The sequence below is a fragment of the Carcharhinus amblyrhynchos genome, chromosome 9 (assembly GCF_965287045.1).
Source record: "Carcharhinus amblyrhynchos chromosome 9, sCarAmb.v2.hapA, whole genome shotgun sequence".
Lineage (NCBI taxonomy): Eukaryota > Metazoa > Chordata > Chondrichthyes > Carcharhiniformes > Carcharhinidae > Carcharhinus > Carcharhinus amblyrhynchos.
Window position 1 is genome coordinate 97571372 of NC_137332.1, and position 72089 is coordinate 97643460.

Here is a 72089-nt window from a genome sequence, read left to right on the forward strand (position 1 = left end):
TTGTGAAGGGAAAGTCGTGTTTGACGAAATTACTGGGTTTTTATGAAAATGTAACAAATGCGGTTGACAGAGGGGAACTGGTGGTTGTGGTGTTTTTAGATTTCCAGAAGGCGTTGGATAAGGTGCCTCACAAAAGGTTGTTGCATAAGATTAAGGTACACGGAGTTGGGGGTCAAGTGTTAGCGTGGATTGAGGATTGGCTATCTAACAGGAAGCAGAGGTTTGGAATAAATGGGTGCTTTTCCGGTTGGCAGTTGGTGACTAGTGGCGTGCCACAGGGATTGGTGCTGGGGCTTCAACTGTTTATTATATACATAGACAGTCTGGAGGAGGGGACCGAGTGGAGGGTAACAAAGTTTGCGAATGACACAAAGACCTGTGGGAAAGCAAATTGTGTGGAGAATGCGGAAAATCTGCAGAGAGATTTGGATACGCTAAGTGAGTGGGTGAGGATCTGGCAGATGGAGTATAATGTTGGCAAGTTTGAGGTTATCCACTTTGGAAGGAATAATAGTAAAATGGACTATTATTTAAAAGGTGAAAAATTACAACATGCTACTCTGCAGAGGGACCTGGGGGTCCTTGTGCCTGAATCGCAAAAACCCAGTTTGCAGATGCAGCAGGTGATCAAGAAGGCAAATGGAATGTTAGCCTTTATCGTGAAAGGAATGGAGTATAAAAGCAGAGAGGGCTTGCTGCAATTGTACAAGGTACTGGTGAGGCCACAACTAGAGTACTGTGTGCAATTTTGGTCCTGCTATTTGTGAAAGGATATATTGGCCTTGGAGGAAGTAAGAGAGGGTTCACCAGGTTGATTCCAGAAATGAGGGAGTTAGCTTATGAGGAGAGATTGAGTAGAATGGGCCTGTACTCATTGGAGTTTAGAAGGCTGAGGGGAGATCTTACGGAGACATACAAGATAATGAAGGGGCTAAATAGGGTAGAATCAGAGAGAATATTTCTATTTAGAAAGGAAACAAGAACTAGAGAACACAGCCTCAAAATAAGGGGAGTCAATTTAGAACAGAATTGAGAAATAACTTCTTCTCCCAGACGGTATGAATCTTTGGAATTCTCTGCCCATTGAAGCAGTGGAGGCTCCTTCGTTAAAGGTGTTAAAGTCAGGTGTTAAAGGTTTCTGCACAATAAGGGATTTAAGGGTTATGAGGAGCTGCTAGGTAAGTGGAACTGAACCACTATCACATCAGCCATGAACTTATTGAAAGGCGGGACTGGTACGAGGGGCTAGATGGCCTACTCCTGCTCCTATTTCTTATGTTCTTATGTTCTTAAAGTCACGGCGAGTCAGCGATATATGGATAAATGAATCAGTGCTGTTGTCTTTCGGAAGACATCTAACTTGCCTGTTCTGCTGCTTAAAATGGAACCCGGTGCACTGTCTTCACTTTATGAAATAGGTCAGTCGTGATTATGAGAGCACACGGTGTGCATCCGAAACCCTTCTCACCTCACTCTCTTGCTGCGGATTTATTTTTTTCCCAGAATTGTCAAACCCGTCATCTTCCATCACACGGTTTTTCCTCAGTGGGTATCTGTTGCCTCTGTAGCGCAATCGGTTAGCGCGTTTGGTTATTAAACCGTAGCGGTTAGTGGTTCGAACCCACCCAGGGACGCCCGAACGTTCGCATATTTTTCCCCTTCTATGTTTTCTTTCGCACTATGTTGCTGTCTGTCGTTTGTTACCGACAAAGAAAAGGCGCAAAAGAATGCAAATACTCGTGTTGACAATTCAGTTTCCAATTCAACAGTGCATCAATCTCATTTCATGGGAAATGTACTGACATCCACCCTTTAGGAATACTGCATTTGAAAAAAAAACTGCGCTCAGTGGCCAGGAGTATGCAAGATGGAAACAATTTTCTGAACAGGTGAACCAGTCCATTTTCATACAATCAAAAAATGTACTCAATATTCAATAATGGTAATGATTTACCACAGTCGATTATCCAGTTTATGTACGTAATTCACTAAATGCTCCCATGCAGGTACAGCAAATTATTAGACAAGTTGTTGGAATGCCCGCATTTCCGCAAGGAGGATATCACTACAGGAGTATTGCAGTCATACATCAACTTTTCGAAACTTGGAAAGACTGCACGTTGCGTACGGTGTGCTCCTTTGTTCTTCTGGCCACAGAAAAATCATAAGTGCCAAACATGGAACAAAATAGAAGATCAGCAGAAGTGTTTGGTATTGTGACTCACTTGCAATTTTCCCCTACTTATATAAAGAAGAATATTTTAATACTGTACAGAACAGTGGGACAGTTTAAAGGGTAGGTATCCGGAATGTCGTTTCGATCTGAGGAAATATGCAGAGGTTCCACTTCTGAAGACAGGCAACGCTGCAATGTCTAATTACTGGTATCACCGATGCATTGCATAGGAGGCCGTGATCGTATAGTGGTTAGTACTCTGCGTTGTGGCCGCAGCAACCTCGGTTCGAATCCGAGTTACGGCAGTTTGTGTTTTGATTTGCGTTCTCAGATCAATGCGTTACATAAATCAATTTTTACGCGTGAGCATACACTGTTATTTAAGACATCATCTATTGATTTTTTGTTTACGGCGAGTATGGTTGTCCCCTTGTTTGAGTATCCACAACTCAAACAGTCAACATTAATATAAACCAGCTGGCAACACTCAACCGTCTTATTCCATACGCGAATTCAGCTGCAGCGAGAAAATGGTATTTCGATGTGGGTTCTGAAGTTACGAACATGTTATCGCGGAGCAGCAGCTGTACTTGCACTGGCAACACAACGCTTCATGTTGTCCACAGCAAAGTATGTATACCAAAGTCACGGCGAGTCCGCGATATATAAGGATAAATGGATCAGTGGTGCCGTCTTTCAGAAGACATCTAACTTGCCTGTTCGGCTGCTTCAAATGGAACCCGTTGCACTGCCTTCACTTCACGAAATTTGTCATTCGTGATTATGAGAGCACGCAGTGTGCATCCGAAACCCTTCTCACCTCACACTCTCGCTGTGGGTTTATTTTTTTTCCAGAATTGTCAAACCCGTCATCTTCCGTCACACAGTCTTTCCTGAGAAGACATCCGCTCCATATTTGCTCCATCAGCATCTTCAAGAATTCAGCCGGAATTGTCTGGGAGTCTCCTTCACCCTGACAATTATTCCCTTGTCTCTTGTCTCTCCTGAGAGCGGTGCCTCCTCTCGCCGGAGGTGGGAGCACTGAGCAAGACTTGACAAAACATTGGGAAAGATTGTGAGTCGGGTGGAGAAAGCGGGAACTGAGTGACAGAGGGAACCCAGTCACCAACTATGAATGTTGAGAAGGAATTAGCGAAATGAGATGAGAGACGATGATGGGTTCAGTGCCTTGCTGAGAAAGAATAAAATCACCTGTCCTTCGTTTGCGGCTGGAGGGCAGCTCTTAATGCCCATGAGGGTTCAACGGTCGTAATATGGTCAGGGCAATCTATCTTTTCAGAAGTGCGATAATAATTTTGTTTGAGTGATTTCCTGAAAGCTTTGCTGGTGTGTTGTTTCTGTAGCGCAATTGGTTTGCGCGTTCGGCTGTTAACTGAAACGATGGTGGTTTGATCCCACCCTAGGACGCCAAATGATCTCATATTTTTCCTCTTTCATGCTTTCTTTCGCCCTCTGTTGTGTTCTGTCGTTTGTTATCGTAAAAGAAAAGGCGCAAAAGGATGCAAGGACTCGTGTTGACAATTCAGTGTCCAATTCAGCAGTGCATCAATCTCATTTCATGGAAAATATACTGGCATCCACCCGTGTGGAATACTGCATTTGAAAAGAAAAAACTGCGCTCAGTGGCCAGGAGTATGGAAGATGGAATCAATTGCCTAAACAGGTGAAACCATCCATTTCATACAATCAAACAATGTACTCAATATTTAATAATGGCAATGATTTACCACAGTAGATGCTGCAGTAGATGTACGTAATTCACTAAATGCTGCCATACTGGTACAGCAAATTATTAGACAACTTGATGGAATGTCCGCCTTTCCACAAGGAGGACGTCACTACAGAAGTATTGCAGTCATGCATCAATTTGTCGAAACTTGGAAAGACTGCACGTCGCGTACAGTGTGCTCCTTTGTTCTCTTGACCACAGAAACATCGTAAGTACCATTCGTGGAGCAAAATTGAAGGTGAGCAGAAGTGTTTAATATTGTGGCACCCTTGAAATTTTCCTCCACTTATGTAAAGAATAATGTTTTAATACTGTACAGAGCAAGGCGACAGTTTGAAGGGTAGGTATCCGGAGTGTCATTCCGATCTGAGGAAATATGCGTAGATTCCACTTCTGAAGCTAGACAACATTGCAATATCTAACTACTTATGCCATTAATGCTTTGTATGGGATGCCGTGATCGTATAGTGGTTAGTACTCTGCGTTGTGGCTATAGCAACCTCGGTTCAAATCCGAGTTATGGCAGTTTGTGTTTTCATTTGCAGTCTCAGAACAACGCGCTGTAGAAATCAATTTTTACGCGTGGACGTACACTGTTATTTATCTATTATCATCTATTGATAGTTTCTTTACAGAGCTTATGTTTATCCCCTTCTTTGAGTATTCAGAACTCAAACAATCAACGTTAATATGAACCAGCTGCCACCACTCAACCATCTAATTCCATAGGCAATTTCACCTGCAGCTAGAAAATGGCATTTCGATGTGGATTCCGAAATTACGAACATGTTGTCGCGGAGCAGCAGCTGCACTTGCACTGGGGATGTTTCATTTTGTTCACAGTAGAGTATGTGCACTAAAGTCACGGCGAGTCACCGTCCGACGATCGAGAGACGATTGGTGTCACCTTTCAGAAGACACCTGACTTGTTTGCTCGACTTGATAAAATGAAACCCCGTACACTGTCTTCATCTCACGAAATAGATAACTTGTGATTATGAGAGCACGCGATGTGCATACGAACATCTTATCACTTCACACTCCACCTGCGGATTTATTTATTCAACAATTGTCAAACCCGTCATCTTCCGTCTCACAGTCTTTTCTGAGAAAAGACTTCTGGTCCATACTTGCTCTGTCAGCATCTCCGAGAATTCATCCGGAATTGTTGGGAGCCTGCAGCAAAACCCTGTTTCACACTGAGAATTATTCCTTTATCTCTCGTCTTTCCTGAGAGCAGTGTTGCCTCACGCTGGACGAGGGTGCACTGATCAAGTTTCGACAGAACTTTGGAAATGATTATGAGTTCAATTCATCCGGAATTGTTTGGTAACCTGCAACTGCTTCTGACGGAAATGCACATCAGCGAGAAGCACGGCCACTTCACTGTTTATCGTAGCAGTGACTATCTCCGCCTGTCAATCGAGTGATGCGGATGAAAAACAACATTTCCTGTGCAGCTTTTTTTTGGATAATCTTTTGAGAACTTAAACACAAGTTGAAGCGCGAAAAAGCAAATGTTTCTTCCACTTCACTTCGAGCAACTTTCGTTCAGTTGTTTGTCAGTAATGGTGGCCCAGTGATTACGGTGATGGACCTGCAATCCCTTGGGGTTTCCCCACGCGGGTTCTCATCCTGCCGACTACGGCTACATTTATGCATTCGTTCTTCCTACTTTTTACTAGGAACTCTTAAAAGTTGCACAAAATGGGACTCGACAGCTCTTTCTGATTCACAGTTACTCTTGTTTTCAATCTATTTCTTCGCAGTAACTGGTTCTCACGAAAAGAAATTAAGACTGTTTCCTGGCCGTTCCGCCCAGGCTACATGTCGTCCCTGGTGGTCTCATGGCTAGAATTCGGCGCTTTCGCCGCTGCGCCACGGCTTCGATTCCCAATCAGGGAACTTTGCTTTCATTCGCAAAACAACTGATCAAATCACAGCTGCACTGGAGGAGAACATACTTCGTCAGTTACTTTCATAATCTCCGTCAGTCTGTTGTACAATAATCCACATGTTTTTTCAACCACCAACTGTATTTGGGATGTCAAGCCAAGCTGGTAAGTGGCCCACATGTCAGCGCCTCCATTGTTTCCTTGAGTTCACGATTGGGATAGAACAAGATGGCGAAATGGTGAATAGTCTGCCCTTACTCGATTGGATAAATTGGCTGTCTTTTCCACAGCACGCATGATGTGTTTCGATCTTTCAGACACTTTAGAAACATGTGTTCTTTTCCGAATCTATGTAGTTTTAACTGAGCCCCTGAAAATTATCATCGGAGACAGAGAATATTAAAACAACGGCTTCAAGTTTTGAGAAACCTTTTAGAATCTGGCTTCATGTTCCAGTGGCTGGCAGAGATATGCAAGAATACTATCTGAACTGAGGCAGCATTCATCGAAAGAATTTACATCAAACAATTAATGAGATGATCATTGCTGCAGCAAAAGTATCTTTCCACAACTATGTGTAATTGGCAGTGATAGTTTTAATGAATCTGTGACTATACCACTGAGAATACAAAAGGAAATGATTTCAAAAATCTCAACTGTTAGCACTTTGGGAATTCTACCGGATTGGAGGGGGTGGGGGTGGGGTAGCGGATTTGGCTGGGGGTGGTGGTGGGTCGGGGGTTGGACAAAAACGAATTTCTAGCCCTTAGATAAAAGCAAAATAAAGCAGACGCTCGAATCAGAATGAACAGACAAAAATACTGGAATATTTCAGCAGCTGTGATGTGATCTGTTTAGAAAGAGAGCACATGAAATTGTCGAGCAAGTTCAGATTTGACAACGTGCCATCTTTGATCCAAACTGAAAAAAAGATGCAAGCGGACCTTTCGATCTCCACTTCTTGATGTTTACATGCGTACCTCTCAATCTCTTTACTGCTAATCTACAAGATTATCCCAGTTGGGTAAATCTGCCCTTTGCACGACTAAATGACACTCTGTAATCGATTCAAACAAGAAATCTCGGCACATTTTCTTAGTTCCAAGGAAACGAATGTACAATGCGTACCTGAGCTGAATGCGCCTGCTTCCCTATGGTGTAACTTCCTCGTCAGTATAGTAGTTAGTGTCCCCACCTGTCACGCGGGAGAGCGGGATTCAATTCCCCGAAGGGGATGGTATCGTAATTTTGACATATCAGGTTGCACATTTGCTATCGCTAGCATTTTGAAGTGAAAATAATGACCCTCAAGTCAAAACGCTTTCCAAAATGTAAGTCGTTACATTCCTTCGACATTTTCCTTCCGTGCAGCTCAACCTTCTTACAATTCATCAACATTTTACTCACCTCTGACGTGGGCATGCCGGCGTTGGATTGGCGGGGATACCGTCAGAAGTCTCAGAAAGAAAATAAACAGCCTAAAGTCCAACATGTTTTTTGCAATCGCGAGCTGTCGGATTTCTGCCCCTCCAACAGGTGAGCGGAAGTATGTTCACATCACGCATCTTCAGGCCTAAGACATAATTGGAAATCAATTCCCATCGGATTGTAAACGACGGTTAGAATGTGAGTCTTGACAGTTTATCCAGTGTCGAAAGGTACAGACAATGCGATTGAGGAGAGGGATAATCAGGGGATAATGATGTGTGAATTGTCCAATTCAAGTGCAGTTTGTAAGATATTGTAATTGCGGACAGCATGGCGAGGAGTTCGGGTCGTATGACTTGAAGCCAAGATCCCGGCTGAGGCATTCGTGGTGCATGAACTTTCCTGCCAGTTTCTGCTCGGACATCCCGCGTTGCCATGTGCTATGAAGATCGCTTTGGAGAACGCAGACCCGAAGATCGGAGGCTGAGCGAATGAGACAGCTGAAGTGTTCCATGAATAGAAAGTAAAATTACTCCCGGGTCATTTTGCGTTGGCTTCATGTCGTTCCTGGTGGTCCAGTGCCTCAGATTCAGCGCTCGCACCGCCGCGGCCTGGGTTCGATTCCCCGGTGGGGAGTTTTGCTTTCATTCGCAAAACAACTGATCAAATCGCAGCGGTTGTAGAGGAGCGCATATTTCTTCACATATTTTTATAACCTCCAGCAGTCAGTTGTACAATAATTCACATGTTTGTTAAACCACCAACTTTATTTGGGATGTGAAGCCAAGCTGATAAGTGGCCCACATGTCAGCGCCTCCATTATTTACCTGAGCTCAGTGTTGCGATCGAACAAGGTGGCGAAATGGTGAACAGTCTGCTTTTACTCGACAAGATAAATTGGCTGCCTTTTCCGCAGCAGGCATGACGTGTTTCGATCTTTCAGAAACTGCGTGGAAACTTGTGTTCTTTTCCGAATCCATGGGGTGTGAACTGAGCTCCTCAAAATTATCATCGGAGACACAGAATATTTAAGCAACGGCTTCAAGTTTTGAGAAACTTTCTGGAATCTGGCTTCATTTTCCAGTGGCTGGCAGAGATATGCAAGAATACGATGTGAACTGAGGCAGTATTCATCGGAAGAATCTAAAATAATTGCATAATTTCGCACTCTAATACTGCGGAGTTGCTGGTTCCCATCTCTGTTTCTGGGTTCGCATAGAGATGATCTCTGCTTTGAAACTATTGGAAGAGAAGCAACTCAATCTTTCCCATTCCAGAGAGACAAAATTCTGGAAGTGCCTCTATGCAATAGCGATGACGAGTTTTTTTTGACCGGCAAACAGTAATGCAGTCAATACCAACTGGGGTAAATGTTGATCATCATACAACAACGTTCCAGATCTGACAACTTTAGTGGAGAGCGAAACAGAGTCGTCGTTTTGAGTCTAATGTTTCCAGGAACCTTGAGTTTTCATTTCAGATTTCCCACGTCCTCATAATTTTGCGCTCTTGTAATGCTGAGTGAACAATTGGATTGTTGAAACAGCAATTGGACCCCTCAAAGATCAATGGCTAAGTGCTCAGGCCGCAGCGCTAATGACCAAGGCACAGGGCTGGTCATTAGCTGCCAACCGAGAAAAAAATCTATCCATAACTTTGCTTTCTGTTAGCAAATGAAAATGTGCTTTTGAATATATCGGTATTTATTAGAAAGGCGCTTAATGGTCGGCGCGCACAGAATGATGCACGGAGCTCAAGAAGAGCGGTCCGGACCGGAAACGATGACCTCTGTTCTACCTCCACAGAGAATTGCAGACCTGCATTATTTCCAGCATTTCCTGTTTTGGTTGTGTTCGAGACTGATGTGTTTCAGTTGCAGTCCTGAATGAATGAATGGCTTGAATGGGCAAGCCTTTAGCGTGCAGTACGTCTGTGACACCGTGACCTCATACTGATCAGTATTCTCTGTTGAGCCCGAAGCACCTCCGATTCACATCCGGCTCGACGCATTGTTTTTTTCTCTCTGCAAATAAACGCTCCCTGCGGCACATTCTCAACAGCTCAGAAAATAATTAAGTTGCAGAGTAGATCCTGCACGGCAAGAGACATGTTTTGATGGCATTACGCATCCAAACGCATTGCACTGTCTCCAGTAGAATAAGTGAGAATTCACCTTCCAAAAGGTAAATAAAGTTTTCTTTTTCCACAGTGTACCTTATGTTAGCACTCTAGACAGCGTGGAACAAAATCTTCCACGGGTTTCAGGCTGGAAATTGCAATGTCATTTTGTATATTTTATATGTTTGTTCGTTATCATTAGAATAAATGATTTGCAAAGCTCATTCTCCAAAACATTTGGCACAGAACGCGGACGGAGAAGTATAATGCCACGAATACAATTGAAATCTCGGATCCTGATATAGATATGCTGATGTGACCTTACAGGAAGACTGGAATGGATGATTTCAAGTTATTAAATCGTTTGATTACAAACAGCCGGATTACATGCCGTGGGCCAGCCGGCCTCTCAACAACGCTCCTAATTTCACTTAGGCCATGGCTCATATGATTGTAACTTCAACTCCACAATTCAGGCTACCCTTCATAGCATTTCACTCCGAGCTTTATCAAGAATGTTGCTAACTCTACCTTTGACATATCCAAAGGCTCCTTCCACTGTTTCTTGAGGAAGTGATTTCCAGAGATTAAAGGTCCTCTGAGGCACAGAAATTCTCCTCGCTGCCTGATTAAACGATCGACCCTATATTTTCAAAAGGTGAAACCTCGTTCTGGATTGTCCAACAAAATGAGTGAACTTCTCCACGTCCAGCCTGTGATTACGCCTCAAGATCTAAACCGTTATGATCAAGTTCACTCTTACCTTTGGAAACGCGACTGGATTTAACTCGAAACATTTCCTTTAGAAAAGACAAGTCCTTCCCTGGAAATAGTCTGGAAAACCTTCACTGAATTACCTCTAACGAATGTGCATGTTTCCTTAAATTAAGAGACCAGTGCTGTACACAGTAATCTACACGTGGGCCCTTTGAAACTGACGCGTTCCGTCCCTACATTTGTAACCATTTTCGCTTGGAACGAGCGACAACACTTCATTCGCTTCACAGTTATTTCCTGTAGCTGGACACTAGCGTTTTGTGATGCATGCACTAGGACCCTCAGATCAGTCTACAACTCGCAATTCAGCATGCTGTTGTCATTTTGATTGCAGTCGCTTTTCGTTTTCTCTCTGCCATAATGGACGATTGCACATTTGCGCATATTGCAATCCATTTGCCAGATACTTGCACGTTCACTTCATCTGTTGCAACCTTACATTCTCTTCACGCCTTACTTTCCCACATATCGTTGGTTCCGTGAGCAAATATAGCAAGCACAGTGTCAGTCGATTCATCCAAGTCATGTATGTAAATTTCGAAACTTTGAGACCTCAATTGTGACTCCTGTGCCATACCACCGGCCACATACGGTCAACCATATATAACGCTGCTTTTTGTTAGCTGGCCAAACCTCAATCCAAGCCAGTGAGTACCCGCTACGGCAGGAGTTTGTATTCAGCTAGTTCAACCATCAAATGGTTTCTGGAAATCGAAGAAGCGTGCATCCAGCAGCTTGTCTTAATTCAAAGCCGATGTGACTCCCACATATTGGGCAACCAAGTTTTCCCCATCATATAAGACCTGACAGACTTGAACTGTTGCACGTGCCCCGCTACAATATATCTCAATAATGACTGCAAATATATTCCCTTGGCAGACCTTAGGCTAAGTAACCAGTTGTTTCCCGTTTTCTGCCTTCCTACCTTTTTATTAAATTTGAAACAAAACGTGAGAGAAAGGGAGAGAAAATTGGATGTTATGGATCACATGACAATTGGTGATAATTTTAATTTCTATTAAAGTTAGAGACAAGTCCGAACCTGATTCCTTCATGAAAAGGAAAGCTTACTCTTTGTACCGGCAGCAAAATTCGCTCGCTGAGAATTCGTGGAATCGATTCAACTTTCCAAATCTCGTGCCAGAAATTCGGTGTACCTCACCAGTTTCAGTTTATTGTTCAGGTCTCCAACGCCCGCGGTTTTTGGGCAGTTTGTGCAAATTAAGTTTCAGGATATCTGACTATGCCTTCCCAGGCGGAAGGGCGTAGGGTTGGGGGGGGGGGGGGTGGGATTGGGATGGTGTTGGTGGGGGAGGCTGTTGGCTTGGAGGGGGAGTTGTGAATCTGAGTCGTTCCCACCAGTTTTGAACACTCGCATTAATAACTTCCGCATCTGTCGAAGACGGACTATTTGCAGAAACACTAAATTAATGATTTTCGAACAGATTTATGTCTACACTAAATTCTACGCTTTGAGGACAGGAGGCGGTGAACAGGAGAACTCTGCTATGTCTAATATGCTGCAACAACAGAACATGCCAGAAGTACTGAACAATATTGGAAGGAAATGTGGAGAGAAAGCAAATGAATTTCCATCTGAACTGGTTATTATTGAGACGGATTTTCTCTCAGCAGCCAATGGATTGAACAGTGAAGCGATTCCACTGTGACAAATTGCCCAGATGGAGAGCGGCTGTCCGCCAATGCGGGGCTGATTGGACATATGGGTTTCTTGGCCAACTATGCTTACAGCAAGCTTTGTCTGGTGCCGTGATCGTATAGTGGTTTAGTACTCTGCGTTGTGGCCGCAGTAACCTCGGTTCGAATCCGAGTCACGGCAGTGTTTGTTTTAAAAATATTCGCTCATGCTGAAATACCGCAGGGAACAATGAGTTCGCGCAGCAGAATCGTGTTTTGATGGCAAGACGCTCAATCAGGCACAAAAAATTTAAGACCTTGAGTCACAAGTAGGCTTTCAGTCTTTTCGCTTCACTAACAGAAGGAGATGGAGGATTTGGAGAGGCTACAAAAAAGAAATGACCAGGGTATTACCTGGTATTGAGGGCATTCACTCTGACGTGTGCTCGCAGAAATTTGGTTTGCTCTCACTGGAACGACGCAGATTGAAGGGCGAGCTGATATAAATCAATAAGTTTATGAGTCAAAAACAGAGTAGTTAGTCGGAATTTATTTTCCACAATGGAAGAATTAATTACGAAAGGCTTTTGTTTAAATTTCGAGGGGCAAGGTTTAAAGGAGATGTACGGTACAAGTGTTTTACACAGATAGTGGTGCGTGCCTGGAACTCACTGCCTTGGAAGGTAGTGGAAGCTGACACGACAGTGACTTGTAAATGCGTCTGGAAAAACGCATGACTAGGATGGAAATACATCGATATGGTCCCGGAGGAGTGTGGGTGGATTTAGCAGAGCCAATTCATCTGACCAGCACCCCGACCTGACGGGTTAGTGGAAAACGTGGAGAACGTGCTGCGGCCACAACACAAAGTACTAAACACTATATGCGTGTCCGAAGAGAAATGTTATGATTGTTTTCATGATGCGCACGAACAGCTGTGGTAGCAAATTCTAATTTTACTGTTTGAATCCTCTGGCCCGAAATAGGGAAATCAACTTCGAGAAACATGAACACGTACGTTACCAAACATCTTCGTCTATGCGTATGTCCTCAGTGCGTTCCCTTTGGGGATAGCAAATGTAATCGACTGGTGACTGGTTGTCAGGCGGTTCTGTCAGAAAAGATTAGAGGTAAGAAGGGGTCTTTTTAGTGTCAGGATGACGATCCTCATCTGTCATTTGGGTGATGCGGCTGATTGAAGGTAACCAGTTTAAAATGACGAAATGTATTCACATTTCATGTGCAACATCATGTCGGAAAACAATACAGGGAACAACCTGACAAATAATAAAACATAAAGGTAAAATGGAACAGCTCGTCCAAAGAATTTGCGGAAGCGGAGAGCGATATAAGAACATAAGAACATAAGAAATAGGAGCAGGAGTAGGCCATCTAGCCCTTCGAGCCTGCCCCGCCATTCAATAAGATCATGGCTGATCTGTCGTGGCTCAGTTCCACATTCCCGCCCTCTCCCCATAACCCTTAATCCCCTCTCTTATCAAAAACCCATCAACCCGCGTCTTAAAAATATTTAGCGAGGTAGCCTCCACCACTTCAACGGGCAGAGAATTCCAGAGATTCACCACCCTTTGAGTGAACAAGTTCCTCCTCAACTCCGTTCTAAACCGCCCCCCCCCCCTTTATCTTGAGGCAGTGCCCCCTAGTCCTACTATCCTTTCTGAGCGGGAAGAGTCTCTCCACCTCTATCCTATCCATACCATTCATCATCTTATACGTCTCAATGAGATCTCCCCTCATTCTTCTAAACTCTAACGAGTACAAGCCTAGTTTCTTCAGCCTCTTCTCATAGCTCAACCCCCTCAACTCCGGCATCAGCCTAGTAAACCTCCTCTGCACTCCCTCCAAGGCCAAAATATCCTTGCGTAAGTACGGCGCCCAAAACTGCACACAGTACTCCAGCTGCGGCCTCACCAATGCCCTATACAGCCGCAGCAAGACCTCCCTACTTTTATATTCAATCCCCCTCGCTATGAAGGCTATGATCTTATTAGATTAGCATCACGGACTCTACGCCTGTATTTTTGGACGGCTCCTAAAGGCGATGGATTAGAAACACAGATGGCTGTGTTTTCAATTAAATTCTGCATATTTGAGAAAGGTACCGCAGTTCGTTTGGACTCAATTTGCCCTGCGCAGAATCATACTCCAAAAAAAATCCACGCAGTGAGTTTGTACTGATTTCTATTCGGGGCTATTCATGTTCTCAGTCAATTTCTGCTTGGTGCCTGATTCCCATTACTTTGTAATACCAGTCGTCAGACTCCCTTAATTTTCCAGGATTTGGGAATGCCAATTTTGAACTGCGGTGGACAAGATGAGAGTACAGCCAGCACCGGGTCGAGTCCAAGTTTTTTTTTCAAATCTCTGGTCGTCGGAGAGCTGCTCCTTCATTAGGTGAGGTGCAGAGAGGCGCTTAGTCACAGAATATATGCTGCCACAAAGTTTTCAGGATCCGAGGATCAGTAGGTCATGCACATAAATCCACTGCAGGACTTCATTGTTTGTCCAGTGGATCGCGTTTAAATCTCTTTGCCCAATGGTTGAATTGTTCATTGCCACACCAACCTTGCACTTCTACAACATATAAGACTGGTCTCGTCCTTACAACAATTCTTCTAAAACCACTCTGCACCCCACCACTTAAGTTGCTAGCTGTTGGAATATTATTAGCCTGGAATGTTTTGTCACCTTTATTCGAGACATGGTGTTCATTCTGGGAGGCCTGCATAGCCTCCACCTTCCTGACAAATCTTGAAGTAACAAATCCAAGCCGGCTTCTAGGCATTGCCCTGTTGATAATTCAGCAAAAGTACCTTCTGTGATCGCATTCTGTTTAGTAGTATGGAACAAACAAAATACGTGTCAAGCATGAAGGCAGTTTCCTCTAAACATGGCGATCCATGGCTGCTTTAAATCAAATTTAAAGTTAGATCTAAGGGTTTAAAGGATCAAGGCAAGTGAGGGAGAAGTCAGGATCAGCAACTAAATTTGATGAAATAAAAACGAAAGGTAGGGCGGTCAAAGGGCTGAATGTTTTATTCCTGTTTCCATTTTCTGTTTTTCTATGTTTGACTATTTGGATGGCCCGTTCTGCGAAAACACTGGAGGCTGGCTGGTACTGGTGCGATCAAACGTACCGTTTGTCATTGGATTTCACAAATTTTGGAAGCTCCTCAGCTGCAAACGCTCTGCCACTGCAGGACACGAAGATTTCCGGGATGCATTGGATGTGGAAACTCTGTTGCAGATTCTCAACTGTGGCTGGAGTGATTCTAGACTTCACTAACCATTCCAAATGTGCATCGCCAACCAGGACGTGAAGCGTATTTTCCATCAACGTTCCTATGAGGTTGACGTGCAATTACGATCATGGCTGACCTGGTTGCTCCCACGTACGATTATTTGCTGGTGGCATCATTGACCGCTTAGCTTCAAAACTCGAGCCCTGGCTGTCCATTATTTCAATCAATTTGTCGATGCGTGATGATCAGGAATTGCTTCGGATCAGTGTTTTCATCCAATTATGTTAATTGTTTGCATCAGCACTTCCTTAAGGAAAAGCTGTTACTCCTGAAAATGTATCACAACACAAGTCCCTCCCTCCCAATTTCACATACCATCTTGACATGTTATCTAATTCCTACGTTGTTAGTAGGATCTGATTTGCTGTGACATATCGTAATGCAACCTTGCAACATTATCCCCTTAACTTTTCGTATAACTGGATCACTAATGGTCCAGGCTTTTATACAGGTAGCTGAGACGAGCAATGTCTTTAGCAGGAGGAATGCCAATACTACTTCTTGTTGTTGACGGTAATGTCTGTGACAGAATGCAATGGCTGAGTAGGTCAGAGTTCAATATTTCAATCCATGGCCTCTGTTTGAAGCTGTAGTTTTACACAGGTAGAAATCAGGCCCATCTTTGCACACTGGCCACACAGTTGATGGCACCAGCTTATCCTCTTGAAATAACCCCAAACAGAGATTGTGTTCTGATTCTATGGTGAACTATAATGCAACCTCGTAACCAAATAAATTAACGCCAGACTCTCTTTTTCAATTTGAGAAAATTTCTTCTTCGCATCTGATTAGGTTCTTGGTGTTAGTGCAATTGGCTTTTCTATTCCATCTGGCATTTTGTGGGAAAGGACTGCTACGAATCCATATAGCGATGCATCAGATGGAACCACCAATGTGTTGGTTCCATTAAATTGCAGGAATAAGATTGATGACCTGCAGGATTGTTTTACATTAGCAAATGCCTCTTTTTGTGTCTCTCCCCATTGCCATCATTGATGCTCCTTTGTTAACTGGTGTAATGGAGCCAAAGTTGTGTGCATGTTTGGCACGACGTTCCCGTAATAATTTACCATCTCCCTGAATCACTTTAACTCCGTAATTTTATTTTGCTGAGGTACATTTTCATGCTTGCAGGTGCAGCAGGTGGTCAGGAAGGCGAATGGGATGCTGGCCTTCATAGCGAGGGGGATTGAATATAAAAGTAGGGAGGTCTTGCTGCAGCTGTATAGGGCATTGGTGAGGCCGCAGCTGGAGTACTGTGTGCAGTTTTGGGCGCCGCACCTGCGCAAAGATATTTTGGCCTTGGAGGGAGTGCAGAGGAGGTTTACTAGGCTGATACCGGAGTTGAGGGGGTTGAGCTGTGAGGAGAGGCTGAATAAACTGGGCTTGTACTCGTTAGAGTTTAGAAGAATGAGGGGAGATCTCATTGAGACGTATAAGATGATGAATGGGATGGATAGGATAGAGGTGGAGAGACTCTTCCCGCTCAAAAAAGACAGTAGGACTAGGGGGCACAGCCTCAAGATAAAAGGGGGGCAGTTTAGAACGGAGTTGAGGAGGAACTTCTTCACTCAAAGGGTGGTGAATCTCTGGAATTCTCTGCCCGTTGAAGTGGTGGAGGCTGCCTCGCTAAATATTTTTAAGACGCGGGTTGATGGGTTTTTGATAAGAGAGGGGATTAAGGGTTATGGGGAGAAAACAGGAAAGTGGAACTGAGCAGCGACAGATCAGCCATGATCTTATTGAATGGCGGGGCAGGCTCGAAGGTCTAGATGGCCTACTCCTCCTCCTATTTCTTATGTTCTTATGTTCTTATGACTAACCTCTGCTCCTCAAAAGGATTGTCGGCCCTTGATACGTACATGCAAACCCAGATACATGGAGTCATTCGTCTACAAAATGCATTTTTTTTATTTTGAGAGGATGATGTTTCTTTGAATATTGTCGAGCTTCTGCATGTGTGTCCTGTGCTCCTCGGGGGACGCTTCTGTAGTTAGGACATTGTCCAGTAAACCACTACTTTAGGAATGTCCTGCAACAACCCTTTCATCATAACGACAGGACGATGAGATTCCAACTGGAAGGCATTCTTACTAATGAAAATGGTGACAACTTTTGTGAATCCTAGTCCAGATCTAGCTGCCGGTATGTGTGCCTCGGTTGTAAGTTGGTGTACTGAAAGCCTCTGCTATTTTTGTCAGTGTGTGTCCACTATCCTTGGAGTCGCATGTGATCCATGTGGGCTGTTTGATTTTCAGTGAACATTTCGTCACCGCAGTTGCTCAAAATACGAACTCGCTTCAAATTAGCGTCTGTGGGCACAAGTCATTCAGAGAAATGTACTGGTTTTATGACACCCACGTTTTCCAATCGTTCTTCCTCCATTTGTAATTTATGATGGAGTGCATCAGGCACTTGGCAGGCTCAAACGAATGTAGGCGTGGCCTCTAGGTTCAAATATGTTTCAGCTTTCGCCACTTTTATTTCTTCCAGTGCCTTCAGGGAAACATCTGAGTATCTTGAAAATCTCTTGAAAATCTCCATCCAGAACAATTATATCTCCAGCCTCTCTAGTTTTTTTTTTGCAGCTTCAACCAGTCGGAGTTGTGAGCAAAAGATCCGTGACCCTCGATCCCTAGAACTAATAACTACTGTTTGCTTCGTGGAGGATGCAATTCCTCGAACTGACCAGACTATCTTCAGCATCTTCCCGTATAATTAGATAAAATGGCTTCTGAACCACTCAACCTCAAGGATTGCAGGCAGATCTTTCAGTAGGTGTCTGAATGCTTGCACAACTATGACTATGGCCATGGCTCCAATGACGACTACCATTTTTTAGGGATCTGCCGTGATAACATAAAACATAAGAAATAGGAGCAGGAGTAGGCCAACTAGCCCTTCGAGCCTGCCCCGCAATTCAATAAGATCATGGCTGAACTGTCGTTGCTCAGTTCCACTTTCCCGCCCTCTCCCCATAACCCTTAATCCCCTTGCCTATCAAAAACCTATCAACCCGCGTCTTAAATATATTTACCGAGGCAGCTCCACCACTTCAACGGGCAGAGAATTCCAGAGATTCACCACCCTTTGAGTGAAGACGTTCCTCCTCAACTCTGTTCCAAACTGCCCCCCCCCCCGCCCCCCGGCTTATCTTGAGGCTGTGCCCTCTCGTCCTACTGTCCTTTCTGAGCTGGAAGAGCCTCTCCACCTCTATCCTGTCCATCCCATTCATCATCTTATATGTCTCAATGAGATCTCCCCTCATTCTTCTAAACTCTAACGAATACAAGCCTAGTTTATTCAGCCTCTCCTCATAGTTCAACCCCCTCAACTCCGGTATCAGCCTAGTAAACCTCCTCTGCACTCCCTCCAAAGCCAAAATACCCTTGCGTAAGTGCGGCGATCAAAACTGTACTCCAGCTGTGACCTCACCAGAGCCCTGTACAGTTGCAACAAGACCTCCCTACTTTTATATTCAATCCCCCTTGCTATAAAGGCCAGCATCCCATTTGCCTTCCTGACCACCTGCTGCACCTGCAGGCTGGGTTTTTGCGACTCATGCACAAGGACCCCGAGGTCCCTTTGCACCGTTGCATGCTGCAGTTTTTCGCCATGTAAGGAATAGTCCTTCCTACCATTATTCCTACCAAAGTGGACAACTTCACACTTGCTAACATTAAATTCCATTTCCCAGTTCCTGGCCCATTCGCCCACCCTATCTAGATCCTCCTGCAGACTTTCCACACCCTCCGCACAATTTGCCGTTCCACCAATTTTGGTGTCATCAGCAAATTTCGACACCATACACTGGGCCCCCTCCTCCAGAACATCGAGATAAATGGTAAACAGCTGAGGCCCCAGCACCGATTATCACGACTGACTATAAATTGCAGTTTGATTCGTTAGACGAGATTTAACGCATTAATGCCCATCCCTTCTTCGGGTCCTTAGCCAATTATTTTAACGGTGTTCATATCTAAACAATACACTGCCTGTAATTCGTTTCGCTGTTGGAAGAAAGCATTTTCATTCCATCTCTCTGACATGGAAGAGCTTGAGCTGTGAACTCCGTCCAGACTTTTCGGTTCTGCCTGTTTCCAATCAGGACAGTTCTTCGATGTTTCCCTGCATTTCTTGCTGTCCACCCCCATGTTTTCCTCACATGAATCGCACTCTGTCATAGACCGACTCCGCCTGCGGTTGGAATATGCAAGCGTATTTGTTGACTGTGCGATTGCTCATCCGGCGCTTCTGACGGAAATGAACATCAGCGAGAAGCACAGCCTCTTCACTGTTTATCGCAGCAGTGACTATCTCCGCCTGTCAATCGAGTGATGCGACTGAGACTGCATTTCCTGTGCAGTTTTATTTTAGATATTCTTTTGAAAACTGAAACACAAAATAAAGCGCGAAAAAGCAACTGTTTCTTCCACTTCTAATAGAACAACTTCTGGTGGTGTGTTCGTCTGCAAGCCGAGTGGTTAAAGCAGTGGATTAGAAGCCCATTGGGATTTCCCCTTCGCAGGTTCGAGTCCTGCTGACTACGGCTCCAATTCTGCATTCGTTCTTTCCTCATTTTACCAGGTTCATCAGGAGTTCTTAAAAGTTGCACAAAATGGGACTCCACAGCTCTTTCTGATTGTCCACAGTGACTGGTTCTCACGGATACAAAGTAAGACTGCTTCCAAGCCATTCCTCCTTGGCCACATGTCGACTCCAGTGGCTCGAATTCGGCGCTTTCACCTCCCCGCCCGGGCTCGATTCCCAATCCGGGAATTTTGCTTTCATTCGTAAAACAACTGATCAAATCACAACGGTGTCGAGGAGAACATATTTCGTCACAATTTTATAATCTCCGTTAGTCTGTTGTACAGTAATTCACATATTTGTTAAGCCACGAACTGTATTTAGGATGTCAAGACAAGCTGATAAATGGCCCGCATGTCGGCGCCTCAGAGCTCAGTGTTGGGATAGAACAAGATGGCGAAATGGCGAATTGCCTGCCCTTATTCGATAGGATAAATTGGCTGTCTTTTCCGCAGCAGGCATGATGTGGTTTCATCTTTCTGAAACGGCTTAGAAATGTGTGTTCGTTTCCGAACCGTCCCAACACTGTGGAGTTTTAACTGAGCTCCTGAAAATTATCATCAGAGACATGGAGTATTTAAACAACGGCTTCAAGTTTTGAGAAACTATTTGGAATCTGGCTTCATTGTCCAGTGGCTGCCAGAGATATGCAAGAATACGATGTGAACGGAGGCAACATTCATCGAAAGAATCGAATGAGATGGTCATTGCTGAAGCAGAAGAATCTTGCCATAATTATATGTAATTGATAGTGATATTTTCAATGGATCTGTGACTATACCAAAGTGAATACAAAAGGGAAATCATGTCAAAAATCACAGCTTTTAGCACTTTGGAACTTCCACCGGTTTAGAGAGGGTGTGGTGGGCGCAGGGGTGCGGTTGGGGGTGGTGGTGGATGTGGGGTTTGGACAAAAATGAACTTTAGCCATTAGATAAAAGCAAAATAAAGCAGACGCTCGAACCAGAATGAACAGACAAAAGTACTGGCACATTTTAACAGCTGTGATATGATCTGTTGAGAGAGAGAAAGCATATGAAATTTTCGAGCAAGTTCAGATTTGCAAACGTGCCATCTTTGATCCAAACTGAAAAAAAAATGGAAGCGGACCTTTCGGCATTCACCTTCTTGATGTTTTCATGCGTACCTCTCAATCTCTTTACTGCTAATCTACAAGACTGCGCCAATTGGGTAAATCTGCCCTTTGCACGATTAAATGATACTCTGTAATCGGCTCAAACAGTCCATCTCAGCATAATTTTGTCGTTCCACGGACACGAATGTACTATGCGTACCTGAGTGCAACGCACGTCCGACCACGTGCAGTGTCTTCCTCGTTAGTATAGTGGTTAGTATCCCCGCTTGTCACGCGGGAGACCGGGGTTCAATTCCCCGACGGGGAGGATACTGCTGTGTTGATAAGTCAGGTTGGACGTATACAGTCGCCAGTATTTTGAAGTGAAAGTAATGACACTCATTTCAAAATGCGATACATGTCTTGGACATTTCACTTCCGTGCAGATCAAACTTCTTTCAATTCATCAACGTTTTACTCATCTCTGAGGTGGGCATGCCGGCGTTGGATTGGCGGGGATAGTCAGAACTCTCAGAAAAAAATACCTTAAAGTCCAACAGGGTTTATTGGGAATCACGAAGCTGTCGGATTTCTGCCCTTCCACAAGGTGAGCGGAGGTATGTTCACATCACGGCATCTTCAGGCCTAAGACATAATGCGAAAACAATTGCCACTGGATTGTAAACGCTGGTTAGAATGTGAGTCTTTACTGTTTACCCAGTGTTGAAAGATACCGACAATGCGATTGAGGAGAGGGGTAATCAGGATAATGATGTGTGAATTGTCCAATGCGAGTGCATTTAGGAAGATATTGTAATACCAGACAACAGGGCGAGGTGTTCGAGTTGTACAACTTGAATCCAAGATCCCGGTTGAGGACTTCGTGGTGTATGAACTTTCCTGCCAGTTTCTGCTCGGACATTCCTCGTTGCCATGTGTCATGAAGATCGGCGAGAGAACGCTGAGCCGAAGATGGGAGGCTGAATGGACAAGACTGCTGAAGAGTTCCCTGAAGAGCAAGTAAGACTACTTCCCGGTCGTTCCGCAAATGCCACATGTTGTCCTTGGTGGTCCACTGTCGAGGATTCGGCATTTTCGCTGCCGTGGCCCGGTTCGATTCCCGGTCAGGAAATGTTGCTTTCATTCGCAAAACAGCTGATCAAATCACAACAGTTCTGGAGGAGAACATATTTCAACACTTAGTTTTATAACCTCCAGCAGCCTGCTGTACAATAATTCACATTTTTTTTTAAAACACCAACTTATTTGGGATGTCAAGCCAAGCTGATAAGTGGCCCACATGTCAGCGCCTCCAGTATTTCCCTGAGCTCAGTGTTGGGATAGAACAAGGTGGCGAAATGGTGAATAGCCTGTCCTTTACTCGACAGGATAAATTGGCTGCATTTTCCGCAGCCGGCATGATGGGTTTCGATCATTCAGAAACTGCTTAGAAACGTGTGTTCTTTACCGAATCTATGGAGTTTTAACTGAGCTCCTGAAAATTACCATCGGAGACACAGAATATTCAAACAACTGCTTCAAATTTTGAGAAACGTTTTGGAACCTGGCTTCGTGTTCCAGTGGCTGGCAGAGATATGCAAGAATACGATATGAACTGAGGCAGCATTCCTCGAAAGAATCTACATCAAACAATTAGTGAGATGGTCATTGCTGCAGCAAAATAAACTTTCCATAATTATGTGTAATTTGCAATGACAGTTTGAATGAACCTGTGACTATACCACTGTAAATACAAAAGGAAATCATTTCAATAATCTCAGCTGTTAGAAGTTTGGGACTTGCAGCGGTTTGGAGGGGTCGGGGATGGGGATGGGGGGGAGCGGTTGGTCGTGGTCGTGGGTGGAGGTTTGGACAAAAGAGAATTTCTAGCCATTAGATAAAAGCAAAATAAAGCAGACGCTCGAATCAGAATGAGCAAACAAAAATACTGGAACATTTCAGCAGCTGTGATGTGATCCGTTGAGAGAGAGAGCACCTGAAATTGTCGAGCAAGTTCCGAATTGTCGACATGCCATCTTTGCTCCAATATGAAAAAAAAATGCAAGCGGACCGTTCGATCTCCACCTTTTTGATGTTTACATGCGTACCTCTCAATTTCGTTAATGCTAATCTACAGGACTGAGTCAATTGGGTAAATCTGCTCTTTGCACGATTAAATGATACACCGTAATCGGCTCAAACACCACATCTGAGCATATTTTTGTCGTTCCACGGAAAAGAATGGACAATGCGTACCTGAGCTCAATGCGCCGGCTCCCTCACAGCGTAACGTCCTCGTTAGTATAGTGGTTAGTGTACCTCGCCATGTTGTTACCCCGCAGTTCCTGCTCGGAAAATTCTGGAAGTGCCTCGATGCAATGGCGATGACGATTTTTTTTTGACCGGCAAACGGTAATGCAGTCAATGCCAACTGGGGTAAATGTTGATCATCATGCAACAACGTTCCAGATTTGGCAACGTTTATGCAGAGCGAAACAGAGCCGTCGTTTTGAGTCTAATGTTTCCAAGAACCTTGGGTTTTCATTTCGGATTTCCAACGTCATAATTTTGTGCTGTTGTAATGCTGAGAGAACAATTGGATTGTTGAAACAACAGTTGAACCCCTCAAAGATATTGATATCAATGACTAAATGCTCAGGCCGCAGCGCTAATGACCAAGGCACAGGGCTGGTCATTAGCTGCCAACTGGAAAAAATATCGATCCATAACTCTGCTTTTTGTTAGCAAATAAAAAGGTGCCTTTGAACATATCGGTACTGTGTAGAAATGCACTTGATTGACGGCGCGCACAGAATGATGCACGGAGCTGAAGAGAGTGGTCCGGACTGGAAGCGTTCTCTCTCCACAGAGAATGGCAGACCTGCACTATTTCCCAGCATATTCTGTTTTGTTGTGTTCGAGAGTGGTGTCTTTCAGTTGCAGTCCTGAATGAATGTATGGCTTGAAACGGGCAAGCCTTTAGGATGCATTATGTCTGTGACACCGTGACCTCATAGAGATGAGTGTCCTGTGTTGAGCGCGAAGCACCTCCGATTCACATCCGGCTCAATGCATTGTGTTCTTTCTCTACAAATATACGCTGCCTGCTGCACATTCTCAACAGCACAAAAAGTAATAAAGTTGCAGAGTAGATCCTGAACGGCAAGAGACATGTTTTGATGGCAACACGCAGTCAAATGCATTTGCACTGTCTCCAATAGAATAAGTGAGAATTCACCTTCCAAAAGGAAAATAAAGTTATCTTTTTCCACAGTGTTTCTTATGTTAGGGCTCTTGAAAGCGTGGAACAATATCTTCCACGGGATTCAGGCTGGAAGTTGCAATGCCATTTTGTATATTTTATATATTTGTTCGTTATCACGAGAATAAATGATTTGCAAAGCTAATTCTCCAAAACATTTGGCACAGAACGCGGATGGAGAAGCATAATGCCATGAATACAATTGAAATCTCGGACCCTGATATAGATATGCTGATGTGAAATTACAGGAGGACCGGAGTGAATGGTTTCAAGTTATTACATCGTTTGATTATAAACAGCCGAATTACATGCCGTGGGCCAGCCGGCCTCTCGACATCGTTCCGAATTTCACTAACGCCATGGCTGATATGATTGTAAGTTCAACCCCACAATTCAGGCTATCCTTGATAGCATTTCACTCCGACCTTTATCAAGAATTTTGCTCGCTCCACCTTTGACTTATTCAAAGGCTCCTTCCACTGTTTCTTGAGAAATTGATTTCCAAAGACTAAAGATCCTCTGAGGCACAGAAATTCTCCTCGCCGCCTTATTGAACGATCGACCCCAGAGTTTCAAAAGGCGAAATCTCGTTCTGGACTGGCCAACAAAATGAGTGACCCTCTCCACATCCAGCCTGTGATTAGGCCACAAGATCGAAACCGTTTCGATCAAGTTCACTCTTACCCTTGGAAACACGACTGGATTTAACTCGAAACTCTCCACATTTCCTTTAGAAAAGACAAGTCCTTCCCTGGAAATAGTCTGGAAAACCTTCACTGAATTACCTCTAACGAATGTGCGTGTTTCCTTAAATTAAGAGACCAATGCTGTACACAGTAATCTACACGTGGGCCCTTTGAAACTGAGGCATTCTATTCCTATATTTGTAACAATATTCGCTTGGAACGACCGACAACACTTCACTCGCTTCACAATTATTTGTTGTATCTGGACACAAGCGTTTTGTGATGCATGCACTCGGACCCTCAGATCAGTCTACAACTCGCAATTCTGCATGTTGTTGTCATTTTGATTGTAATCGCCTTTCATTTTCTCCCTGCCATAATGGACGATTGCACGTTTACGCACATTACAATCCATTTGCCAGATACTTGCATGTTCACTTCATCTGTTGCAACCTTACATTCTTTTCACGCCTCACTTTCCCACATATCGTTGGTTTGTGAGCAAATTTAGCAAGGACAGCGTCAGTCGATTCATCCAAGTCACGTATGTGAATTTCAAAACTTTGAGACCTCAATTGTTGACTCCTGTGCCATACCACCGGTCACATACTGTCAACCATATATAACGCTGCCTTTTGTTAGCTTGCTAAGCTTCAATACAAGCCAATGCGTACCCGCTACCTGCTACGCCAGGAGTTTGTATTCAGCAAATTCAACCATCAAATGATTTCTGGAAATCAAAGGAGCATGCATCCAGCAGCTTCCCTTAATTCAATGTCAGTGTGACTCCGACATATTGGGCAACCAAGTTTTCCCTATCATGTAAGATCTGACAGACTTGAAATGTTCCACGTGCCCCGCTATAATATATCTCAATAATGATTGCAAATAAATTCCCTTGGCAGACCTTAGGCTAAGTAACCAGTTGGTTCCTGATTTCTGCTTCCCTTTTTTTAATAAAATTTAAGACAAAACGTGAGAGAAAGAAAAAGAAAATTGGATGTTATGGATCACATGATAATTGGTGATAAACTTAATTTCTGTTCACGTCAAAGACAAGTCCGAACCTGATTCCTTCGTGAAAAGGAAGTCTTAATGTTAGTACCGGCAGCAAAATTCGCTGACTGAGAATTCACGAAATCTATTCAACTTTCCAAAATTCGGTGTCCCTCACCAGTTTCTGGATATTGTTCAGGTCTCCAACGCCCGCGGTTTTTGGGCAGTTTGTGCAAATGCAGTTTCAGGGTATCTGACGATGTATTTCCAGGCGGAAGGGCGTAGGGTTGGAGGGTGGGATTGGGATGGTGTTTGTGGGAGAGGCTGTATTCTTTGGGGGGTGGGGGGTGGGTAGTTGCAAATCTGAGTCGTTCCCACCAGTTTTGAACACTCGCATTAAAAACCTTCGCATCTGTCGAATACGGACTATTTGCAGAAATACTACATGAATGATTTTGTAACGCATTTATGTTTCCACTCAATTCTACGCTTTGAGGACAGCAGGCGGTGAAGCGGAAAACTCTGCAATGTCCAATACGCTGCAACAGCATAACATGCCAGAAGTACTGATCAATTTTGGAAGGAAATGTGGAGAGAAAACAAATGAATTTCCATCTGAACTGGTTATTGTAGAGGCGGATTTTCTCTCAGCAGCGAACGGATTTAAATTGAAGCGATTCCACTGTGACAAACTGCCCAGGTGGAGAGTGGTTGTCCGCCACTGCAGGGCTGATTGGACATATGGGTTTCTTGGGCAGCAATCAGCGCGTCAAGCTTTGTGTGTTGCCGTGATCGTATAGTGGTTTAGTACTCTGCGTTGTGGCCGCAGCAACCTCGGTTCGAATCCGAGTCACGGCAGTGTTTGTTTTAAAAATATTCACTCTTGGCGGCTCATGCTGAGACGCCGCAGGGAACAATGAGTTCACAGAACAGAATTGTGTTTTGATGGCAAGACACTCAATCAGTCACACAAAATTTAAGATCTTGCGTCACAAATAGGCTTTCAGTCTGATCGCTTCACTAACAGAAGGAGATGGAGGATTTGGAGAGGGTACAAAAAAATGAATGACCAGGATATTACCTGCTATGGGGGGCATTAGCTCTGACGAGCGCTCGCAGAAATTTGGTTTGTTCTCATTGGAACGACGCAGATTGAAGGGCGAGCTGATATAAATCAATAATTTTATGAGAGGCAAAAGCAGAGTAGTTAGTCGGAATTTTTTTCCCATAATGGAAGAATTAATTACGAGGGGCTTTTGTTTAAACTTCGAGGGGCAAGGTTTTAAGGAGATCTACGATACAAGTGTTTTACACAGATAGTGGTGCGTGCATGGAACTCGCTGCCTCGGCAGGTAGTGGAAGTTGATACGATAGTGACTTGTAAATGCGTCTGGAAAAACACATGAATAGGATGGGAATAGATCGGTATGGTCCCGGAGGGGTAATTGATTTTAGTTCAGACGTGCAGGATCATCGGCGCGAGCTTGGAGGGCCGAAGGGCTTGGTGCTGTGCTGTGTTTTATTTCCTCTTTATTCTTATTCTTAACACTGCGATTAAAAATCCCCTCCTCGCCACACTCTTACGCCTGTTAAGGTGCAGTGTGGGTGGATTTAGCAGAGCCAATTCATCTAAACAGCACCCCGACCTGACGGGTTAGTGGAAAACGTGGAAAACGTGCAGCGGCCACAACACAAAGTACTAAACACTTTAGCAAATGTCTCTTTTTGTGTCTCTCCCCATTGCCATCATTGATGCTTCTTTGTAAACTCGTATAATGGAGACAAAGTTGTGTGCATGTTTCGCACAACGTTCCCACAGTAATTTACCATCTCCCTGAATAATTTTAACTCCGTAATTTTATTTTGCTGCCGAACATTTTCATGACTAACTTCTGCTCCTCAAAAGGATTGTCGGCCCTTGATACGTACCTGCAAACCCAAGTACATAGAGACGTTCATATATAAAGTGCATTTGTTTTTATTTTGAGCAGATGATTTTTCTTTGAATATTGTCGAACTTCTGCAGGTGTGTCCTGTGCTCCTCGGGGAACGCTTCTGCAGATAGGACATTGTCCAGTAAACCACTATTTAGGATTTTTCCTGCAACAAACCTTTCATCATAACGACAGGACGATGAGATTCCAACTGGAAGGCATTTTTACGAATGAAAATGGTGACAACTTTTGTGAATCTTAGTCCAGATCTCGCTGCTGGTATGTATGCCTCGGCTCTAAGTTGGTGTACTTAAAGCCTCTGCTATTTTTTGTAAATATGTGTCCTCTATCGTTGGAATCGCACGCGATCTATGTGGGCTGTTTGATTTGCAGTGAACATTTCGTCGCCGCAGTTGCTCAAAATACGAACTCGCTCCAAATTAGCGTCTATGGGCACACGTCATTCAGAGAAATGTACTGGTTTTATGACACCCACGTTTTCCAATCGTCCTTCCTCCACTTCTAATTTATGATGGAGCGCATAAGGCACTTGGCAGGCTCAAACGAATGTAGGCGTGGCCTCTAGATTCAATTAATTTTCAGCTTTAGCCCCTTTTATTTCTTCCAGTGCCTCAGGGAAACATCTGAGTATCCGTACAGGCGCTCTTGAAAATCTCCATCCAGAGCATTTATATCTACAGCCTCTCTAGTTTTGTTTTGCAGCTTCAACTAGTCGGAGTCATGAGCAAAAGGTTCGTCACTCTCGACCCCTACAAATAATAACTGTACTGTTTGATTCGTGGAGGGTGCAATTCCTACAACTGACCTGACTATCTTCAGCATCCTCCCGTATAATTAGATAAAATGGCTTCTGAACCACTCAACCTCAAGGATTGCAGGCAGACCTTTCAGTCGGTGTCTGAATGTTTGCCCAACTATGACTATGGCCATGGCTCCAATGACGACCACCATTTTTTAGGGATCTGCCATGATTATCACGACTGACTCTATAAATTGCAGTTTGATTCGTTAGGCGAGATTTAATGCTCGTTAGACGAGCATTAATGTCGATCCCTTCTTCGGGTCCGTAGCTACTTATTTTAACGGCGTTAATATCTAAACAATACACTGCCTGTAATTCGTTTCGCTGTTGAAAGAAAGCATTTTCATTTCATCTCTCTGACACGGAAGAGCTTGAGCTGTGAAATCCGTCCAGACCTTTCGGCTCTGCGTGTTTCCGATCAGGGCAGTTCTTCGATGTCTCCCTGCATTTCTTGCTGTCCACCGCCATGTTTTCCTCAGATGAATCGCTCTCTGTAATAGATCTACTCCGCCTGCGGTTGGAATATGTAAGCGTATTTGTTGACTGTGCGATTGCTCATCCGGCGCTTCTGACGGAAATGCACATCAGCGAGAAGCACGGCCTCTTCACTGTTTATCGCAGCAGTGACTATTTCCGCCTGTCAATCGAGTGATGCGACTGAAACTACATTTCCGGTGCAGCTTTATTTTGGATAATCTTTTGAGAACTAAAACTCAAAATAAAGCGCCAAAAATGAAATGTTTCTTTCACTTCTATTAGTGCACCTTTTCACGGTCGGCTTCTCCGTAGTCGTGGCCGAGTGGTTAAGGTGATGGACTAGAAATCTATTGGGGTTTTACCGCGCCAGTTCGAATCCTGCCGCCTACGGCTCCGATTTTGCATTCGTTCTTCCTATATTATTACCAGGTTCACCAGAAACTCTTAAAAGTTGCACAGTGTGGGACTCCACAGCTCTTTCTGATTCTCAGTTACTCTTGTTTTCAATCTATTTCTCCCCAGTAACTGGTTCTCACGAAAAGAAAATAAGACTGTTTCCTGGCCATTCCGCCCTGGCTGCATGTCGTCCCTGGTGCTCTCGTATCTAGAATTCCGCGCTTTCTCCACCGCACCACGGGTTCTGGAGGTTTCATAATCTCCGTCAGTCTGTTGTACAATAATCCACATGTTTGTTAAACCACCAACTGTATTTGGGATGTCAAGCCAAGCTGATAAGTGGCCCACATGTCAGCGCCTCCATTATTTCCTTGAGTTCACGGTTGGGATAGAACAAGATGGCGAAATGGTGAATAGTCTGCCCTTACTCGATTGGATAAATTGGCTGTCTTTTCCACAGCACGCATGATGTGTTTCGATCATTCAGTTACTGCTTGGAAACATGTGTTCTTTTCCGGACCTATGGAGTTTTAACTGAGGTCCTGAAAATTATCATCGGAGACACAGAATATTAAAACAACGGCTTCAAGTTTTCAGAAACCTTTTGGAATCTGGCTTCATTTTCCAGTGGCTGGCCGAGACATGCAAGAATACGATGGGAACTGAGGCAGCATTCATCGAAAGAATCTACATCAAACAATTAATGAGATGATCATTGCTGCAGCAAAAGTATCTTTCCATAATTATGTGTAATTGGCGGTGGTAGTTTTAATGAATGTGACTATACCACTGTGAATACAAAAGGAAATGGTTTCAAAAATCTCAACTGTTAGCACTTTGGGAATTCTACCGGTTTGGATGGGGTGGGGTTGCGGGGGTGGTTGGGAGTGGTGGTGGGTCGGGGGTTTGGACATAAACGAATTTCTATCCAGTAGATAAAAGCAAAATAATGCAGATGCTCGAATCAGAATGAACAGACAGAAATACTGGAACATTTCACCAGTTGTGATGTGATCTGTTTAGAAAGAGAGCACGTGAAATTGTCGAGTAAGTTCAGATTTGTCAACGTGCCATCTTTGATCCAAACTGAAAAAATGATGCAAGCGGACCTTTCGATCTCCACCTTCTTGATGTTTACGCGCGTACCTCTCAATCTCTTTACTGCTAATCTACTCGACTATGTCAGTTGGGTAAATCTGCCCGTTTCACGACTAAATGATACTCCGTAATCGATTCAAACAAGAGACCGAGGCATATTTTCTTAGTTCCAAGGAAACGAATGTACAATGCGTACCTCAGCTGCATTCGCCTGCTCTCCAATGGCGTAACTGTCTCGTTAGTATAGTGGCTTGAATCCCTGCCTCTCACGCGAGAGAGCGGGGTTTAAGTCCCAGACCGCGTGAGTGTTGCAGTTTTGATTGTGCATTTACTGTCGCCAGCATTTTGAAGTGAAAATAATGACTCTCAATCAAAACGCTTTCCAAAATGTGATTCCTTACGTGCCTTAGGCATTTTTCGACCGTGTAAAGCAAACTCCTTTCAATTCATCAACATTTTACTCACCTCTGACGTGCGCATGCCGGCGTTGGATTGGCGGGGATACCGTCAGAATTCTCAGAGAGAAAATAAACTGCTTAAAGTCCAACATGTTTTTTGCCATTGCGAGCTGTGGGATTTCTGTCCGTCCAGCAGGTGAACGGAGTTATGTTCACATCACGGCATCTTCAGGCCTAAGACACAATGGGAAATCAATTGCCAGCGGATTGTCGACGATGGTTAGAATGTGAGTTTTTACAGTTTATCCAGTGTTGAAAAGTGCAGACAATGCAATTGAGGAGAGGGATGATCACAGAGTAATGATATGTGAATTGTCCAAAGCGAGTGCAGTTAGTAAGATATTGTAATTCCGGACAACATGGCGAGGAGTTCGAGTCGTATGACCTGAAGTCAAGCCCCCAGTTGAGGCCTTCGTGGTCTATGAACCTTCCTGCCAATTTCTGCTCGGACATTCCGCGTTGCCGTGTGCCATGAAGATCGCGTTAGAGAACGCTGACCTGAAGATGGGAGACTGAGTCAACGAGACTGCTGAAGTGTTCCCCGAACAGACAGTAAGGCTACCGTGGTGGTTCTGTGTCGCCCCTAGTGCTCTAGTGGCTAGGATTTGGAGATGCCCCCGCCGCGGCCCGGGTTCGATTTCCGGTCAGGAAATTTTGCTTTCATTCGCAAAACAACTGATCAAATCACAATGGTTCTAGAGGAAAACATGTTTCGTCACTCATTTTTAGAAGCTCCAACAGTATGTTGTGCAACAATTCACATGTTTGTTAAGCCACCAACTTTATTAGGGATGTCAAGCCAAGCTGATAAGTGGCCCACATGCCGGCTCCTCCATTATTTCTCTGAGCTCAGTGTTGGCACAGAACAAGATGGTGAAATGGTGTCTAGTCTGCCCCTACTCGATAGGATAAATTGGCTGCCTTTTCCACAGCAGGCATGATGTGATTCGATCTTTCAGAAACTGCTTAGAAACGTGTGTTCTTTCCCGAATCCGTCGCAACACTATGGAGTTTTAACTGAGCTCCGTAAAATTATCATCGGAGACACAGAATATTTAAACAGTGGTTTCAAGTTTTGAGAAACGTTGCTTGGAATCAGCCTTCATTTTCCAGTGGCTGGTCGACATATACAAGAATGCGAAGTGAACTGAGGCAGCATTCGTCGAAATAATCTGCATCAAACAAGTGATGAAATGGTCATTGCTGCAGCAAAAATTATCTTTCGTAATCATGTGTAATTGGCAATGGTCATTTTAATGAATCTGCAACTATACCACTGTGAATGCAAAAGGAAATCATTTCAAAAATCTCTGCTATTAGCAGATTTGGACTTACAGCGGTTTGGAGGGAGTGGGGGCTGGGGTGGGGGTGGCGTTGGAGGTAGTGGTGGGTGTGGGTGGGGTGGGGTGGGGGCGAGGTTGGACAAAAACGAATTTCTCCCCATTATGTACAAGCAAAATAAAACAGATGCTCGAATCAGAATGAACAAACAAAAATACTGGAACATTTCAGCACCTGGAATGTGATCTGTTGATAGAGAGAGCACCTAATTTTTTCCAGCAAGTTCAGATTTGGAGGCATGCAATGTTTGTTCCAACGTGTAAAAAAATGCAAGCGGACATTTCGATCTCCACTTGGTGTTTTCATGCGTGCCTCTCAATCTCTTTACTGTTAATCTGCAAGACTGTGTCAGTTGGGTAAATCTGCTCTTGCGCGATTAAATGATACTCCGTAATAGGCTAAAACAACAAATCTCGGCGTATTTTTGTCGATCCAAGGAAACGAGTGTACAATGCTTCCTGAGCTGAATGAGCCTCCTATAGCACAGCGTAATTCCTCGTTAGTATAGTGGTTTGTATCCTTGCCTATCACGCGGGAGAGCGGGTTTTAATTCCCCGACGGGGTGAGTTGCGCAATTTTGATATGTCAGATTTCACATTTGCTGTCGCCAGCATTTTGAAGTGAAAATAATGACTCTCAAGTCAAAACGCTTTCCAACATGTGATTCGTTGCATTCTTTCGACATTTTCCTTCCGTGCAGCTCAACCTTCTTTCAATTCATCAACATTTTACCCATCTCTGACATGGGCATGTCAGCGTTGGATTGGCGGATGTACACTCAGAAGAAGAAACAGCTTCAGTCCAACAGGGTTTATCTGGAATCACCAGCTGTCGGATTTCTGCCCCTCCACCAGGTGAGCGAAGGTATGTTCACATAACGGCATCATCAGGCCTCAGACATAAGGAGACATACAGAGATATGAGTATATTCGTAACGTGCAACACTAATTCATGTGTGGGGGTGGTGGGGGAGGGGAAGGACATCCTAAACACGGCCAGTTGCTGATGTTTTGTCCCATTTCCAATAGCTTGTTTCAGATTTACAGTTTACTTGTATTTTCTGGTGCTTTGTCATCTTACCTGATCCATTGTACCATGCTGCAAAATGTTTAAATTCCTAGCGCAGTGGGGGCTTCACTAGGAATCTAAATGTGAGGTCAAGCGATACCATGAGCTAAGGAACGATCGGCTAAGCACTCCCCAAAGCGGCCTTCACGGTGGACTACAACGCAGAATCCGCGTGCTGAAGCTGATAGCCAAGACGCACGCCCATGAAGACGGCCTTACGCGGGATCTTGGGTTCTTTTCACACTACAATTAACCCCACCAAGCAGTTCTCTGGGGAACAAATCTTCCTAAATGTTTTGTTTTGATATCATGCACAATTTGATGACACCCAAGTTATCCAATCGTTCTACCTCCACTTCTAATTTATGGTGGAGCTCATAAGGCACTTCACAGGCTCATAAGAATATAGGTGTTGCCTTTTAGTTAAATAAGTTTGAGTTGAAACCCTGTTATTTCTTACAGTGCCTTCAGGGAAACCTCTGAGTACCACTACAGGAGCTCTTGAAAATCTCCATCCAGAGCATTTACATCTCCAGCATCTCTAATTTTTTCAGCTTCAACCAGTCTGAGCTATGAGAAAAAGGTCCGTGACCCTCGGATCCCTAGAACTGTTTACTGTTCTGTTTGGTTTCTGTCGGATACAATTCCTAGAACAGATCCAACTCGCTTCAGCATCCTCCGGTATAATTAGATAAAGTAGCTTCTGGACCACTCAACCTCAAGGATTGCAGGCTGACCTTTCAGGAGGTGTCTGAATGCTTGCACAGTTATGACTGTGGCCGTGGCTCCAAGGACGAAGTCCATCTTTTGGGATCTGCCATGATTATCAGAATTGTCTCTATAAATGGCAGCTTGATTAGTTAGACGAGCTTCAACATATCAATTTCGATCCTTTCATCGCTCCTTGGCTAATTAATCATCATGTTTTTTATACGTTCTGTCTTCCCTTCTTTGCCCTGCACGGTGCCTGCAAATGGCCCTCCTTCTTACGGCAAAAAAAACAACATATAAACAAAACACTGTCTGTAATTCTTTTCGCTTTTGAAAGAAAACATTTTCATTCGATCTCTCTGAAACGGAAGAGCTTGAGCTGTGAAATTCATCCAGACATTTCGGCTCTGCCTGTTTCCGACCAGAACATTTCTTCTATTTCTCCCAGATTTCTTGTTATCCACCCCTCTGTTTTCCTCAGATGAATCGCTCTCTGTAATTAATCTACTCCGCCTGTTGTTGGGAAACGTGCGCGAATTTGTTGACTGTGCGATTGTTCATCCGGCGCTTCTGATGGAAATGCACAGCAGCGAGAAGGACGGCCTCTTCACTGTTTATCGCAACAGTGACTATCTCCGCCTGTCAATCAGTGATGTGGATGAATCAACATTTCCTGTGCAGTTTTATGTTGGGTAATCTTTCGAAAATTACAGCACAAAATAAAGCATGAAAAAACAAATGTTTCTTCCAGCTTTTTTAGAACAACATTTCCATATTTCATTGTCAGTAGTCGTGGCCGAGTGGTTAAGGCGATGGACTAGAAATCCATTGGGGTTTCTCCACGCAGGTTCGATTCCTGCTGATTATGGCTGCATTTCTGCCTTAGTATTTCATACCTTTAAGCAAGTTTATCGGGTCATCTTTATACCTTGCAGAAAATGGTTCTCCACCACTCACAAAATACTCCGATTCTCATTCACAGTTATTTCTTCTTCTCAATCTATTTCTCCGCAGTCCATGATTCTCCCAGTGTTCCACAACAAACGTTCGACGGGTCGATTTTTAAATTTCCTGGTCTATAGATTCAGGAAGTGGTCCCGGTGCTGTGAATTTCATTATTTGCAGGCAGTTGCCGTTCACTGGAGTGTGCAAACAGGCGCCCAGAACGGCGTCAATGTTAGAAATTTCACCAAGTGTCAGCAATTAGTTATTTTCAGAGGCCAACTTTTCATCTGATAGTCCGTTACAGTCGAGGACGAATTGCTTCACTCCAGGGTAGAATTTGTAAGAGATGCATTATCGAATCTTGGAAATGCAGACACTGTTCCAATTTTGGTAGGTAGTGGCTGATAAGCTCGGTCGGACACGCCAGTTTCTGCACTTGCTTGCTGCTGAATATGCTTGCCCTTCATGTGCACCACATGATTACTCTCTTCGTTGATTGACCCAGTGTTTGGCAGCTTTCCAGATTCTTCTTCAGCAGTTTATGCACTCTAAGGCAAGCGCAATCCTCGAGTTGGTGCGGTTGTTGATTTTTTGTTGTACTTGTTTAGGAAGTCTTGTGCCGGCGTGTGCATTTCACCCGCCACCTGTTGTGGTGGGTGAAATTGGAAGGAAAATGTAAAGTAGGCCTTTATTCCAAGTTGGATGTAATACAAAAGTACTCAATTCATGCTGTAATTGCACACGGAATTGATGAGACCATACATAACGCTGTACATTGACGTTCAGTCTAGTTGCTAAAAGAGGGATTATGGCCGTGAAGTCAGTTCTGAGAATTTCGACGAAGGAACAATGTTTTGGGTAGATTGGAGTGCTGAAGAATGAGGGTTGATTCAGCTTCGCTACGCATCAGTGACTATATGTGACGCCATGACCGTATAGTGGTGAGTCCTCTGCGTTGTGGCCGCAGGAGCCTTTCTTTCGATTCGGAGTCACAACAAAAGTTACGTTTAATATTTCCCTGAACCATCAGTGAGATAAACGCATTGAAAAATCTTATTTTTGTTCTTGGCGAAATTGTTGATTTTTTTCCCCCAAACTGAGCACATGCCCATGTCCCTTGTTGATGCTGCAGAAATCAAACGGTCAGCATGAAAATCATCATCTATTGGATATAATCTATTGGAAATAGTGCGTGATTTCAGTACTTATGCGATTTGATCTGAAACGGTTAAATTACACTTTTCAATCTGGTGTAAAACTGTGGAATACATTGACACTGGACGGAGGCTATGGCTGATTGAGGACAGAGATAATTCTAACCCTTTCCAACGTTGGCTTACAAATATTAGGGCTGGGCTTTGGTCAACAATAAACGGTTGAAAGGCACATCCTACAATGGTCAAGTTGAACTGTCAGCCGGAAGCAGTCGATCCACAGCGCGATTAGGTTAAGCAGGGAATTTAATTCATATTCAGAACAACTTGTCGTGCAAACACGGAAATTCATGACTCTCCTGACTATTTCTTAATCGATTTTCCAGACAACCTGCATAGTTGGGAATTGAAAATCCAGTGCAAGTCTCGACAGGCAAAACGCTGTTTCCTTCGGCTGCAACGGAATTATCTGCTAAACAATGCTAGCTCTGATGTTAACGAATGAATTTTCACGTTACTTTGGAAACATTTCTTTCAAATATAAACAGAACACGATGTCCCTGGTACCGGTTTCTACCGCATCTGAAAATGCTAAGGTATGAGACTAGAATAAACGAACCATTACTATTTCTACGGACGTACTGCAAATGCATTACCACGAGGCATAATCCACAATACAGATCAAAGCTTGGCAATCTTGTGACATTTCAAACACGTTCAAATCTGGTTCCGAGCTACATTCCCATTGCAGCTGTAGTACTGACACTTGTGACACTATTAATTCTGAAACCATTCAGGAGCAATTAGGATGGACAATAATGCTGGCATCCGATGAATGATTTTTTAAAATCTATTTTCTAAGACCTTTCTATTTTTCTCTAAACAGTTCATCCCCGAGATGGGGGGCACGCGCTTGCACATGGTCGAATATCCAGCATGGCGCCAGCATCCAACACCTGGCCACTGGGAAATTAAGGGCTGATGCCGTTCTCCCAACATCCCTGGAGAGAGAATCAACGTCAAATGATATGGTGGCAGTCCACAGGGAATCAAACAAATACTTGAAATGGAGAGTTTTTACAGGACTGTAGGTTTAGGGTTGGCGAAATGATTGAGAATTGTTCCTCCTCTTAATACTGCATATATGTGAAATGGTTCCATTAATGTAGCTTGCAGCTCTGTTAACGCAGCTCTTACGGATCCTATAGTTATTTTATCATTGTTGAGGACATATCGCCAGATTGCAGAACATTTTTGATCTATGACTGAGATGCCTTGTTCGCAGGTGACATTCTTCATGAAACCACAAATGTCAGGGCTACGCACCGGGCGATAATAGATGAGTGGTGTATCTTTCAGAAGATATCGTATTTGCTTGCTCGGCGAGATAAAACGAAATCGCTCTCATGATTATGAAAGCATGCGGTGTTCATAGCAAAATCTCCTCACCAGGCACTCAACCTGCGGATTTATTTACTCAACAATCGTCAAAACTACCACCATCCGTCTCACTGTCTTTCTTGAGAGAAGACATTCCCTTGTCTTTTGTCTCCCTTAAGAGCGGTGTCTCCTCTCGTTGGAGGTGGGAGCACTGAGCAAGACTTGACAAAACTTTGGAAAAGATTGTGAGTCGGATGGAGAAAATGGGATTTGAGAGACAGAGGGAACCCAGTCAGCAGCTTGTGAAGTTTGAGAAGGAATTAGCGAAATGAGATGAGATAGAATGATGGGTGCACTGTCTCGCTGAGAAGGAATCAAATCACCTGTCCGTCGTTTTACGGCACTTCAAAATTAAAATGGGAATGAATTGTTGAAATGAAGGAGATTTTGGGGCTGAAACGGCAGCTCGAACTGTCCGTGTCAGCTTAACCGTCGTACTGTGGTCAGGGGAATCTGTCTTTTCAGAAGTGCGATAACAATTTCATGAGTGCTTTCCTGAAACTCCAGCAGCTGTGTTCTCTCTGTGGTGCAATCGGTTAGTGGGTTCGGCTGTTAACCGAAAGGATGGTGGCTCGATCCCACCCAGGGACGCCAAACGTTCGCTTATTTTTCCCATTTCATGCTTTCTTTCGCACTGTGTTGTGTTCCGACCTTTCTTACCGACAAAGAAATGGCGGAAAAAAATGCAAGTACGAGTATTGACAATTCAGTTTCCAATTCAACAGTGCATCAATCTCATTTCATGGGAAATGTACTGACATCCACCCTTTAGGAATACTGCATTTGAAAAAGAAACTGCACTCAGTTGTCCGGAGTATGGAAGATGGAATCAATTTTCTGAACAGGTGAACCAATCCATTTTCATACAATCAAAAAGTGTACTCAATATTTAATAATGGCAATGATTCAACCATAGTAAATGCTCCAGGAGATGTACGGAATTCACTAAATGCTCCCATGCAGGTCCAGCAGATTATGAGACAAGTTGATGGAATGTCCGCCTTTCCACAAGGAGGACATCAGTACAGGAATATTGCAGTCATGCATCAATTTGTCGAAACTTGGAAAGATTGCACGTTGCGTACGGCGTGCTCTTTCGATCTCTTGACCACGGAAACACCATAAGTGCCATACATGCAGCAAAATGGAAACTGAAGAGAAGTGCTTGGTATTGCGGCTCACTTGCAATTTTCCCCTACTTATATGAAGAAGAATATTTTAATACTGTACAGAGCAGCCGGACAGTTTAAAGGATAGGTATCCGGAATGTCATTCCGATCTGAGGAAATATGCGGAGGTTCCACTTCTGAAGACAGACAATGAGACAATGTTACAATGTCTAAGTACTGGCACTATCAGTGCTTTGCATGGAAGGCCGTGATGGTATAGTGGTTAGTACACTGCGTTGTGGCCGCAGCAACCTCGGTTCGAATCCGAGTTACGGCAATTTGTGTTTTCATTTGTATTCTCAGAACAACGCGTTATAAAAGTCAATGTTTACGCATGGGCACACACTTTTATTTAAGACATCATCTGTTGATAGTTTCTGTACGGAGCGTATGTTTATCCCCTTCTTTGAGTATCCAGAACTCAAACATTCAACATTAATATAAACCAGCTGGCAACACTCAACCATCTAATTCCATACGCGAACTCACCTGCAGCGAGAAAATGGTATTTCGATGTGGGTTCCGAAATTACGAACATGTTGTCGCGGAGCAGCAGCTGTAGTTGCGCTGGGAACACAACGCTTCATTTTGTTCACAGCAGAGTATGTGCACTAAAGTCACGGCGAGTCAGCGGCCGACCATACTTGTATCAGTCGTGTCGTCTTTCAGAAAACATCTAACTTGCCTGTTCGGCTGCTTCAAATGGAACCCGTTGCACTGCCTTCACTTCACGAAATTCCTGATTATGAGAGCACGCGGTGTGCATCCGAAACCCTTCTCACCTCACACTCTCGCTGCGGGTTTATTTTTTTTCCAGAATTGTCAAACCCGTCATCTTCCGTCACACAGTCTTTCCTGAGAAGACATCCGCTCCATATTTGCTCTATCAGCATCTCCAAGAATTCAGCCGGAATTGTCTGGGAGTCTCCTTCACCCTGAGAATTATCCCCTTGTCTCATGTCTCTCCTGAGAGCGGTGCCTCCTCTCGCCGGAGGTGGGAGCACTGAGCAAGACTTGACAAAACATTGGGAAAGATTGTGAGTCGGGTGGAGAAAGCGGGAACTGAGCGACAGAGGGAACCCAGTCACCAACTATGAACGTTGAGAACGAATTAGCGAAATGAGATGAGAGACGATGATGGGTTCAGTGCCTTGCTGAGAAAGAATAAAATCACCTGTCCTTCGCTTGCGGCTAGAGGGCAGCTCTTACTGCCCATGAGGGTTTAACGGTCGTAATGTGGTCAGGACAATCTATCTTTTCAGAAGTGCGATAATAATTTTGTTTGAGTGTTTTCCTGAAAGCTTTGCTGGTGTGTTGTTTCTGTGGCGCAATTGGTTTGCGCGTTCGGCTGTTAACTGAAATAATGGTGGTTCGTTCCTACGCTAGGACGCCAAATGATCTCATATTTTTCCTCTTTCATGCTTTCTTTCGCCCTCTGTTGTGTTCTGTCGTTTGTTATCGTAAACGAAAAAGCGCAAAGGGATGCAAGGACCCGTGTTGACAATTCAGTTTCCAATTCAACAGTGCATCAATCTCATTTCATGGAAAATATACTGGCATCCACCCGTGTGGAATACTGCATTTGAAAAGAAAAAACTGCGCTCAGTGGCTAGGAGTATGGAAGATGGAATCAATTGTCTAAACAGGTGAAACCTCCATTTCATACAATCAAAAAATGTACTCAATATTTAATAATGGCAATGGTTTACCACAGTAGATGCTGCAGTAGATATACGTAATTCACTAAATGCTGCCATACTGGTACAGCAAATTAGTAGACAAGTTGATGGAATGTCCGCCTTTCCACAAGGAGGACGTCACTACAGGACTATTGCTGTCATGCATCAATTTGTCGAAACTTGGAAAGACTGCACGTCGCGTACAGTGTGCTGCTTTGTTCTCTTGACCACAGAAACATCATAAGTGCCATACGTGGAGCAAAACTGAAGGTGAGCAGAAGTGTTTAATATTGTGGCACAATTGAAATTTTCCTCCACTTATGTAAAAAATAATGTTTTAATACTGTACAGAGCAAGGCGACAGTTTAAAGGGTAGGTATCCAGAGTGTCATTCCGATCTGAGGAAATATGTGTAGATTCCACTTCTGAAACCAGACAATGTCTCACTACTAACATTATCAATTCTTTGTGTGGGATGCCGTGATCGTATAGTGGTTAGTACTCTGCGTTGTGGCCGCAGCAACCTCGGTTCGAATCCGAGTCACGGCAAGTTGCGTTTTCATTTGCATTCTCAGAACAACGCGCTGTAAAAATCAATTTTTACGCGTGGACGTACACTGTTATTTAAGACATCATCTACTGATAGTTTCTTTACAGAGCTTATGTTTATCCCCTTCTTTGAGTATTCAGAACTCAAACAATCAACATTAATATGAACCAGCTGCCAACACTCAACCATCTAATTCCATAGGCAATTTCACCTGCAGCTAGAAAATGGCATTTCGATGTGGATTCCGAAATTACGAACATGTTATCGCGGAGCAGCAGCTGTACTTGCACTGGGAATGCTTCATTTTGTTCACAGTAGAGTATGTGCACTAAAGTCACGGCGAGTCACCGTCCGACGATCGAGAGACGATTGGTGTCATCTTTCAGAAGACACCTGACTTGTTTGCTCGACTGGATAAAATGAAACCCCGTACACTGTCTTCATCTCACGAAATAGATAATTTGTGATTATGAGAGCACGCGATGTGCATACGAACATCTTCCCACCTCACACTCCACCTGCGGATTTATTTATTCAACAATTGTCAAACCCGTCATCTTCCGTCTCACAGTCTTTTCTGAGAAAAGACTTCTGGTCCATGTTTGCTCTGTCAGCATCTCCAAGAATTCATCCGGAATTGTTGGGAGCCTGCAGCAAAACTCTCTTTCACACTGAGAATTATTCCTTTATCTCTGGGTCTTTCCTGAGAGCAGTGTTGCCTCACGCTGGACGAGGGTGCACTGATCAAGTTTCGACAGAAGTTTGGAAATGATCATGAGTTCAATTCATCCGGAATTGCTTGGTAACCTGCAACAATACCCTCGTTCACATTGAGAATTATTCTCCTGAGAGCCGTGTTTTCTCTCGCGGGACGTGGGAGCAGTGAGCAAGATTCGATAAAACATTGGAAAAGATTGTGAGTCGGGTGGAGAAACTAGGGACGGAGCAGCACAGGGAACCCAATCAGCAGCTTGTGAGTGCTGAGAAGGAATTTCCGGAATGAGATCAGAGAGGATGAAGAGCACAATGCCTCGGTGAGAAAGAATCAAATCATTTGTCCGTCTTTTGCTATACTTCAAGATTAAAATCGGAAGGAATTGTTGAAATGAAATGGCATTTTGGGGCTGAAAGGGCAGCTCCTGCTGTTCATGAGGATTTAAAGTTCACAATGTGTTCAGGGTAATTCCATTGGTTACCGCGTTCTGGTGCTCACCGCATAAATACTGGTGCGATCCCACCAAAGGACGACGAAGAAACACATTTTGCTCCTTTCATGATTTCTTTCACACTGTATTCTGTCCTTTCATGCCGACAAAATGTGGGGAAAGTATCCAGCACTCATTTTGAAAAGTCAGTTTCCATTTCAGCAGTGCATCAATCTCATTTCACGGAATATATTTTCAAATCTACCCGTTATGTAAACTGCACTTCAAAAAAGAGACATTCGTTCAGTGGCCAGGGTTATAGAATAAATGTTCTAAAGAGGTGAACTAATAAGGTTTCATAGAATCAACAAATGTACGCGATATTGTATAAACGTAATAAATCAGCCAGTGTAGATGGTCCATGTATTTAATTCACTAAATGCTCTCTTGCAGGTACAGCAAATTATTTGAGAATTTGATGGAATGTCCGCCTTTCTAGAAGGAGGACATTAGTACAGGCTTATTGTAGTCGTGCATCAATCTGTCGAAATTTAGGAAGATTGCATACTGTGCATGGTGTGCTGCTTTGTTCCCTTGACCACAAAAATGTCATAAGTGCCATCCGCGGAGTAGAATTGAAGGTGAGCAGACGTGGTTGGGACTGCGAGTCGCAAGCAAGTTTCCTCTACTTATATAAAGAGGAAAATTCTAACACTGCCCAGAGCAATAGGAGAGTTGACATGGTTGGCATTCGGAATAACATTCTTGTCTGAGGTGAAACGCGCAGATTCCAGTCCAGGCAATATTGCAAACCTGATAAGTTGCATCATCGAAATTTGCCATGGGGGGCTGTGACCGTGTCGTGGTTAGTATTATGCGCTGCCTTTGCAGCAACCTCGGATAGAATCCAATTTAAGGCCACCTGCGTTTTAAAGTGCCATCCTCAAAACGACCCAATGTGAAAATGAATATTCACGCGTGGAAATACAGTCTGGTCAATTAAATCTTCTCTCTAACACTGGGATGTGCTTTCTAAGCAATGCAGTCATCCGTCCTGCTTTCGTCTTTCCCAAGCGTCCCAGGACATCTTTGTTCCAGTAAAGGACAGTATCTGATGATGCATTTCATTGAGACAGATGTCTGGTAGTATCAACAGTACATATTTGCAATGTTTTCCGCGTTCTTCATATGTGCATTTGAGAGCTGTTCGGGAGTTTAAAAAGCAGCAGATGTTTTCTAAATATTGTAGCCTGGAAGTAAGTAAACCGGGAACGAAAAATATATATTCAAAGGTTGGCGGGAACAACACCGACGCCCACAACGACCAAAATGAAAGGTAAACATTGTGAGTAAGAAAGGGCAGCTGCAGCCATAATGACAGCCAAATTAATGGAACATCAGTTAATGTTTGAGCCGGAGAGGTTACTCATTTCATTGATGTTTATTCTAATCCTTCATTGTCATTAGCGTATCGCATCCGGTAGAGAGAAATAAACATAACGTCGAGTGTAGTATATTTGTCCTCAGCCTGGAATGGTTGGTACAGGAGGAAAAACGTAAATGAAGCAACGCTGCAAATACATCCGGAAGTTGAACCCGTGATTTTGGGTTTATGAAACCAACGCCTTGCCACTTGGTCACCGCGACTACATTACACAGTGTATTGAAATCCTTAAAACTGTGTATTCCAAGAAGGTTACGATAACTCGACAATCGCTCTTGCTTCAATTATCCCAGGCTTTAATGAGAACATTACAAAGAAAATTGCAATTATTAATCTTGTACCTGTAGAACAAAATATCTGCATCTGTGCTGCGGATTGCTCATATGACATGACTTGAACGATAAAAAACAGGCGATTCAACAAGAAGAGAGTGAATAAAACGGGCTTTTTTACTGGAGGTTAGAACGAAAGGATATGCGGAGAAATGTTTATTCAGCAGTCTGTATGTTTCAAAAACAGACACATATATGTGTTGTATTTCCATTTACATATATTCATACATATCAGCAGGAAGGATTTCAGCGGTGAAAGAGAGAGTACATTTAAATCTGAGAGCGACAGACTCGATTTGACCAAGGGTGAGACGCAGTGCAGAAAAGAGTTAGAGAATCTGGTGAAAAGGTGCGGTGACAGTAATCTCTTCCTTCATGTCAGTGAAACGAAGGAGGTGGTCATTGATTTCAGGAGGACATGCCGTTTTCCACATTAACGGCGATGAAGTGGGCATTATCCAGAGCTTCAAGTTTCTCGGGTGTCCTGATCAACAACAACATGTCCTGGCCGCGTCAAGCGGACCATAGGTAAGAAAGCCCACCAACGCCTGTACTTTACCAAGAGGCAAAAGAACTAAGGCAGGTCGGCTTCGACTCTCGCCAGTTTTTACAGTTGCATAATACAAAACACCCTTTCCAGAAGTACCACAGCTTGAAATAGCTCCTGCTGTAACCAAGACGCAAAAAAACGAAAAGGATAGCGAATGGAGCCCAGTTCATCACGCAAAAAAACTGCCTATCTAATGACTCCGTCTATACTTCCCTTGGCTTGGAAAAAGTGATCATCACAATCAAGAATTCCACGCACCCGAACATACATTCTTCCACTTTCTTCAGACGGGAAAATATGCAAAATTCTGAGCTCATGTGCCAACAGGCTCAGGAACAGTTCATTCCCTGCTGCCGTTGAATGGACGTATCTTATTTTAAGTTGATCTTTCGTTACCCCTCGCTCTATGTGACACCACATTCTGCATACTCTCCTTCTCCCCTACTCACGCAATAAACAGGGTGATTGGTCTGAAACAGTGAGGAGTCCAAGATAAATGCAATATTTCCGGAAGCAAATTGCTCAAGCAGTCAAAAAAGAGAGAAAGGTTGCCAGATGAAGAGGCAGACAAAGCGAGTAAGTGAGTGTGTCTGTCAAAGAAGGACAAACAGACATATATAGCTCGACAGATAGATAGAAACATTCAGATATGACAAAAATAAATAGATGCGTGTTCACAATGTCAACTGTTCCGCTGCTGCATCGGGCAGGAAGTGATAATTCCGAGAAACAACGTTCGGCTCAGAGTCGAGTTCAGAAAATGAGATTACAATCAAAGCAATTTGCTTGGAATGCAATAGAATTCAGTATAGAGAAGTCCGTAAGTAAACACTTAAGGATGACTGACATGGAGACCCAAAACTTCTAATGGAAATATTTCAAAGGCATAGATGGGATGAAAGGTTTTCCACTCCATATGCTGAATATTCAGAGAGAAGTCAAAAATGAGTTTAATTAAATAATTTAAAAATCAAGAATCATTTTTCCAAACACAGCTTCCAAGAGAAATAGCGATTTATTTGTTGTTCTTTTAATTTGCTATACTGTTCTCACATGTCAGCTGCTATCTCGAAGAGATCAAATGTTTTTCCGATTGCAAACATCACCCCAAATTTGGTAACGCCCTTACCTTAATTCCACAGGAAACTCCCATGCAGACCTTTCTAACCGTGGCATGCTGATCTAGTAAAACTTAATGCATGTAGAGGAAATGTAATCATCTTTCCATTTGGCACTCTACGCCCTTCTGTATCAACACTGAGTTCAGCGCCCTTTGATTACAGCATTTCTTCCACAGTCTTGTCAATGTCTTCTAATTTATTGTCTCAAATTTCGGTAAATAATCCCAAGATAGGCAGAAGGTTAAACTGTCGGGAGGCACGGAGTGACAGTAAATCAATAATGAATGTTGCAGGGAGTCGTTAAAAAAAATGACGGATGGAACGCAATGTAGAGGAATGCGATCTCATTCACTTTGGCCGTAAGCATACAAAATCAAAACCTTTTTATTCAGTAGAGGTAAACTTTTAAGTTCGATGGTCAAAGAGATGTAGATGCATTGGTACAAGGAAGGCAGGAAGTTAGCAAGCGGGTGCGAGGTGCAATTAAGAAAGCAAATATTATAAGAGTACTAAAATAAATCGGATTTATGCACTTGTATTGGATTTTAGAGGTGCAAATTTTGGAATAACACGAGAAGTTTTCATCAGCACATGCAATAGGATATATATTAGCACTGGAGGTGGTATATCGGAGATTCACTAAATTCGTCCCTCGAATGGGGAATTTGTTTCAAGGAGTCGTTAAAAAAATGACCGACGGAGCACAATGTAGAGAAATGTGAACTTATTCACTTTGATCGTAACATTACAAAAACAAAACCTTTTTTATTCAGTAGAGGTAAACTTTAAAGTGACGATGTTCAAAGAGACGTAGATGCACTGGTACAAGGAAGGCAGGAAGTCAGCAAGCAGGCGCAAGATGCAACTAGGAAGGCAAATATTATAAGAACACTAAAACAGATTGGATTTATGCACTCGTATTGGATTTTAGTGGTGCAAATTTCGGAATAGCGGGAAGTTTTCGTCAGCACATGCAAGACAATATATATTAACATTGGAAGTGGAACATGGAAAACTCAGTAAATTCGTCCCTCGAATGGGGAATTTGTCGTCTGAAGAATGATAAATTAAATCTGGAAAATATTCGCTGAAGTTTGGAAGAATGAGAGTCGATCTCATTGACAACAGTTCTGAAGGAAAGATTGATGCGCTGTTTTCAAAATCTATAACACTGGGACCCAATATCACTATGATGGCCTATCCTTTAGGACTGAGATGCAGAGTTTTTTTTTTAAACTTTATTCCAATCCAATCAAGTCAAATTAAACCCAATTCAGAGTCCCAACAAGTTAGGACATTCCCGATCCAAGCTGACAAGACAGGGCTCTCACCTCCTGTCTTGGGTTTGATCTACATGATCCAAGCTGACTGGAGTAGGTGTAGCTCCTCCTCCAGGGCTTGATCTTATTTGCATCTTAGCCAAATGGCCGAGATGCCGCTTTAAAAAATTGCTTCAAATGAAGCTGAAATGTAACCTAATGACTTCAACCAAGTGCAGCATGTCGATACTACACTTGACTGAGATGCAGAGTAGTTATTTTAACCTCATTCTTTCGTGGACTCGGGTGTTGCGAGCAAGGGCAACATCGGTTGCCCATCTCTGATTACTTTCACATCACTGTGAATGTAGACCAGACCAGGTCGGGATGGCGGATCTCCCTCTCTGAAGGACATTAGCGCACCAGATAGATTTTGCATAAATGAAAGCAAAATACTGCAGCCCTCCTATTACGTCACCTTTCCCTCTGAAAGGGGCTGGGATAGGGATGGAAAGCTTTGCAACCTGCGGTCGCAGATGGCGTGTGGCGCCGTAATCGGATCGCGCTTCGTTCTCAGCATTGTGACCGCAGCAACGTCGTTTTGAATTCGAGTCACAGACGTTTCATTTTCATTTCTGTGCCCAGTGAATCCTGTGAAAATAAAATCAGGAGTAAATACTGCATGACTCAGTTTTGCGTGTTGATCCAACGCTATTGGTTACATCAAAACACAACATTTCTAATTGACTCTGCTTTCTGATCCAGTTTTCAAGCTCATCTTTATTCGGAGGGGTTTTTTTTTCTCCTTCTCAGAAGTACTAAACTGTATTGAATTTAATCCTCCATTGATTTCATTATCACTTTGCTGCGGAATCTGTTGAACTGTGTAAAAAAAAACAATATTTGCGACGTATGGTTTGTTCTGCTGGTGTAGGTATTGCAGGGAGTACATGTTGCAAACGTGCCTAGAAACCAGTAGGTATATTTAGATCGCGGGTGTATATTTCACGCTCGAGTAATTTCAGAGCCCGGAAGTTTACCGCGCTGCATTTGTTGTGACCAACACACGTCTCCAACCCACAGTTTGCACGGTGGTTAGCACTGCTTCCTCTCATGTTTAAGAACCTGGGTTCAATTTCCAACTCGGGTCACTGTTTCAGAAGTATTTCCTATAATTACACCGTTCAGGAAATAAGTTTTAGTTTAGGAAATGCTGCAGCTAATTGATAGTGAAATTAGAGGAGGATAAAAGAAGTATTATTAATTGTGGAAAAGAGAAGAATCTCCGTGAAGAGCTGGCTTTGAAGGCTGCGAATGCTGTGTGTCGAAGCAATCACTATGTTTTAATCAACAACAAAAATATTCTTCATACAATCATTCCTCTAAACTATTTTTTTTTACCTAGCTTCCCTGAGATCAAACCCCCGCGAGTAATGCTGCCGTGACTGGGATTCGGGCAGCTGTTCCCGCAGCGAAAAGTACAAACGACTGTGTGATCACGGCGCCACACGCCAACTGCTGTTTCTCCTGACTCATGTCGCTGCCTTCGAAACTGTACTGTAGCGAAGTAGTGGCCCATCGTTCCACAAGGGGGCTTTCAAACAGCAGGTTAGGTGTAAGGATTCGCATTCTAATCAGTAATCTCTAAATTGTCTGTGCTTTATATGCTCTGTCTGAGGCCAGAACTCTCCATTCACCTGACGAAGGGGCTAACCCCGAAAGCTTGTGAGTCTATTATCAAATAAATAGGTTGGACTAAAACCTGGTGTTGTCAGACTTTTTACTATGTTTCCTTCGGTCAGAGAAGCACAGTGAAACACGAGTTCAACCGGACGGATCTGGAGCCTGGATTATTAACCAGAGTCAATTGAGAGGGCTGTGTCTTGACGCAATTAAAGTTTTGATCGGGATAAATGAGGTGTTATGCCATATTTGCTCCTGGTTAGTGTTTTAGCCGTTTCACTGGTAGCAAAATCCTCCGAATAGCGCTGCTGTGATTCTTATTCGAAATGATGTTGTTGCGGCAACAACGCAGGGCACGAACTACTTTGCGATCACTGTGCTAAATTCCAACTGCTGTTTTTACTCCTTCGTGTAGCTAGCTTCAACATCTCACTGTACCTAAACAGTGGCCAATCAATCTATATCTGCGTTTCCAAACCAAATGGTATTTCCATCAATGAAACAGGCACTTTAAAACAAGGCTACTATCTGAAAGTAGCTTGTTCGGGGCATTTTCGTGGAATTCATTGAACTCTGCGTTTTTTTCATTCTATGGCTTAGTTAGAAATAAATATTTTCTGAGAAGTTGCAGCTCTGTTACGTTCCATTCAGTTCACGCGCAGATATTTTATAAATGTTCATTCGAAATACGCAAGTGGTGTGTCGTGCACCTCCGTCCAGTTCGTCTGAAAGTTATGTGTACAAGCGTAAAATACTGCAGATGCTGGAGATCTGACAGAGTAAAACAAACAAGGAGAAAATCAGCGTGTGCGGACACCAAACGATGGACAGACACAGAATCTACGTTTGAGCTCGGTGTCTTTTCACGCCTCAATGATGCAATGTCCAAAAACAATCGGTTTGGAAAGAAACAAACGTTTCTTTGTGTTCAAATTAAGCGTAAATTGTTACGTTAAAAAATGCCTGGAAACACATGAAGAGATAAATCTAGAATCCAGATGAAGATAAATCCAACAAAACAAAACAAAATGAGAACTAAAATAGAATACAATGGAGACAGAAGTCAATCTAAATTAGTAGAATTCAGTGTTGAGTCCAGAACTCTCCAACGTGTGGGATCGAAACATAAAATCTCATTTCTTCGGAGTTACGTTGAACTTAGCTCGGTAGAATGCATTCGGAAATATGTCATGGGCCTAGGCATTGAGTACAGAGTTGGAAAATCATGTTGCAGCTATACTAAAACATTATTTAGGCCGTATTTGGAGAATTGCGTGCAGTTCTGGTGGCCGCACTACTAGAAGGACGTGCAAGTTTTGGAGAGATTGCAAAGGAGTTCCGCCAAGATGTTGCCTGGTGTCGAGGATGTTGACTATGAGGAGAGATAAAATAACCTCAGATGGCGTAAACTGCTAAGGCAAATGCTGACGGAAGACTTGATAGATGTTGATATAATTAAGAGAGGCATAGACAGGCCGGATAATCATAGCCTTTTTTCTCGTCTGGAAGTGTCAATTACAAGGGGGCACAGATTCAGATTGAGAGGGAGAAAGTTTAAGTGGGACATGCGCGGAGAGGTTTTTTTTCGCACAGAGTGTGTTGGTTGCTTGGAACGCGCTGCCAGAGGAGGTGAAGGAAGCAGGCACTTTAGTAACATTTAAGGGGCATAAGAATATGGAGGGATTAGAGAGATACCGCCAAGTAATGACAGAAAGTTCTGTTTTTAGTTTAGCTAGGATATCAAGAAAACCATTGGTTAGGAGGATTGAAGGCCTGTTCCTGCGCTGTACTTTTGTTCGCTTTTTGCCCTTTGTAATATCGGCATGTATCTAACATGATAGCACCATTCCGAGGTTTGAAATGACATTTACTCAGTAGCTGTTGTACAAGTGGTTTTCGTTCGGGCAGAACCATGCCGAACACATCGGCTCAAATCGTAGAAAAAACATTTGTTCATCGCAAATCCCACTTCCCGTCCAGCCGGATTCAATCTGCCACTCTAACATTGGACAATCATCGACAGTTCAAAATTGGCCAAAAACTCTTCATCACAAATCGGCACAAATGCGGTTTTGCATTCAAACCCGATTGCCTCTGTACCCGTATGAATGATGCCCCACCCCCCGCCCAGACAAAATACAATAGAGGGCCAAGAGTGCTCCTTTTAGATAAAGTGAAAGCTATTACTTGACTTGATTGTTTGTCGTTTATCTTGATGTTCAAGCGGTGGATGTGTAGATATGATGACTATGTTTGTGCACATAGGAACACTGGGGATGTGGCCGATAGCGAGGAAGAAATATTTAAATTACAGGATGCTACAGACATAGTTGTCAGATCGGTAAATAAATAGCAAGTAGAATGTAACTCTCAAAAGCTCGCGGAAATTACCTCTGGAGGATCAGCAAGTGAGGGTAATACACAACAAACAGCTCGGAAGTACACAATATCAGATGAATCTGTGGGCGCGTTACTAAAGATCCACAAGCAGGGCAACTGGTGAAGCAGTTAAGAATATATAATTAATATTTGCGTTTATTAACCAAAGCATATAGTGTAAGAGAGATTAGGATGGATCTGTGCATAATCTACCTTACATAATTTACATAATTTACCTTACCATCTACAGTGCTAGGTATATTTCAAGTCGTCAGAATATAGAAATTATGTTATTTCACTGGAAAGCTATTGCAGAGAAGCTGGAAATGTCTGTTTTAAATTTCCAGCCTGCAGTGACAGTGACGACTTTTGTAAACTCCTTTCACAGGATATCAGAAGGGGTGAAATTGACAAATGGAACTTCAAACCACTGATCATGTGAAGAACAACGGAGTCATTCAGTTTATCAGCATCTGGATGTCACTAGCTATTGAATGTGAAAGGAGAAATTTTTGTCTGATCTATCTGAGGGAAAAGGTTTCAAACATCGCTGTGTTAGACAGGCATCAAAACAATTGAGTGAGACGAGTGTTCCAGTCCACAGATGGGGGAAAGAGCTTTAACCTGTCATGTATGTTCAATTATGTATATTATTTGTAGCAGGGATAAACTGCCCCCACATGACTGTATGAATGACTTAAATCAGACAGGAGGAGATCGGTTTCAGTGACTGTAAGATATGTTAATATCTGACAATAGGAAATTGATTTCAATGACTGCGGATTGTTTAATATTGGACAAGAGAATGTCATTTCAATGGCGGTTGGGTTATTTATATTCAAGATGATCGTCCCGTCTAAAAGTGTAAGAAGTTCAATGCTGATAAAAATTTCTTGCTATGAAAAGTGAATCTGGCTGAGCCAAATTAATGGCACTGGTTCGAAACTTACAATTGTGTATGAATTTTAGGAATGTGGGTTGTGTATTAAAATATGGAAAGCCAAACGACCAGCAATTATTTTTAATGCTTTAAGATGTGAACAAGGCTCGAGCCCACGGGGTAGGACAAGGCTTTGAAATGGCAAATTCAGAAGAAGCTTATGCAGGAGACTATTAATCAATGCAAAGTTGAAATGTAAAAATTATACTTACCGTATCCAAAATGCAATGTTACAACTTTCGATGGTTGATCAGGTTTCAGAAACTTTATCCTCTTGTTATCTCTACCTCAACAGGTACCTGATAGTGATTATTTTACATATCTCTTGGAATTTAGATATAATACAGATTCTGGCAGAGCTAAAAGTAAATAATTAAATGATGTATTTAACACGTGAATGCAGTAAGAGAATTAAATCAATTATCTAAGATGTTAAGACAAATACGTTGTTATTCCAAATGTATTTCAAGTGTTTTACTATGATTGACGATTGGCTGACTGGCAGAAGACAGAGAGTGGGGATAAAGCAGTCTTTTTTTCAGGGTGGCAGCCCGTGAGTGGTATGCCTTAGGGTCGGGGCTGGGACCACAAATTTTCACAAAAGACATTAACAATTTGGAAGAAGAAACTAAAGGCACTATTGTTAAGTTCGCAGATGATACAAAGATATCTAGAGGGACAGGAAATATTGAGGAAGCTGGGGGGCTGCAGAAGGACTTGGACCGATGAGGAGAGTTGCCAAAGAAGTGGCAGATGGAATACAATGTGGAGAAGTGTAAGGATATGCACATTGGAAGGAGGAATAGCACATTTATTAAATGGCGATCTATTTCATGACTGAATTAAATTATATAATAAGTCTAATTGTTAATTAAAGTCACAGAAAATATAACAGGGCTGTTGCACAATTAATATGTTCAATTGAAAATGGCTTCCTGAATTTGTTAACTTATTAACATGAATATAAAATGGGTTTTGCTGAAAATCCTGTCCAAAATTGCGCGCAAATGAAGCGCATCGAGAAGCAAAAATATTTTAAAGAGCAATCAGCATGTTTTAAGAAAGAAGGTGATGCTTGAACTATTAAAGTAAAATTTACCAATAACATGAACTGGTATCCATTGATATTTAGGGGTCCAAAATACCTGGATTTGTCTTACAACTTTATTTTATAACTGGACACAAAACATTTAAGTCTAGTTCCATAAGTTTTATGATATTACATGTGCAAGGAATTGATAAGTAGCATCAACAAGGAGTGCAATTTCAACATTATGCTTAAATCATAGCAGGTAATTCTTCATTTTCATTTACAAAGTACAAATGTACTTCTGATTTTGACTGATTTGATGGTGCAGCAAAAAGTATAGAAAAGGTTAATGCAATAAATGTAATACACTTACATTTGCCAAAATCCTTCGATAGATACCACACGGTACCTTTATGACGAAGATCAGGGTATGTAAAGTCAGGGAACAGGTAGAATGGCAAACTAGATACAAAACAAAAATTAAAACAGAGTCAGGGGTGAAAGGTATTGATGAGGAAGCGTTGTTACATAGTGATGGGGGTTGGGGCTATTGTTGTTCACCATGCCTGTAAATGATTTAAAATTGGGAAACAGAAATACAATTTCAAAATATAAAGGGGAACATAAACTGTCAGTCCAGTTAGTGAACATTACAGTCTTTCTGTGATTGCATTATTGTATAACCACTCGGTTGTAGCAACGTTTCTTTTAATTCTGCTTTGATTAATCACACCACCATCCGGTTTTCTACAAAAATCATGAAACAGCTCCAAATTTCAGAATTGTCAGATTAAAACAATTGTCTCCCAGGTCGAAATCACACTTCACAAGATGTATTGACTGTCGACAAGATATTAACTCTGTTGTCTTAGCAAGAATATTCAAGGACAATAGAAGACAGAGAGGTGGGGCAGGAAGGTGCCCTTTCAGGTCTCACTGAAAACGGACAGGTTGGCAATCAATTGTTAACTCAAGGATGTCAGGATTTTGGTATGTTAAGGCGGGAAATCCACGGACGTGTGCCAAGCAGTTGATGATAAGAGTGGAGCATCAGCTTTCTTTGATTTGAACCTTGCAATCAGGCAACACGAAAACGAAATTGTGGCATGACAGACACGGTTTCTTCAAGCATGAGATATCACGCTTCAGTACAACGTATTTGTCAGCATTATACATAAACTTCAGTTCAATCAACCTTTCAGTAGCTGCAGCAGTGATTTGAATAATTAATGGTCGTGCCTGTCTATTCGAGCTGTGCATATATTTCCATTATATGAATTTTCATTACTTTTTATGGCTATGCCTACAATAGGAATGATCACATTAGAGTTCAAAATTTCACTTTTTTGGATTAGGTTTGTCTCGAAGATAAAACTGCCTGGTTTCCCTCCAGTGACGATAGGCATTGTCTTTGCTGTGAAATAAGGATTATTTTCTCGTTTCATTTTTGTAGCAAGTAGCACAACGAGGAAACAATTGAAAGCAATCACCGTTCTGAATCAAATTCAAATCGAATTTGCTGCGGCCACAGCATTGCCCGCTAGGCCATTGTGCAAAACACCTGCTATCTTTGGTTCTCGTTGCTGCCACATGACCACGAATGTGCAGACCAGTGTATGCAGTCCCTCGACCTTGATCAATTGTGCCATACTTTACAATAGATCTCGTGCATCTCAGTTCCATGAATACGCAATGTCTAGCATTGCTGTTTTTTCTGCCAGCTAGATTTTACAATTTGAACTTCATAATGATGACCATGTTTAGTCTATATGCGCCTCTTCACACCAGATCTAATTTAGACCACGTAAAATTCCCTCGCTGCCACATTCACCTACGGTTTGTACTGCAGTACTATCTATCTGACCCACTGGCATGTGGGTCCTTTCGCCCGTTCCAATGCAATATGGCAGTTCCTCTGTTCTTGTCGATTTAGTCTGAACAGTCGGGTCATAAGTACACTGCGCAGGCAAAACATTGTGCAGTTGAAGTACATTTGTTGTTTACCGGTCCCATTTCAGCAAACCCGTTGCCACCATTTCTTTTACTCTTGTCATTTCTGCATTGCTACATCTTTTATATTGCCTCTACAACTACAGTGCAGGGGAGGCTGCTAAGAACATAAGAACATAAGAAGTAGGAGCAGGAGTAGACCATCTAGTCGTTCGAGCCTGCCCCGCCATTCAATAAGATCATGGCTGATCTGAAGTGGCTCAGTTCCACTTTCCAGCTTTCTCCCCATAACCCTTAATTCCCTGGCCTACCAAAAACCTATCTACCCGTGTCTTAAATATATTTACCGAGGTAGCCGCCACCACTTCAACGGGCAGAGAATTCCAGAGATTCACCACCCTTTGAGTGAAGAAGTTCCTCCTCAACTACGTTCTAAACTGCTCCCCCCTTATCTTGAGGCTGTGCCCTCTAGTCCTGCTGTCCTTTCTGAGCGGGAAGAATCTCTCTACCTCTACCCTATCCATCCCCTTCATTATCTTATACGTCTCTATAAGATCCCCCCCCTCATCCTTCTAAACTCCAACGAATACAGACCCAGTCTCTTCAGCCTCTCTTCATGGTCCAACCCCCTCATCTCCGGTATCTGCCTAGTGAACTTCCTCTGCACTCCCTCTAAGGCCAAGATATCCTTACGCAAGTGCGGAGACCAAAACTGCACACAGTACTCCAGCTGCGGCCTCACCAGTGCCTTGTGCAGTTTCAGCAAGACCTCCCTGCTTTTATATTCTATTCCCATTCGCCTTCTTGATCACCTGCTGCACCTGCAGACTGGTTTTTTGAGACTCATGCACAAGGACCCCCAGGTCCCTCTGCACAGTAGCACGCTGCAGCTTTTCGCCCTTTAAATAGTAATCCCTCCTCCTATTATTCCTGCCAAAGTGGATAACCTCACACTTGCTAACATTGTATTCCATCAACCAGGTCCTCGCTCACTCGCTCAGTCTATCTAGATCCCTCTGCAGACTTTCCACACCCTCCGCACAATTTGCTTTTCCAATTATCTTCGTGTCATCAGCAAATTTCGACACCCTACCCTCAGCCCCCTCCTCCAGATCATCTATATAAATGGTAAATAACTGAGGCCCCAGATGGAGATGGGCTTTCGGATAGAGATGTGTGACGCTGTTGTCATATGGTGATTAGCGCTCTGTGTTGCGGCCGCAGCAACGTCGGCTCAAGTCCGAATCACGGCACGTGCATTTTGGACCTCAAGGTTCAAACCCTCAAAGTAAAGGATTTTGTTTTCATCTCAGTGCGAAATGGATTTCCGATCATTCTGATTCTGTGCTCCGTTTCTAGACTTCCCAACGAAGGAGAATATCTTAAGTGCCTCTAACCTGCTTATTCCATCGCTGTTTTGTAGATTTCAATGAGATCACTCTGGATTCTTCAAAACTGTACGAAATAGATTCCCAGTTTGTCCAGTCTACGGAAAATACTCTCGCCATCCCGAAAGCAGAAAATGCTGAAAATTTTCAGCAGACCTGAAGTAACAGTGGAAATAAGTACAGGGCAAAAGTTTCGAGTCTTCATGACGGTTCCTCAGAGTCTTGTAAATGTTCATTGCATTACCTCCGTGATTTTTTTTGTGGTAAGGTGACTAAACTGCGCACAGTACCTTCGACTAATTACATTCCAATTCGGTAGAACTATGGAATCTTGAATGTTAAAAATATTATAATTCAACCCTTTGAATGTTCTTGGCTCGTTGTCCAAAGACTTGACTTACGCTTGGGTGTTCGGGTGTGAGAGGGTCCGGGTTGAAATCTCAGACGATCCCTTCGCGTTTTCTTTTCATTGAGCCCAAGTCTCAGACATTAAAACGCCCGTTCCAACAAGATTTTGGCTTGACATCTAACGGGATGACTTTTGCGCCACGAAAGGCACAACACAGTTTGCTCAGTAATGCAGCACTTCTAAGGGGAAAAGACATGAATTGCATGGTCGTTTACCCGTGTAATCTATTGGTGACCCGACCAGTATTCAAAACATATTTTCCCGCACTTCCATAGCCTTGTGCCGTGTATACTGTGTGCTGCAAGTGTTCATCCAAATGCTTGTTGAAATCTGAGTGCTCATATCTCTACCATCATTTCAGGCAATGAGTTCCGAATCCCCCACCCTTCTTATTGAAAAAAAGCTTTATCTTCAAATGGTCTCTCAATTTCCTGTTCTGTACATTAAAAACTATTCTAAAGCAACCTCGGTTCGAATCCGAGTTACAGCAATACTTGCTTTAAAGTGCCATCCTGAAAATGACGTATTGAGAACAATTTTGACGCATGGAAATCAATTCATATTAAAAACACAATCTATTGTAGTTTCTTTACGGAGCACATGTGTATCCCCTTGTATGAGCACCCAGATCTCAATCAGTCAAAATTAAAAATGAACTAGCTAACCACATTCAAGCGTCTAATTCCAGAAGCAATTTGATCTGCAGCGGAAAAATGGCATTTCGAAGCGGGCGACGAAACTACGAACATGTTAACACGGAGCAGCAGCTGTAGTTGCACCGTGGATCACAAGGATTCATTTTTGTCGAGCAGAATGTGTAAACTGAAGTCAACGCTGGGCACCGGGTGATGATAGATGATTGGTGCCGTTCTTCAGAAGGCACCTTACTTGCCTGGTCGTCTAGATAAAATGAAACCGCCAGTACTGCCTTCAATTAACGAAATAGATCACTCGTGATTATGAGAGCACGCGGTGTGCATACGGAAATCTCCTCACCGTACACTGTAATTGTAGTTTTATTCATTCAACAACTATCAAAATCGTAATCTTCCGTATCAAGCTCTTTCGAGAGAGAAGTCATTCCCTTGATATTTGCTCTATCAGCATCTCCAACAATTGACTCGGAATTGTTTTGGAGCCGACAGCAAAACTGACCTTCATCTTGAGAATTATTCCGGCGTCTATTGTCTCTCTTGAGTGTGGAGAATCCGCACGCTGCACATGGAAGCATTGATTAAAATTTCACAAAGCTTAGGGCAATGTTGTGAGTCGGGTGGAGAAAATGAGGGCTCAGCGGCAGAGGAGTTGAGAAAGAATTGACGAAATTAGGTGACAGAGAATGAAGGGAGCAGAGCATGGCTGACAGATAGTCAAATCACCTGTCCGTCTTTTACGGAGGTGAAAGGTTAAAATGGGAAGGAATTTGTGAAATGAAGTCTTCTTATTGGATTGAAAAGGCAGTCCTTGCTGTCCATGAATAATTAAAAAAAGGTGGTAATGTAATCGGAATTGCGATAATAAAATTATTTCAGGGCTTTCCTGAGATCCAAGCTGATGTGTTACCTCTGTGGTGCAATCGGTTAGCGCATTCATCTGTTAACCGAAACGATGGTATTTGGGTCCCGCCCAGGGATGACGAGCAATCGTCTTTTGCCCATTTCATGCTTTCTTTCACACTGTGATGTATTCTGTCCTTGGGTGTCAGAAGTGAAGGCGCAAACGGATCCAGCAGTCGTGTTGACAAGTCAGTTTCCATTTCAACGGTTTATCACTCCCACTTCACGGAAAGTATACTGGTAGCCACCCGTTATGAATGGTGTATTTCGATAAAGCATTCACTCAATGGCCAGGAATATGGAAGATAGAACTTTTTTTTTCAAAGAGCTGAGTTAATCCATTTTCATAGAATCAACAAATGTACACAATGTTTCATAATGGTAATAAATCAGCTAAGGTAGATGCTCCAAAACAGCACAGTTTTCATGTACGTAATTCAGTAAATGTCCTCATGCAGGTTCAGCAAACGATAAGGGAAATTGATGGCACTTCCGTCTTTCTAGATTGAGGACATTTGTACAGGAGTATTGCAGTCATGCATCAATTTGTTGAAACTTGGAAAGACTACACGTTGTGTACGATGTGCTGCTTTGCTCCTTTGACCACAGTAAGGTCATAGTGCCATAAACAGAATAAAATTGATGGCGAGCGGACGCATTTGGGATGGCGGGGCAAACGCAAGATTCCTCGGCTTCCATAAGGAGGAATACTCTAAAACTGCACAGAGCAATGAGACTGTTGACAAGGCTCGCAAGCGGAATGATATTCTTATCTCAGGAAACATGCGCAGATTCCAGTTCAGAGGAGAGACGATATTGTAATATTTGATTGTTTGTTTCATCGAAGCGTGATATGCGATTCCGTGATCGAAAAGTAGTTAGTATTCTGCGTTGTGACCGTATCAACCTCGTTTCGAATCCGAACACGGCAATCTATGCTTTTAAATGCTATTCCCAAAACGATGCTTTGAGAAAATAAATATTTACGCTAGGAAATACACTCCTTGCTCTTCTGAGAAAGTAGAGGCGTTGGTTTTCTTTCTTAACTCTAGTGTTAGCATGGGGGAGAACCACAAGTTGTTGCTGTTCTGGACACCTGAAAGCCTGCAGATCTCAATCATTTCTACTTCGTCTCCATTAATGTAGATAGGGGTATGTTCTCCTCTATGGTTGCTGAAGTCGATGACAATCTCCTTCATTTTGTTGACATTGAGAGGGAGATTATTGTCACCGCATCAGTCCACCAGATTCGCTATATCATTCTTGTACTCTGTCTTGTGGTGGTATCATCAACAACCTTGAAAGTCGAGTTGGAGGGGAATTTGGCCTTACAGTCATAGGCATATAAGCAGTAGGGGGCTGAGAATACAGCCTTGTATGGCACCAGTGTTGAGGATGATCATGGAGGAGGTGTTGTTTCATATTTTATTGATGTCGTCTGTGGGTTAGAAAGCTCATAATCCAGTCGGAGTGGGAGGAGTCAAGGTCCAGGCCACCAAGTTTGGAGATAAATTCCACTGGAATAATGGTTTTGAAAGCTGAGCTGTAATCAATAAATAGGAGTCCCACATAAATGTCTTTGTTATCTAGATGTTCCAGGTTTGAGTCCAGGGCTAGGGAGCTGGCTTCTGCAATGGACTTGTTATGGTGGTAGATGAACTGTAATGGATCCAAAGAAGTTTGGGAGGCTAGAATTAATTTGTACCATGACTAGCCTTTCAAAACACTTCAAAATGATGTATATCAGAGTCAGTGGATGATAGTCATCAAGCTACTTGGCTTTTCTTTGGTACTGGGATGATGGTCATCTTCCAGAAGCAGTTAGGGAACTCAGGCTGTTGTAAAAAGAGGTTGAAGGTGGCTGTGTATACCCCCACCAGCTGATCCGTGCAGGATCTGAGTGCTCATCCAGGTACCCCATGCAGGCCAGTCACTTTCCGTGGGTTCACCTTCAAGAAAACTGATCTGATATCTGCTATGGTGACTGCAGATGTTTATTCAAGGCTTCCACAGCAGAGGGCATGCTCACGCTGACCTCTTGCTCAAACGTGCATAGCATGCATTGAGCTCATCTGGAAGGGCTGTGCTGAGATGGCGATTTAATGCGCATCTTGCAGTCTGTTATGTCTTGCACACCTTGCCAATGTCAGCGGGGGACTGTGTGGTTAGCCTGTGACTCTAGCTTGGTCCAATTTTTTCTTTGGCATCTTTAATGGATCTCCTTCAAATGTATCTGGCTTTCTTGTGTAGGTCAGCTTGACTTGAATGCCTCAGACAAAGACTTCTGTAAGCAGTGTATATCCCTGTTCATTGGGCCATAAAACATAAGAACAGAATGAGGCTACTCAGCCCATCAAGTATGTGCCACCATTCGATCATGGCTGATAGTTTTCTCATCCCATTCTTCTGCCTTTTCCCCATAACCCTTGGTCCCCTTGTTAATCAAGAACCACCTATCTCTGTCTTAAATACACTCAGTAACCTGTCCTTCACAGCCTTCTATGGCAAAGAGTTCCACAGATCACCACTCTGGCTGAAGAAGTCCCATCTCATTTCTGTTTTAAATGATCTTCTCTTTAGCCTGAATTTGTGCTTTCCTACTAGTTTCCTACTAGTGGAAACATTTTCTCCATGTCCACTCTATCCAGGCCTCGCACTATCCTATAAGTTTCAATAAGATCCATCCTCAATCTTCTCAACTTCAAGGAGTACTGACTCTCATATGACTAGCTGTTCATTCCAGAGATCATTCTTGTGAACTTCCTCTAGACCCTTTCTAAAGCCAGCACATCCTTCCTTAGATATCAAACCCAAAACTGCTTACATATTCCAAATGGGATCTTACCAAAGCCTGATACACCCTCAGAAGTACATCCCACCTCTTGTATTCTAGCCCTCTTGATATGAATGCTAACATTGCACTTGCCTTAACAGCTGACAAACTCCACATTAACCTTAAGAGAATCTTGAACAATGACTCCCAAGTCCCTTTGTGTTTGATCTCCTAAACATTTTCCCATTTAGAAAATAGTCTATGCCACCATTCGTCCTTCCAAAGTGCATAACCTTACACCTTTCCACATTGTATTCCATCTACCACTTATTTGTCCATTCCCCTATCTGTCCAAATCCTTCTGCAGCCCCCATTTCCTCAATATTATCTGTCTCTCTACATATCTTTGCATCATCTGCAAACATAGCAACAGTACCTTCAGTTCAAATTGTTAATGTATATTGTGAAACATTACAATCCCAGTACTGACCCCAGAGGCACACCACTAGTCACTGGCTGTGATCCTAAAAAAAAACTCTTTATCCCCACTCTCTGCCTTCTGCCAGTCAACCAATCCTCTATCCATACCAGGATCTTACCCTGAACACCATGGGCACTTAACTTCTTTAACAGTGTCATATGTGGCTCCTTGTCAAAGGCCTTCTGGAAATCTAAATAAATCACATCCATCTGCTCTCCTTTATTTAATTTTCTTGTTACCTCCTCAAATAACTCCAACGAATTTGTCAGACAAAGCCGTGCTGACTCAGTCCTATTTTCTCATGCACTTCCAAGTACTCTGCAGTCTCATCTTTAATAACGGACTCTAAGATCTTGCCAATGAGCCAGGTCAGGCTAACCGGCCTACAATTTCCCATCTGCTGTCTCCCTCTCTTCTTAAGCAGTGGTGTTACATTAGGTACTGTCCAGTCCTCTGGTACACTACCTGCCTCCAGTAATTCCTGAAAGATCATCACCAATGCCTCCACAATTTCCTCACATATCGCTTTTAGAAACCTGGGGTGTAGTCCATCTGGTCCAGGTGATTGATCCACTTTCAGGCCTTTCAGTTTCTCTAGAACTTTCTCCTTAGTGATGGCCACTACACTCACCTATGCCCCCTGACTGTCCTGATGCTCTAACATCCCACTGGTGTCTTCCACCATGAAGACTGAGGCAAAGTAGCAATTTAGTTCCTCTGCATTGCTTTGTTTTCTATTATTACTTCTCCAGCCTCATTTTCCAGTGGTCCAATGACTCTCTAAAGCTGATGCCATTAATGTTCCACAGTTTTCCCTGCTGGGCTCCATTTCCAATCAACCCTGGCCAACTCCTCCCTCATGTCTTTGTAGTTATCATTATTTAATTGTAATACCATTTCATCTGATTCCAGCTCCTCTCTCTCAAACTGCAGGGTAAATTCTATCATATTGTGGTCACTACTCCCAAAGAGTTCCTTCATTTTAAGTTCCTTGATCAAGTTTGCATCGTTACACATCACCAAATCCAGAATTGCCTTTTCCCTGGTAGGCTCTGTCACAAACTGCACCAAAAAAAAATCTCTTAGACATTCCATGAATTCCTTTTCTTTGGATCCACTACCTATCTGATTTTCCCATGCCAGCCCCCCAAAATTATTGTAATTTTTTTATATGCCTTTTCTATTTCCTGATTTATTTTCTGCCCCACATCCTGACTACTGGCAGGGGCCCTGTATATAATTCCCATCAGGGTCTTGTTATCGGACGACAAATTTTATGAAATTGGGTACGCAATATGGAAGCAGACTAAAGTTGCACTCAGAGCCTCCCCAGTAAAGGTCACAAGAGAACAGACACAGATTAGCAGGCAAGGACATACTTTTAGAATGCAAATGAGGACTAGCACACAAAGGGAACTGGACAGGATGGCACCTACAGGAACTAAATTAAAAAGTACACCAAATCAGCACCTCTGATCTAATCAAGCGACCCACTCTGGAGACACTTAAAGATTACCATAACTAAGGAAGCATCCCTGGCCCCACAAACCAGTCAAACACCCATTGTTCAAACCCCGGATATTCTAGACCATTAATAAACCTATCAGACAGAAACAATTAACACACACTTAAAAACATTGTTACAATGCTTAAAGACATCGAAACAGGATGGTCAGAGTCGAATACTGCAAACGAACCGTTAGCATTTGAATTGTACAGTGTATCAAGTTCAGGTATAACTGTAGCCCATTGCAGCGGGTCTTTAGAGTTCTGTCGGGACAGTTTGGTTTGTATGTAAAAAAAAGCAGTACCGCTGTTGAACCTGACCCTGAGTCCGTAGTGGTTGTGTTCGCCCACTTGCGCTAACAGTCTTTTTACCTTTGTGATTCCTCAACTCTACCCACAGTGATTATACACCTTCAGATCCTATATGACTTCTTGCTATCAACTTAACTTCATCCCTTAATAACAATGCAACCCTATCCCCTTTGCCCATCTGTCTTTCCGATAGGACACATTTTCTTGGATATTTAGATCCCAGCCCTGATTTCCTTTTAGCCATGCCTCTGTGATGTCCACAACATCGTACCACAACAAGCTCATTTACCTTGTTCCGTATACTGCGTGCATTTAAGCACAACACCCTAAGCCCTGCATTGACCACATCCCTTCTCATACTTGTCACCTTTTTTGCTTTGCATAAGGTAAGATTCCTGCCATCTTCTATACTCTATTCTATTATGTGCTCTTGAAACTTTACTAATTCTCCTGAATCCTCAGCTCCATTAACCCGCACTTCTACCCTCTCCTTTAACTTTGATTTTCTAATTTTCCATACAACTGAAACCTCCCACTCATTATTAAATATAAAGCTCTGTCTACAGCCCTAGTTATATGGTTTGCCAGGACTCTGGTCCCAGCACGATTCGGGTGAAGATCATCCCACTGGAACAGATCCCCTCTTCCCCAATACTGGTGGCAATGTTCCATGAATTCAAACCCATTCCCCCCACACCAATCTTTGAGCCACTCATTGACCTCCTCAATCTTATTGCCCCACTGCCAATTAGCTTGTGGCTGAGGTAGTAATCCAGAGATTATTACTTTCTTGGTTCTGCTTTTCAATTTAGCTCCTAACTGTTCATATTCCCTTAGCAAAGCCTTTTTCCTAACCTACCTATGTCATTGTTGTCCAAGTAGGTGCCAACAATTGGATCTTTACCTTCCCACTACATGATTCTCTGTTGCCCAGATGAGATATCCCAAACCCAAGCACAAGGCAGGCAACACAACCTTCGGGATTCTTGATCCTGGTCACAGAGAACAATGTCAATGCCCCTAAATATACTAACCCCAATTATGACTGCATCTCTTTTTTCTCCCCCCCACCCCCACACACAACTTGAGTGGCTGCCTGTACCATGGTGCTGTTGTCAGTTTGCTCATCCTTCCTACAGTACCCCTTTCTGTCGACATAAGGAGCAAGAATCTCAACCTGTTGGAAAGTTCAGCGACTGAGGCTTCTCCAACCCTACCTCCCTGATCCCTCTACCAGCCTTAGTCACAGCCACACCCTCCTGTCCCTATCCACTGGCCGAATTCAAGGTATTTAATCGAAGGAGTACGACTGCTTCCTGGAACAGTGTCGAGGTATCTCTCCCCCTCCCTGATGTGTCACAGCATCCAAAGCTCAGAATCCAGATCATCCACTCTGATTCAGAGTTCCACAAGCAAACAAAACTTACTGTAGACATGCTCACAGGGAACCACAACTCCCATGCATGAATAGTACATCACCTCTGTTTTGTTAGCTTTTAATTTGTCTTTTTTTAATTATGCATCTCCTTTTTACCTCAGTCTCAACACAGTGTCTAACCAATAATTTAAATTTAGTATGACTCCCTGTTAGCCAAGCAAATCACAGCCCTTCTGTGATGTCACTTTAAGTTATTTTTAGTCCAAACTCACTGTGGTTTCAAAGAATCAAGTGTAGTGCTTCCTTACCAATCAGCCCTCTCCCTTGTCATCCCTGCTACCTGTTTCATCTAACTCAATGTTTTTACCCAACTCCAAAAGCACTCCTCACAGCCAAGCAGCACTCACTTTTCATCCATAATTTCCAATTTGGATATGCTTATTAGGCACACAGTCTCCTACATATTTACTAATGAATTCAGTTATTGTAGTGGCATATTTGTTCATGTTGGTTAAAAAGTTTTTAAATACTGACCAGTCCACTATTCCAAGCAGTCCAGGAGGAGATCATCTGATTCCTCAGACCAACGTTGCACAACTTTCTTCAATGAATTCTCCTGCTTCAGTTTTTGCTTGTAAGCAAGGAGCAGGAGCACAGCCTTGTGGTCTGATTTACCAAAGTGTGACCAGGTGATCAGCATGTTCGATATTTGTGCAGCAATAATCTCAGATGTTTGGGTCTATGGATGGAACAGGAAAGCAATTGGTGGTATCTTGGCAATACACTCAAGCTTGTCCTGATTGAAGTGCCTGACCAGGATGAACAAGGCCTCGGGATGTTTTGTCTCAAGGCTATTTGTTGTGCTGTGAAGTGCTATCTTGTTCTGAAGACATGGATTTCCACATCAGAGTGGAAGCATTGTGTGGTATGACTTAAAGAGACAGCAGGAATAACAGGTTTCATGGAATAACAGTTCTAGATTTTCATGCTTAAACGTCCATAAGAAATTGTTGAGCTTGCTGATTTTTAGACACAGCAGGTCGTGAACCATTTGGAGGAATCCTTTGTAACATTACTTTTAAATGAACAGCTGTAATTTTGCACGACATGCTTTATTTCCAGCTTGTTAATAAGTGTTTAACTTTGAATGTTATAATCCAAAAAAAATGGTGTTATTAGATTTTATGCTGCTCAGATTAGTATGTTTTATTCTCTTTTACAGAGCACTAAAAAAATTAATGGACTGTAGCCAAGTTTCCCTCTGGAAACTTGACAAGTACTTGCTGTAGTCATAACACATTTTATAGAGTGCAAAACCTTTTAATTTCTTTCAGTGGTGTACATGATAGTGCAAGGAGTCTTAAACCAGTTGTAATTACAGGTTATATTTCCAATTTAGATGTACATTTTGTTTTTAAGATTGTCTATTGTGTGCAAGTCACGGGCTTTGACACAAGTCCCAGCACCTTGGTGTTGGCCAAAACAGTTGCCTTTTCCCCTACTGAATCTTTGCAGCTCCAGCCCAAAGCCTATTGCATCCCTCTGCACTTTTCCAAGTGAGCATTTTATTTGATCATTTATAAAATCACCTGCTGTCAGTTATTTACTTTCTCAGGCAAGGTTGGGGTGGCATGGTGGCACAGTGGTTAGCACTGATACCTCACAGTGCCAAGGATCCGGGTTTGATTTTCAGGCACTCCCTGTGCCTGCATGGTTTTCTCCAGCTGCATTAGTTTCTACCCACATTCCAAAGATGTGCAGGTTCTATGAATTTGCTAAGCAAAATTGCCTCTTCCCCCACCACCCCATGATAAATACGGGGGCATTACAGGTACAGGGCAGAGGGCAGGGACTGTCTAAGATGCTTTCTTAGGCAGTTAGTGCAGATTCAATGGGCCAGATGACCTGATTCTGTGCTGTATGGGGTCTATGGCTACACCTTTTACAGATTATGCAATGGACCTCACTTTGTTGAGTGAGAAATGTATACAGAAGTCAAGTATTTTCACGCTCATTCATGGACTGTGAATGTCATTGGCTAGGTTAGTATTATTGCCCACGTTGACTGCCCTCGAGAAGGAGGTGAAAAGCTGTTTATTTGAGCTGGTGTGTTTATTGTTTCTGACTCACTCAGAACTGGTAGGGAGATCATAGCTTTTGACCCAGTGACAGTGAAGGAACAGTGATATATTTCAAAGTCAGGATGGTGTGTGGCTTTGGAGGGAAACTTGCAGGGGGTGGTCTCCCCCTGAGTCTGCTGCCCTTCTCTACCTAGATTATAGTTCCGATAATGTTGTTGGAAGAGCCTTGGTGAGGTCCAAAACTGCAGCTTGTAGATGGTACTTATTAAGTGTTTGAACGTTTGTGGAAGGGATGCCAAAACAGTTCCCCCTGCCACCCCTGAGATGGTGCGAAGCTTGAGTGTTGTTGTAATGCACTCATTCAGACAATCCATCACAATTAAATGGCAATGAGCCACTGATGAAACAGAGTCCAGTCCTTCCGACATCCTGAGCCCAGAGTTATCTGTTTATAACCAAGTTTGGTGTCAGTTCTGCAGCTGTTAAAACCCAAGAATGTAAAGTTATGTCTCAGGCTGGGGCTGAAATGTTCAAGGACGATTCTCCTCTTGCTGCAGCTGTAAAGAAGGAAGATCCTTTGTTACACAGCCATCGTACAACCAGTTAAATACTCCTGACAGAAACACAGAGGGACAGAGACATACAGAAAGATCTGCACACACAGACTCATGACACACTCAAGATGCATTGAACATTTATGATTTACTGCATTGTAACTAGATCTTTGACCTCTTGTGATTAAAAATAGAAAGGGAACATTAGTTGCAAAGTTTCCCTTCCCCAAAATCATCATCACAAACACACAGAGGGAATGACCAAATTTACCAGAGGTAACTCTCAGGACATTCTTTTGCTCAACTGAGATAAAGGCATCCTGTCCCTCCAGTCCCTCACCACATATCTGAATTCCCAGTCCCCTCATAGGGCCATGTCCTATCCCATTTTGCATTAGCCCCCTGTCCCATTACTTCTCTTTTGGCCCTACACAATATTGTCTTTGCTCCCTCAAATCTATTTCCAGACCCAATATCCCTAGCACATACCCCAGTTCCTCCAACTCCTGTACTTTAGATGGTTGTATGGCAAATTCCCACATGGCATGGGGGTGCTGCAAATGTTTTAAAGTTTGTGCTGTGACATTTGAATCCATTCATTCCCAAAAGTGACAGAATCTTTCATCCTTTCTCACCTCTGCACTTCCACACAGCCATCACAATGACAAGAGAAAGCAGAGGAATGATCATCATGACTCCAACAGTCAAATTGTGATTCCTTCTGTTGGAAGATCCTGGAGTCAATCGGAATGTTCCATCTATGGGGGAAATGAGGAGATCAATGAATAACCACAGTCACTGCTCATTCAGAATCAACTGTATCAAAACCGTGCCCAAGACTGATTTAGACAGAGTCTGATTACAACATGTCAGAGGTGGAAAGGTGCTGCATGACTTGGATTACATTTCTGTGAAAAATTGAGATGTTTATCTACAGCAACTGAACAAAACATACGCAGGTAATGCTGGGCTGTAAATATTGGATTTATGCATCCTTGCAAAGTTATATCTGGTTCCCCACGAGTAATTAACTCCACATCAGTTTTAGCGTAAGCTCATGGGAGGAGAGTGATGGGAGTTTGGATGTTTCTTAGGACAGGAAAGAGCAGTTGACAAGATGCATCCAAGATACTTTTCCAGCACTGAAAGGGATGACGTGTTGGCAGATACGAAGACATAATCTAATTGGATAGAGATAGTTAACAACAGGAGACATTTCACTGTCTGTAGTGTTTTAAATCAGAAATAGTGTTTGTGACATAATAAAACATCCTGAGATGTTATAAAGCAAAATGTGATGCCAAATCACATAAGGAGATATTAGGGAAGTTGGGCAAAAGCTTGGTCAAACCACTTAGGATTTAAAGAGCACTTTCACTGAAGAAAGTGAGTTCCAGAGGTGGAAATCTTAAGTAATGAAATTCAGAGTTGAGGCCAAGACATATAAAAGGAATGCACATCTGGGATGTTCAATGGGTCAAAAATATTACTGGTCACTAAATAATGGGAAGCAGATTAAGGAAAAAATGTACAGGCAGATTACAGGACAATATGAGGGCTGTAGGGAAAATTAGGGACTTCAGTTACGTAGGAACTTTGGAATTAGGAGCAGAAGTAAGCAAATTCAGCCCTTTGAGCCTGCTCCACCATTCATTCAGATCATGGCCAATCTCTCCCTGGTCTCAAATCCATCTCCCTGCCTGTTCCCAAATCCATTTAGCTTTTCTTTTATTCAAAATATATCTATCCCCTTCTTGGATTATTCAATAATTCAGACTCCATCACATAATGGGGCAGAAGTTTCACAAGTTCACCACCCTTTCTGAGAAGTCATTTCTCCTCATCTCAGTTTTAATCTCCTTATTTGAGGAAGGATGGTGGTATTGGAGGCAGTTCAGAGGGGTTCACCAGATTGATTCCCAGAATGAGAGGACTAATGTATGAGGAGAGAGAGAGAGAGAGAGAGAGAGAGAGAGAGAGAGAGAGATTAAACAGTTTGGGCTTATACTCGTTGGAGTTTAGAATGATATAGGGGATCCAGTTGAGGTATATAAAAATTTCAGATGCATTGAGAAAGTAAATGTAGACCAAATGTTTCCTCCTATTGCCACCATTCTTCCTCAAATAAGGAGATTAAAACTGGACATAATACTCCAGCTGTGGTCTCACCAATGCCAATATAATTGCAACACCACTTCCCTACTTATATACTGCAGTCCATTTGCAATAAATACCAATATCCCATTTGCCCTTTCAATTATATGCTGCACCTGCAAAATAACTCTGATTCATAACATAGTCACCCAGATTGCTGTGCCCGGTTGTATTTTAAATCAGCTTTCCATTTAGGTAATAATTTGCTTTTCTATTTTTTCTACCAAATTGGACAACCTCACACTTATCCACATTAAACTCTTTCTGTCAAATGTTGGCCCATTCTCCAAGCTTATCTTGATACATGTGTAAAATCTTTACATCCTCTTTACTGCCTGCTTTCCAATCTATTTTAGCGTCATCCGCAAATTTTGCTATGCTACAATCTGCAGTCTATATAAATGATCTGCCAGTAGGCAAACAGTTGCAATCGAGAACTGGCACCCATGGCACCCCACAAGTTACATTTTGCCAGCTAAAGGACCTATTGATTCCGACCCTCTGGTTTATGTCAGTCAGCCAATCCTCAAACCAATCCAGTACTCTACCACCTCATCCTCAGTGATCTCTCCATCTAGATCAGTCTTTGATGTAGCACCTGTTCAAACATTTTCTGGACGTCCAAATATACCATATCCATAACTTCCCCATTATTTCCCTTGCTGATTATGATCTGAAAGAACTCAGGCATGACTTACCCTTCATAAAATGATGCTAACAATGGTGGATTGAGCGCTGCCTTTCCAAATACTAATTCATCTCCTACTTAACGATTGATTCCAACAACCTCCCCACTACAGAGGTCAAGCTAACAGGTCTGTAGTTTCCTCATTTTTGCCACTCTCCTTTTTTGGAATAGGACCAGCACATTAACATGTTTCCAATGCACCAGGACCTTACCAGAATGCATGGACTTTTGAAATTTCAGAGCCACTGCTTCATTATTTCTTCTGTCACCTCCTTTAATACCCAAGGGTGTAGACCATCAGGTTCTGGAGACTTATCTGTCTTTAATCCCTTTTTTTATTCAATGCCTTCTCCTTAGTAATGGTGACTACACCAAGTTCCTCTGCACTAACGACAGGCTTTTTGGAAAATTTCCATTTTACGCTACCATGAAGACAGAGGCAAATATTGGTTTAGTGTCTCCACCATCTGTGTTCTCCATTAATATCTCACCAGTATTCTGGTCCAAAGGGCTAATATTTACTTTAGCAATTCTGTTTCTCTTTATATACCTTTAGAAGCTTTTGTATCTGTGTTTTCTGCTGGTTTTCGTTACAGTTTGTCTAAGCTTTTTTGAATCCACTTTTAATAGCTTTTTTTGTGAACCTTAAAATTCTTCCAATTCTCCCACTTACCACTAGCTTTTGTAGTTTGCTATGCCCGTCTCTTTGCCTTTCTGTCCTCTCTGACTCCCTTGTCTGGTCATGGAATGTTTTGCATCCTTTTAAAATTCATCTTCCTCAAGAACATACTTTCATTGAGTGTTATTCACTATCGCCCTGAACATCATCATTGTTCCTCAACTGTCCTGCCCTCAACTATTTGTGTCCTGTGTACGTGGGTCAGCTCCTTTCTCAGGCCCATGGTTAGTTCAGTTATCTGAATTGACATTTGGGACGGAAAAGAGTAATATAATGGAGGATGAGGTGGGTGTAGAACTCCAGTCATCATCCCTGTGATTATGTTTCCAGTTCAATGAGGACAGAGGCACTGCTGAATCTGGTTCCTCTTTAAGTATTTGTTTGTGGGTTGAGATTGCCCATTTAATTCAAGAAGGAGGTGGTGACCCCCCTTTAAAGCTGATGAACAATGTGGAACAGAAAGTTTCACGAACAACTCTCTTCTCAATGGAGGAGAAGCCAGCATGTTTGTGCAAAAGACAAGACACAAGTGTTTGAAACTGTCTTCAGCTATTAGTGCCAAGAGGGTGACACATCTCAAATTACTCCTGTGGTTTGTACTGCCACAGAAACCAGTTTTCAGCCTATTCGATTAACTCACATGATATCAAGAATCGACAAAGAGCATTATCAACAGAAGAACTTTAAGGCTGAAGGATTGTGCACTAGAGCTAATTGGCCCCAAGGCACACTGACCCAATACAGCTAACACAATGGGACCTAAGCGCCCAGGTAGGCCAAACATTATAGCAATTGGGATTGTCCTGCAACAAAAAAAAAAGGATGGAATGGATCATTGACAACACTGTCAAGTAGCACTTAGTCAGCAATAATCTGCTCACTAATGCTCAGTTTTAGGTCCACCAGAAAGGTCACTCCAGCCATGGTCCAAACACAGGCAGAAGTGAAATTGAGAGGCAAGGTGACAGTGACTATCGTGACATTGAAGCCACAATTGTATGGCATCAAGGAATCATAGTAAAATCAAAGTAACGTGATATTGTGGGTGGAGGGAGCTCGTTGAAAGGAACACACAGATCGTTGGAGTTACATTCAGCACAAAAGGAAGGTGGTTATGTCTGCTGGAGGTGAATCATCTTAGCCCCAATATATTACTGCAAGGCAGTGACCTAGCCTCAAACATCTTCAGCTGCTCTACCCATTGCCTTTCCTCTACCATAAGGCAAGAAATGGGGACTTCCACCAACGACTGCACAATATTCTGTATTCATCATGATTCCTCAGTTGCTGGAGCAGTCTGTGTCCACATGCAACAAGATCTGGACAACAATCAGACATGG

At 42.9% G+C, this 72089-nt stretch overlaps 1 protein-coding gene and 7 non-coding genes across 9 annotated transcripts in view; 7 read left to right on the top strand and 1 right to left on the bottom strand.

Moving 5' to 3' along the window:
* Positions 1–2409: 2409 nt before the first annotated feature.
* On the top strand, positions 2410–2481 carry trnah-gug (transfer RNA histidin (anticodon GUG)). The gene has a single exon. It is a non-coding gene; the product is annotated as a tRNA-His (tRNA).
* A 9430-nt stretch (positions 2482–11911) lies between these two features.
* trnah-gug (transfer RNA histidin (anticodon GUG)) lies at positions 11912–11984 on the top strand. The gene has a single exon. It is a non-coding gene; the product is annotated as a tRNA-His (tRNA).
* Positions 11985–21026: 9042 nt separating this feature from the next.
* Positions 21027–21098, top strand: trnad-guc (transfer RNA aspartic acid (anticodon GUC)). The gene has a single exon. It is a non-coding gene; the product is annotated as a tRNA-Asp (tRNA).
* Positions 21099–26499: 5401 nt separating this feature from the next.
* trnah-gug (transfer RNA histidin (anticodon GUG)) lies at positions 26500–26572 on the top strand. The gene has a single exon. It is a non-coding gene; the product is annotated as a tRNA-His (tRNA).
* Positions 26573–34806: 8234 nt separating this feature from the next.
* On the top strand, positions 34807–34888 carry trnas-aga (transfer RNA serine (anticodon AGA)). Its single transcript has one exon. It is a non-coding gene; the product is annotated as a tRNA-Ser (tRNA).
* Positions 34889–38933: 4045 nt separating this feature from the next.
* trnah-gug (transfer RNA histidin (anticodon GUG)) lies at positions 38934–39005 on the top strand. The gene has a single exon. It is a non-coding gene; the product is annotated as a tRNA-His (tRNA).
* Positions 39006–40884: 1879 nt separating this feature from the next.
* On the top strand, positions 40885–40956 carry trnah-gug (transfer RNA histidin (anticodon GUG)). The gene has a single exon. It is a non-coding gene; the product is annotated as a tRNA-His (tRNA).
* A 24960-nt stretch (positions 40957–65916) lies between these two features.
* LOC145348479 (major histocompatibility complex class I-related protein 1-like) overlaps positions 65917–72089 on the bottom strand; it is a 25760-nt gene continuing 19587 nt past the window's right edge. Inside the window, exons 5-6 of one of the 2 annotated variants that reach the window (XM_080196666.1) lie at positions 67864–67986; positions 65917–67231 (exon numbers count right to left, since the gene is read on the bottom strand). In XM_080196666.1, coding sequence (XP_080052792.1) covers positions 67054–67231; positions 67864–67986 — 301 coding nt within the window. In that variant the 3' untranslated portion in view covers positions 65917–67053. The remainder of the gene's footprint in view (positions 67232–67863; positions 67987–72089) is intronic. The other variant, XM_080196667.1, reaches the window with a different exon arrangement.